Here is a 72,089-nt window from a genome sequence, read left to right as displayed (position 1 = left end):
ACTCAGCTACGGAAGCGGACTAGAGATCGGATGGATTGACAGCATCACAAAAATAACGGATTCCAACCTGTAAAATCTTCTGGAGATAGTGCTGGACACAAGAAAAATGGCGTGATTTAGGTCACGGTGTTACAGAGAGTTAGAATCACCCAAACGACTAGAAAGCGAGACAGAACTCCATCTATATTCTCTAGAAAATGGAAGATTACACAGTAGAAATCATATCCGAATGCTGGTTGTCTGTGACAAGCTCGTGTTACATCTCGTGCAAGAAGGAGATGTGTTGATTAGCACGTGTCGGAATTGGGCAGTGGCGGGATTATACATCTACCTACATACTTCGCGAGTTGCCATACGGAGCATGGAGGAGGGAAATGGAACTGAGCGTTTGGCGTCATTGGCCGGGAGGCCCCTTACGGGACAGGTACGGCCGCCTTGGTGCAGGTCTTATTACAGTCGACGCCACATTGGGCGACCTGCGCGCCGGATGGGGATGAAATGATGATGAAGGCAACACAACACCCAGTCTCTGAGAGGATAAAATCCCCGACCCAGCCGGGAATCGAACCCGGGGCCATTGGACGGCAATCCGTCACTCTGACCACTGAGCAATCGGGGCGGACACTCGCAAACAGCCGTGTCTAAAATCCACCGTACGAGCCCTAATTTCTCACATCTTGTCTTCGTGGTCCTTACGTGAAATGTACGCAGTTGGCCTCAAAAGCCGGTTCTCTAAATTTTCACAATAATACCTCACGAAAAGAGCGTCGTCTTCTCTGCCCGCATTCCGATTGTAGATAACGAAACATCTCCGTAGTACTTGCGTGGTGGTCGAACCTACCGGTAACATATCTAGCAGGACGCCTCTGAATTGCTTAGATGTAATCTAGAGCAAGCTGCCGTTCATCACACCAACTAGAAATTCTGTCTAACAAGGAATCCCCTGAGTGCGAGGTCGCAAAGGGCCAATGATATTTACGGCTTTCGACGCCCTACATGTTGTGTGCCACGCAACCACAGTATTCGCTACTAATGGCGACAGAAGGAGAGACTGGAGGTATCCGATTGTGAGCACAGCATGAGGCTACGGAGCGTAGTTGAACTGCTTAGTCGATAAGTATCTCGTAACAGTGCTACAGTGCTAGTAGTGTTGATACAAATTAGAGCAATGGCAGCGATAAACATAGCAAGCATTGCATTATACCAACAGCGACAGTCGCCGAAGTTGACATTTCGGCAGAAAGAAACCCAAGGAAATCGCAGAGTGAGAAAGAAGTGGCAGATTGAATATTAGCGCTTGTGAAAGATGAGTCAGCGAACTGCGTGGTGTCGTATGCTCTCGGCTGTGCGGACAATGTACATGTGTAGTATAACGATGACGATACGTGCTTAACAAGTGAAAGTGATACTAATACAGGTATCGAGCAACGTTTACATCATCTTTGTCTGATAGGGATCCACAAATCCCGTCTCCAGCGAAACGTGGTAAAGGACAATCGTTGTCCAAGGATTGGGTAATAAACGTAATTACGTACATGGAAGATCATCCACAGCATAGTAAACAAACTATTATGAACCAATTTCGAATAAGTCTGCAGCAATATCACCGTGTGGTACATAAGAAAAATTATGGATATACAGGGGAGGACAGGGTACACTGTCACAAAAACTAATGTTTGAAGGTTTCAAGAATGCTCGATACGCTTTATAGGATGTGCATGGTAGTGACCTACTTCGTACAACACAGATTACAGTGATTTCACAGAGCGAGGTGGCGCAGTGGTTAGACACTGGACTCGCATTCGGGAGGACGACGGTTCAATCCCGCGTCCGGCCATCCTGATTTAGGTTTTCCGTGATTTCCCTAAATCGCTCCAGGCAAATGCCGGGATGGTTCCTTTCAAAGGGCACGGCCGACTTCCTTCCCCGTCCTTCCATAATCCGATGAGACCTATGACCTCGCTGTCTGGTCTCCTTCCACGAAACAAACAAACAACCAACCAACCAACAGTGATTTCAAGAGAAGCAGTGGATTATTGCTAAACTTTAGACAGTGTTGCAGAATTGGAAGACGTAAGATAATGAAATTTAAAATAAAGCTTTAACTTAACTATGGCAAAGTGCGGAATCAACCCGAAAATTGGTAAATGAGATAAACAATCTTATCCTATCGTTCAGTTTTTTCTCAGCTTCGACCAATCGGGATTTGAGAAAGAAATGCATATGAAAGGAACCATGGAAATTAGAGGTGCCGAGAAAGTTGTATCAGGATCAACTAGCATTAGTGCCTTAAGGCACTGGTATATAATTATGCCAGCTGTTAATTTGGATGGTAAAGTGGCTGGAAAGTTATTTATTGTGCTGCGAGGAGCTGGAGATGCTATGCACCCTACGATTCTTTCTCAAGGGCGTTATCTTACAAGGACAGAAGGGAATATTTACGTCACAGCAAGCAAGATTGGTAAAATGGGCGTAAGAGAACTACAACTATGGTATGAGCACTGCTTTTGGCCAATAGCTGTTCAAAATTACTTGCTTTTGCTTGATTCCCGGTCTGCGTATAAAAATCATACTCCTTTAGAGTGAGCTGGCAACGACATTGCCACAGTGGCTACACCGGTTCCCGTGAGATCAACGAAGTTAAGCGCTGTCAGGCGTGGTCGGCACTTGGATGGGTGACCATTCAGGCCGCCATGCGCTGTTGCCATTTTTCGGGGTGACCTCAGCCTCGTGATGCGAATTGAGGAGCTACTCGACCGAATAGTTGCGGCTTCGGACAAGAATACCATCATAACGACCGGGAGAGCGGTGTGCTGACCCCACGCCCCTCCTAACCGCATCCACCACTTAGGATGACACGGCGGTCAGATGGTCCCGGTAGGCCATTCGTGGCCTGAAGACGGAGTGAGTGTTTAGAGTAAGCTATCCCTCCTGAAAAGTGTGTGACGTTGCAATTCATACCAGCTGGAACCACTGGACAAATTCAGCCACTGGATGTTGGTTTTTTCCATGCCTATAAAACATTATTATCGCACTATCTGCAGCTATGCCTTAAAAAATAGCCAGTTTCACTATAAGCTCCACGACTGACTGTTTTGCATTCGGTTGCACGCCACCACATTCATCAGTTCTCATCACCCCTTTACACCAATATGACTATATGCATTCTTTAAGAGTGGATACCTAACTGAAAGTCCTGCGCCGTCTATAACTCACAAAGAGATCGCGTTCGATCTTGATGGTGTGAATCTTCGTGATCACTGTGGCCTGCCGTTTTTGACTCGGTGTTCATGGCGCAAGTTAATGGTTTGTTTGGAACATTTCTTGAATGTCGACGATGCCCATTTTGTGAAGTGTAATACGTACATCCCATAGGAGGTCGATCTCTGCGCATCGAGACACACTTTTTCTGCTGTCCTTCTGATGCTCATGGAAAGTCGTTAGCAGCTAATATTATGCCTGTCATTATTGTTAACACAGCACAGTCATCTTGTATATTCGTACAGGCGCTCAACGACGACGCTTTCCCGTACACCACAGCGTCATCAGCAAAGAGCCGCAGACATCGGCATATCCAGGGCCGGCTTAAGACGCAAGCGACAAAAGACATCGCTTGGAGTGTCCAGCTCAGAGGGGCACCAGAGGCAGGCAATTGCAAAATCTGTACATCAGCGGCGAAAATTGATGCAGGTGAAAAAACGGTCCATTAAACGTGGGTCCGCGAACGAACCGTCTGAGTTATGTGCTAATATGTGAAGTCTCTGACTTCAGTATCAAATATTGTCCTAGTTAGTATATATGTCCGTGAAATGCAAATTTTTTATTACGTCGCTATCTAATTGGGCTCAAATTTCGTACAAAGCCTATCTCAGCAAGAAGTACAAAACTACTTCAGTACGTTACAATTTTCTGTACAATAGTATTTGTCAAAAGAGGTGTTTCACGTGTCGTCCTCTCATTTTGAGGCAACAAAACACTCGTCTGTGCAGTGAGTTACAAACGGCTGTGATGTACACTTCACTTTTGAAATGACGGCACGCAGAAAAATCCATAACGTTGAAGTTGGGTGACCCCGAAGCCCACGGTACAGGTTGTGTTCATCCTACCCATCGTGTACCATACTGAGGGTTAGTTGTCTTTCATCAACAGCGAAATATGGCTGTGTCCTCATCATGCACGTGTTCTTCAACATTCTCCAACATCTCTGAATATGGAAGTTAATAGGAATATAAAAAAATGGAGGAAGGTTTATCTGTTTAGCAAGAGTAATAGAAGGCAGATTTCAGACTACCTAACAGATCAAAACGAAAATTTCTGTTCCGACACTGACAATGTTGAGTGTTTATGGAAAAAGTTCAAGCCAATCGTAAAATGCGTTTTAGACAGGTACGTGCCGAGTAAAACTGTGAGGGACGGGAAAAACCCACCGTGGTACAACAACAAAGTTAGGAAACTACTGCGAAAGCAAAGAGAGCTTCACTGCAAGTTTAAACGCAGCCAAAACCTCTCAGACAAACAGAAGCTAAACGATGTCAAAGTTAGCGTAAGGAGGGCTATGCGTGAAGCGTTCAGTGAATTCGAAAGTAAAATTCTATGTACCGACTTGACAGAAAATCCTAGGAAGTTCTGGACTTGCGTTAAATCAGTAAGTGGCTCGAAACAGCATATCCAGACACTCCGGGATGATGATGGCATTGAAACAGAGGATGACACGCGTAGAGCTGAAATACTAAACACCTTTTTCCAAAGATGTTTCACAGAGGAAGACCGCACTGCAGTTCCTTCTCTAAATCCTCGCACAAACGAAAAAATGATTGACGTCGAAATAAGTGTCCAAGGAATAGAAAAGCAACTGGAATCACTCAACAGAGGAAAGTCCACTGCACCTGACGGGATACCAATTCGATTCTACACAGAGTACGCGAAAGAACTTGCCCCCTTCTAACAGCCGTGTACCGCAAGTCTCTAGAGGAGCGGAAGGTTCCAAATGATTGGAAAAGAGCACAGGTAGTCCCAGTCTCCAAGAAGGGTCGTCGAGCAGATGCGCAAAACTATAGACCTATATCTCTGACATTGATCTGTTGTAGAATTTCAGAACATGTTTTTCGCTCGAGTATCATGTCGTTTTTGAAAAACCCAGAATCTACTCTGTAGGAATCAACATGGATTCCGGAAACAGCGATCGTGTTAGACCCAACTCGCTTTACTCGTATTTGTTCATGAGACCCAGAAAATATTAGATACAGGCTCCCAGGTAGATGCTATTTTCCTTGACTTCCGGAAGGCGTTCGATACAGTTCCGCACTGTCGCCTGATAAACAAAGTAAGAGCCTACGGAATATCAGACCAGCTGTGTGGCTGGATTGGAGAATTTTTAGCAAACAGAACACAGCATGTAGTTATCAATGGAGAGACGTCTACAGACGTTAAAGTAACCTGTGGCGTGCCACAGGGGAGTGTTATGGGACCATTACTTTTCACAATATATATAAATGACCTAGTAGATAGTGTCGGAAGTTCCATGAGGCTTTTCGCGGATGATGCTGTAGTATACAGATAAGTTGCAGCATTAGAAAATTGTAGCGAAATGCAGGAAGATCTGCAGCGGATAGGCACTTGGTGCAGGGAGTGGCAACTGACCCTTAACATAGACAAATGTAATGTATTGCGAATACATAGAAAGAAGGATCCTTTACTGTATGATTACATGATAGCGGAACAAACACTGGTAGCAGTTACTTCTGTAAAATATCTGGGAGTATGCGTGCGGAACGATTTGAAGTGGAATGATCATATAAAATTAATTGTTGGTAAGGCGGGTACCAGGTTGAGATTCGTTGGGAGAGTCCTCAGAAAATGTAGTCCATCAACAAAGGAGGTGGCTTACAAAACACTCGTTCGACCTATACTTGAGTATTGCTCATCAGTGTGGGCTCCGTACCAGATCGGGTTGACGGAAGAGATAGAGAAGATCCAAAGAAGAGCGGCGCGTTTCGTCACAGGGTTATTTGGTAAGCGTGATAGCGTTACGGAGATGTTTAGCAAACTCAAGTGGCAGACTCTGCAAGAGAGGCGCTCTGCATCGCGGTGTAGCTTGCTGTCCAGGTTTCGAGAGGGTGCGTTTCTCGATGAGGTATCGAATATATTGCTTCCCCCTACTTATACCTCCAGAGGAGATCACGAATGTAAAATTAGAGAGATTCGAGCGCGCACGGAGGCTTTCCGCCAGTCGTTCTTCCCGCGAACCATACGCGACTGGAACAGAAAAGGGAGGTAATGACAGTGGCACGTAAAGTGCCCTCCGCCACACACCGTTGGGTGGCTTGCGGAGCATAAATGTAGATGTAGATGCGAGAGGTAAGTAACTCTTGGATGGAATTCTAGTTCAATCAGATTGGGACTTCATAGAAAACTTTACGGTTCAAATACTGTTATACTAACTAGGACAACATTTCATGCTGAATTTAAATGGTTCAAATGGCTCTGAGCACTATGTGACTTAACTTCTGAGGTCATCAGTCCCCTAAAACTTAGAACTACTTAAACCTAACTAACCTAAGGACGTGACACTTATCCATGCCTGAAGCAGGATTCGAACCTGCGACCGTAGCGGTCACGCGGTTCCAGACTGTAGCGCCTAGAACCGCTCGGCCACCCCAGGGCGGGCATGCTGAATTCATTGGCAACTTGTAACAGTACAATGAGGTGACAAAAGTCGTGGGGTATTGTATAGTTATTGTGCGATTCTGCCCCCGGTGGACCCCCCCCCCCCCCCCCCAAGTAACGTCTCACACCAGACGAGTGTAACCCTTATGTTTGGGTGGTAGAGTAATGGTGGTGTACGCGCACATGGAGAACTTGTTTGCGCAGCAATCGCGGGAGAACTTGTTTGCGCAGCAATCGCGGACATAGTGTAGCTGAGGCAGAATAAGGGGAACCAGCCCGCATTCGGCGAGGCAGATGGAAAACTGCCTAAAAACCGTCCACAGACTGGCTGGCTCACCGGACCTCTACAAGTAGCCGAATATAACCAGGACGCAGTCCAGTCCATTCCAACACAGCCCACACCATTACGGAGCCACCAGCAGCTTGCACAGTGCCTTGTTGACAACTTGGGTCCATGGCTTCGTGAGGTCCACACCACACTCGAACCCTACCTGCAGCACTTACCAACTGAAATACGGACTCATCTGACCAGGCCACATTTCTTGAGTCGTCTAGGGTCCAACCGATATGGTCATCAGTCCAGGAGAGGCTCTGTAAGCGATGTCGTGCTGTTAGCAGAGACACTCGCATCGGTCGTCTGCTACCTTAGCCCATTAACGTCAGATTTCGCCACACTGTCCTGACGGATACGTTCGTCGTACACACCACATTGATTTCTGCTGTTATTTCACACAGTGTTGATTTTTTGTTAGTACGACAACTCTACACAAACGCCGCAGCTCTCGGTCGTTAAGTGAAGGCCGTCGGCCGCTGCGTTGTCCGTAATGAGAGGTAATACATGAAATTTGGTATTCTCGGCAGTCTTGACGTTATGGATCTCGGAATATTGAATTCCGTAACGATTTTCGAAACAGAATGTTCCATGCGTCTAGTTCCAACTATCAGTGCGCGTCCAAAGTCTGCAAATTCCCGTCGTGCGGTCATAATCACGTCGGAAACACCTTTTCACATGAATCATCTTAGTATAAATATCAGCTCCACCAACGCACTGCCCTTTTATACCTTTTATACCCGAGACTACTCCCATTTGTATATGTGCATATCCCTATCGCATGACTTTTGTCATCTCAGTTTACATTCGCAACTATCAGTGTTCAGTTATTTGCGACTCACGCTTTATGTATAATAACTACTTTTTCATTATAGTCTTTGTAGATAAATAAATAATAAATCTTGTGTGGCTCACAGTTTGGTGCTAATATTTTTATCTGACGCGATTTCAGTAATGAGCGTGTCTGTTTTAGTTGCTGCTATCACCAGCAATCGAAACCAGGTCCACCGCATGAAAACTATCAGTCGGCTACAAAGGGGGACTATTACATCCACGATACGAGTAAAATGCTTCTAATTGGATATTGTTAACCTCGGGGTAGTTTGATTAATAAACTGCAAGTCCTCTTGGGAACAAAATACCGAGCGCCTCGCGATACTCAGTGATGAGAAATAAACTGATTACGGACACAGAATGACGCATCCCAGCCAGCTGTCACGCTTCCGTCCGCCCCTTCCCCACGGCATAGTTGACAATGACATCGAAACAATGCCCTAGCAACACTTCATTCCACACCGCCGTGTTCAGCTGGTCTGCGAGACTGCTCTTGTTCCATGCTAGTACATTGTTCTGTGTCCGCTTGTCCGGCACTTTTGTGAAGCTACTCTGTTTTCTTATTGTCTTCATAACGACAAATGAGCTGATGAAAATGTGTATGGAAAAAAGGAAGTGCCTGCGGAATACTTTCGAAAACGAAGAAAGAAAATACATAAAGCTAAGGGTGTGAGAGATTTTTTTGCGTCACCTGCTAGAAGCAGCCGAAAAACTTGTAAAGATGTTATTCCACGAAATAGAAATAACATGAATTTACGTGATGATCTACTTATAGATACAACTGCCTCTTCAACAGCTGAATCATCACTGTTTCAGTTAAGAGCTTGTTTTACTTACATTTTGTCAAATATAGTTTCTTTTTTCTAAATGAGGTTTACACGAAAAATGTAATTTTATTAGTAACATGCTTTATTATTCAAAATTGTTGAGGCTTTCGGGGCCACTTGTTGACAAACTGCCTGCTGGCTTCTGTCTCGGGTTCTTCGGCCGACGTTTATTATTGTTATAATTAGCGGATAAGTTTGTAATCAAAGAAGTGAAAGTAATATGATCTTCAAAAATTTACAAATGTGGTAGTCTCGAGAGCCTGGCTGGTGACTTACGAGCCCTCCGTACTGTACAGTTTTAAAAAAATAAATAAATAAATAAAAATAGAAAAAGAAAGAGAAAACGCAGTTTCGTGAATGCATTGCTGGTAGTTGTCTAACTCGATGCCCCTGTACTGTTTACAAATCTCTGTTGCATCATGCAAAGTGCGGATTTCTGTGCCATGTGTATCATCTCACGTTTCGCGTAATTAAGTTCAACATTGTAGCATTAATCTTAAAATTGCAATGGAATTAAAATTCAAGGTGAAAGGATATCAATGATACGATTCGCTGATGAGATTGCTATCCTCAGTGCAAGTGGAGAAGTATTACATGATCTGCTGAATGGAATGAACGGTCTAATGAGTACTGAATATGGACTGAGAGTAAATCGAAGGAGGACGAAAGTAATAAGAAGTAGCAGAAATGAGAAGAGCGAGAAGCTCAACAGGATTGATAGCCACGAAGTAGATGAAGTGAAGCAATTCTACTACCTAGGCAGCAAAATAACCAATGACGGACGGATCAATGACATCAAAAGCAGACTAGCACTCGCTAAAAGGGCATTCCTGCCCAAAAGAAGTCTACTACTGTCAAACATAGGCCTTAATTTGAGGAGTAACTTTCAGAGAATGTACGTCTGGAGCACAGTCTACATCTACATCTACATCTACATCCATACTCCACAAGCCACCTGACGGTGTATGACGGAGGGTACCTTGAGTACCTCTATCGGTTCTCCCTTCTATTCCAGTCTCGCATTGTTCGTGGAAAGAATGATTGTCGGTATGCCTCTGTGTGGGCTCTAATCTCTCTGATTTTATCCTCATGGTCTCTTCGCGAGATATACGTAGGAGGGAGCAATATACTGCTTGACTCCTCGGTGAAGGTATGTTCTCGAAACTTCAACGAAAGCCCGTACCGAGCTACTGAGTGTCTCTCCTGCAGAGTCTTCCGCTGGAGTTTATATATCATCTCCGTAACGCTTTCGCGATTACTAAATGATCCTGTAATGAAGCGCGCTGCTCTCCGTTGGATCTTCTCTATCTCTTCTATCAACCCTATCTGGTACGGATCCCACACTGCGTACAGTATCCTACTTCCTTTGTTTTCGGATTGCATTTCCTTAGGATTCTTCCAATGAATCTCAGTCTGGCATCTGCTTTACCGACGATCAACTTTATATGATCATTCCATTTTAAATCACTCCTAATGCCTACTCCCAGATAATTTATGGAATTAACTGCTTCCAGTTGCTGACCTGCTATATTGTAGCTAAATGATAAGGGATATTTCTTTCTATGTATTCGCAGCACATTACACTTGTCTACATTGAGATTCAATTGCCATTCCCTGCACCATGCGTCAATTCGCTGCCGATCCTCCTGCATTTCAGTACAATTTTCCATTGTTACAACTTCTCGATATACCATAGTATCATCCGCAAAAAGCCTCAGTGAACTTCCGATGTCATCCACAAGGTCATTTATGTATATTGTGAATAGCAATGGTCCTACGACACTCCCCTGCGGCACACCTGAAATCACTCTTACTTCGGAAGACTTCTCTTCATTGAGAATGACATGCTGCGTTCTGTTATCTAGGAACTCTTCAATCCAATCACACAATTGATCTGATAGTCCACATGCTCTTACTTTGTTCATTAAACGACTGTGGGGAACTGTATCGAACGCCTTGCGGAAGTCAAGAAACACGGCATCTACCTGGGAACCCGTGTCTATGGCCCTCTGAGTCTCGTGGACGAATAGCGCGAGCTGGGTTTCACACGATCGTCTTTTTCGAAACCCATGCTGATTCCTACTGAGTAGATTTCTAGTCTCCAGAAAAGTCATTATACTCGAACATAATACGTGTTCCAAAATTCTACATCGACGTTAGAGATATAGGTCTATAGTTCTGCACATCTGTTCGACGTCCCTTCTTGAAAACGGGGATGACTTGTGCCCTTTTCCAATCCTTTGGAACGCTACGCTCTTCTAGAGACCTACGGTACACCGCTGCAAGAAGGGGGGCAAGTTCCTTCGCGTACTCTGTGTAAAATCGAACTGGTATTCCATCAGGTACAGCGGCCTTTCCTCTTTTGAGCGATTTTAATTGTTTCTCTATCCCTCTGTCGTCTATTTCGATATCTACCATTTTGTCATCTGTGCGACAATCAAGAGAAAGAACTACAGTGCAGTCTTCCTCTGTGAAATGCTGACTATTGAAAAACCAGAATAGAGGAGAATCAAAGAATTTGAAGCGTGGTGCTACAGAGGAATGTTGAAAATTAGGTGAATTGATGAGGTAAGGAATGAGGAGGTTCTGCACAGAATCGGAGAGGAAAGGGATATGTGGAAAACACTGGCAATAATAAGGGATAGGATGATAGGACATCTGTTAAGACATCAAAGAATAATTTCCATGGTACTAGGGAAAGCTGTGGAGGGTAAAAACTGTAGAGCAAGACAGAGAGTGGAATACATCCAGCAAACAATTGAGGACGTAGGTAGGAAGTGCTGCTCTGGGATGAAAGGTCTGCCACAGGAGAGGAAGTCGTGGCGGGCCTCATCTAACCAGTCATAAAACCTATGACTTGAAAGAAAAAATCGAGAAAGCAGGGAGGCGCCATATGATATGTGGCTTGTGTGGAAAAATGTTGTCGAACCGGCCCTGGGTGTTTCATTCCACAATTTACTGCTCACTTTGGTCGGGACCCCATCACTGTAGCGCCGGCATCCCAACACCATCGCGCGGAAGTTCCGTTGTAATAACGACAAGAAACATCTAAGGACCTCTATAGAGTCACCAGTTGCTGAAAACGTACCTGTTTTGATACTGAGAAATCAGAGTCGCTTGTCGTTTAGTACTTGTTTTCTTCGACTGCACAACGCTGCAGGCAGTAATTGTTGGATTATTGAACTTGCATTTTTTACTTCTTTCTTTTTGAATAACTAGCTCGTGAAAGAGGGTGGGGGCTACGGAGATGCTTAGCAAAACTTAAGCAGAACACGATATGCGAAAGGTTACATTTATCTCGTGACGCGCTGCAGTCGTCAATAATATTTCCTTGACCGGTCTCCACGGCAGGCACTAAGAACCTAGTAACGCTTCCCTCTGCGGGCACACGCGTAATTACGAAAATAGAAAAGTTAAGAAATATTGTTAAGAACACAGGCAGCAACCACGAATGAAGTGGTGAAAGGAAGTACCCTTCTCCTCCCATTATGCACTGGTTTGCTGAGTATAATACGAGTGCTATTTTTTTCTCAACCTCCGATCGGTCGCGAAATTAAAACCGCAGTGAAAACCCGATGAAGCTTTGCGCAGATACGTCACGCAGTGTCTATAGTGTTCCCGTCGATTGTGTCACATCGCACATTGCAGTTCTCAGTGCACAGTAACCAAGTACAGATCCGTAGATCAATAGAGTCTCCCTCCAAGTGTAAACTGTGTACTATCATTCGGCGACGGTTTCCGCCTGACTTCATGCAGCCCATATAACACACCCATCATGTGTGACAGCAAGAGTGTGGTAGTGTTGCAGGAGATCACAGCAGCTGCAACAAAGACGCTCCTGCAGCGTTTACGATGGGAAGTGTTTAATCACCCAACATAAATCACGGAAATGGCTCTCTCTGATTTTCATCTCTTTGCTCATATGAACCGCTGACTATGAGAACAGCATTTTGCCACTGTCAACTAGCTGCAGACCAGCATATAGAAAATGGCGGAAAGCACAGTCAGCTGCCTTCTATATTGGAAAGTTGGTACAACGCTATACAGATGTCGAAGTCGGCGCGGCGACCACGTAGAGAAGTAGCTGGAAGGTGTAGCTAAATGTTGCAAATAATTTTTTTTTTATTTTCGCTGTGGTTTCCATACTGCGACCGATCTAATTATTGTTTCTTAAAAAAGGCCCTCGCATTACTAAGATGGTGTATAGTGTGTCCTACCGAAATACTTGTACATATTCTCGGAATCTGAACGTAATGGAATTCCTATGTGCAATACACCGCCTATCATAAAAAAAAAACTACCAGCATACATCACACAACCATATCCAGGGTGAATCTTTCACTACACAGCAGTCCTGCTTCTGGGCCCATATCGATATGCTCTACCCTTTAACTCTTTTATTAGTTCGTTATATGAATAAATTTCCAACTCAGCTGTGATGTCTTCATGCCCTATACGATACCTCCTACTGCCTGTATACGATAGGATCAGAAGTATCCGGACAGCCGTATCAAATGCGCGGCTGACCACTAGTTATCACGAGAGGCGGACACCTAGTATAAATGGTGGCGGCGAGCATCGTGTTGTCAGTAGAGAAGCAGTACAGCAGAATGGGTCACCCTGGAGATGTCGGTGACTTCGAACGTGGACTAGTTATTGCCTTGTTGAATACACTGGTTCCCGCCAGTTCATCGCAACACCTGGCGTCGACATTACTTGTGTGGGTTGACCACCATGGTATGTCATGCGCTGTTGCCAACTTTCCCTTTGCCTTTCCGGCGTCAGGTCTCAGATCATCAGACTTTGCGGTGATGTCATGGATTAAATTCCAAACCTCTCCGCAGTCGCCTCATGGAGTGAGGGCATGTGACACTGTTGACGGTGATCCGCCCGTCGGCTGGGGACATTAAGGGGACCACACTGTGGTTCAGGTCGAAAACAATCGATTTTCGGCTTTCATCATATTTCGATAGATTAAGGTTTTATTTAAGTACTCTGAAAAGGATTTTGCTGAAAAAAATTTTTTTCGAGCATTTAAAGATCATTTTCATACCACGTATGCGTATGGGCCACGCCCACTTTTCTGCATATATTTTAGATCTTTATATCCCCTACATTGCACGTTAGGGATTTTTTTTTACTCCCGAGTGTGTTGGCTATCCTTGGAATGCAACGGTCGGTATTCTTTTGTTTCTGTAGTTTGTAAACGACACGCTTTCAATTAGAAGATGGAAAATGGTTAACCGGACGGACTGGGTCGATTAACTAAAACTGAAATAGAAAACTTGCAAATATACTATGGGCAGGCAATTAGGTGAAATAAAGAAAATCTGGAGGTAATGAAGAGAGATGTTTCGGCCATATTCTTCCATAAGTCCTCTACTGATGATAAGCCATGTCATGGATTGTGCCCATTAGCAGAAAATTCGTGGTGCAAATATAATAGGGCTCAGGCAACTGGAGAATCTTATTCTCACCAGCATTCTCTTCCTGATGCTGTTATACAGCAATTAAACCTATTTTCAGAGACTTGGCTCATCCTGACCTTGCAAGGAAATGTCTGCATGGGCAGACACAGAACCCAAATGAATGTTTCAACAGCATAATTTGGAACCGCCTTTCTAAAACTGTATTTGTAGGCATGCATACAATGAAACTAGGAGTTCATGATGCTGTTATTACATTCAATTGTAGTAATATTGGAAAGCGTTCGGTACTGAAAAGGCTGGGAATTAATCCTGGTGAAAATATGATCACTGGGTTGCAACATTGCGATAAAATGAGGATAGCCGATGCGGACAGGTCAACATCTAATATGGCCAAGAAAGCAAGACAAACATCCAGGAAGGTGAAAAAGAAGCTGGAAGACGTGCTAGAGGCCAAAGAAGGGCCATCATATGCAGCAGGACAGTTTTAATTAATTGTAACTAACAAATTTCAAAAGTTTGTCTTTAAAGACAGTTTCCCGCAAACTAAAATTTTCATTACGTATGTCCCATTGTACCAGAAACTACCATAGATAAATGAATGAAATTTTCAGAGACTGTGCATAACATAGAAAGCCACCTCTGGTAGTACATTCATTAACATTCCCCCATTAGGAAGTTCACAAAAAATATTTTCTGCAGAAAAAACTTAATATTTTTTGTTAATAAATTTAAAAAAGTATTTTTTTAAAACTATAAAATGGATAAAGTAGATTTTAGTACAGTTGACTGTTAGCATCATGTAACATATAGTAAAAATATTAAGGTCCTGCATCAAATAGTTTTTTTTCAGAAATGGGTCAAATACTTGCCTAAATAAACATGGGTTAGATAGGCAGGGCGTGGTCCCCTTAAGCTCAGTGGCCCCGTTGGTGTTGTTCGACAGGAACAATAGCGTCGGCGCTGGGTTTCACCCTCGCCCGTCCCTCATCGCCATACAACGCGATCATGCTACCGCACTACACACACCCATTACAGTCCTCTACACGTACCAGGCACACGTAACACACAAATCTCACACTTCGCGAAGAAAAGGTGTCAGTGAGCGCGAAGGATACAAAAACCTTTCAAATTAGGTGGCTGAACCCGCTCTTCGGGGTCTCCCTGCCACTCATGCCATACGACTTCACTTTCATAACTCTTTTTTAACGCCTGAGTAACAAATCCATAAGGCACGTTTCAACGCTTACAAAGCCGCCCTCGTCGTCTTTGGTGATGTGATTATGAAGTGGAAACGGGAAGGAGCAACCACAGCTAAACCAAAATTAGGCAAACCTGACATACTGATGGACACGTCGAACACTGCCGAGGGTGGTTGTAAAATCTACATCTACATCTGTATGGATACTCTGCAAATCACATTTAAGTGCCTGGCAGAGGGTTCATCAAACCACCTTCACAATTCTCTATTATTCCAATCTCGTATAGCGAGCGCAAAGAATGAACACCTATACCTTTCCGTACGAGCTCTGATTTCCCTTATTTTATCTTGGATATCGTTCATCCCTTTGTAAGTCGGTGTCAACAAAATATTTTCGCATTCGGAGCAGAAAGCTGGCTATTGGAATTTCATGAAAAGATTCCGTCGCAACGAAAAACGCCTTTCTTTTAATGATGTCCATTCCAAATCCAGTATAATTTCTGTGACACTCTCCCATATTTCGCGATAATCCAAAACGTGCTGTCTTCCTTTGAATTTTTTCGATGTACTCCGTCAGTCCCATCTGGTAAGGATCCCACACCGTGCAGCTGTATTCTAAAAGAGGACGGACAAGCGTAGTGTAGGCAGTCTCCTCAATAGATCTGTTACATTTTCTAAGTGTCCAGCCAATAAAACGCAGTTTTTGGTTAGCCTTCCCCACAACATTTTCTATGTGGTCCTTCCAATTTAAGTTGTTTGTAATTGTAATATCTAGGTATTTAGTTGTATTTACGGCTTTTAGGTTAGACTGATTTATCGTGTAACCGAAGTTACACTTCCTGGATGCACACTTCAAGTTCCTTTTAGCACTCATGTGGATGACCTCACACTTTTCGTTGTTTAAGGTCAACTGCCACTTTTCGCACCATTCCGATATTTCTTCTAAATCGTTTTGCAGTTTGTTTTGATCTTCTGATGATTTTATTAGCCGATAAACGGCAGCGTCATCTGCAAACAACCCAAGACGGCTGCTCAGATTGTCTCCCAAATCGTTTATATAGATAAGGAACACCAAACGGCCTATAACACTACATTGGGGAACGCCAGAAATCCATTCTGTTTTACTCGATGACTTTCCGTCAATTACTATGAACTGTGACCTCTCTGACAGGAAATCACAGATCCAGTCACATAACTGAGACGATATTCCATAAGCATGCAATTTCACTACGAGCCGCTTGTGTGGTACAGTGTCAAAAGCCTTCCGGAAATGCTGAAATACGGACTCGATCTGAAATTCCTTGTCAATAGCACTCAGCACTTCATGTGAATAAAGAGCTAGTTGTGTTTCACAAGAACGATGTTTTCTAAACCCATGTTGACTGTGTGTCAATAGACCGTCTTCTTCGAGGTAATTCATTATGTTCGAACACAATATATGTTCTAAAATCCTGCTGCAACGATATGGGCCTGTAATTTTGTGGATTATTCCTACTACCTTTCTTAAATATTGGTGTGACCTGTGTAACTTTCCAGTCTTTGGGTACGGATCTTAGGTTCAAATGGCTCTGAGCACTATGGGACTTAACATCTGAGGTCATCAGTCCCCTAGAACTTAGAACTACTTAAACCTACCTAACCTAAGGACATCACACACATCCATGCCCGAGGCAGGATTCGAACCTGAGACCGTAGCGGTCGCGTGGTTCCAGACTGAAGCGCCTAGAACCGCTCAGCCACACCGGCCGGCGGTACGGATCTTTCGCCGAGCGAACTGTTGAATATGATTGTTAAGTATAGAGCTAATGAATCAGCATACTCCGAAAGGAACCTAATTGGTATACAGTCTGGACCAGAAGACTTGCTTTTATGAAGTGATTTAAGTTGCTTCACTACTCCGAGGATAATTACTTCTACATTACTCATGTTGGCAGCTGTTCTCGATTCGAATTCTTGAATATTTACTTCGTCTTCTTTTGTGAAGGCATTTCGGAAGGCTGTGTTTAGTCTCGGATGAAGTCAGCGGAAGGAACCACTCGTGAGTTCGAATGCGCTAGGAGCAAACCAGCTAGAACAATGACTGTGTATGGTGTTGAAAGGAATGGGGTACAGTGATCGAGCAGCTCCTCACAGCCACACATATCTGTAGCCAGTGCTAAGCGACGCTTGAGGCTGAGTAATGAGAGTCGCCATTGGACAATGGCTGACTGGAAACGAGTGATCTGGAGTGATGACTGCAGGTATACACTTTGACAATTCGAAGGAGTGGCTGAGTTTCCAGATAGTCTGGTCAACTTTGCCTGCCATAGTTCGTAGTTCCAAGAGTGAAGTACAGGAGATGTGGTGTCACGGTATGGGGGTGTTTTTCGTAGCTGGGGTGTGATCCCCTTCTTGCGCTTTAGAAATCGCTAAATGCGGAAGAGCAGTCCACATTTTACAGCATTGTGTAAGGCATACAGTAGAAGAACAACACAGAGACGATGTTTCTGCGTATGAGCATGACAATCCACCTTGTCACAAACCAGCATCTGTGAGGCAATTGTTTGTGAACAACAATATTTCTGAAATGGACTGTGCTAGCCAGAGTCCCCAAAGGAACATCTTTGAGATGAGTTAGAACATCAACTTCGCTCCAGATCCGAGCGTCGGAGATCACTGGTTTCGGCTCGTGGAGGAGAAAGGGCTACAAGTCTTCCAAATATATTCAGACTTCTCAGTGAAAGTGTAGGCGGCGGATTTCAAGCCGTCATAAAGATGAAGGGTGGACACACCCCATATTAACGTCCACTAATAGGTAACCGGATTTTTTCATCAAATAGTGTATTTTGAGTACGTGTTTGTATCCCTTTCGTAATGTCCACGACTCTGACCATACATCAAAACAGGTGTAACCATTACTTCATGAAACTTCATTTTTATATCTTTCGGCCCTTTGTTGCCTAACGTACTGGACGTTGTACCACATTATCTGACACTGACTTAGATTATGAATGTGGAACACCGCGGCAGTGAAGGACAAAGATTTTCAGAAATAACTGTAAACAGCCATCTTTAGTGATGGTTCAGTTTTTATTTTACTGTGACCGGGTTTAAGTCACCTAGCGATTCCTCATCAGATGGTACATATATTTAATCATTATTTACAGCATTGTTGGGCTCGTTGTGTAGCTGTGGCAAGACGGTAAAAACAAAACACTTCAGCACTGAATGTGGCGAGGTACCTGGAACTGTTTACACCAAAAGTGGGGTTGAAGGCATTACGTATTTACATTTATGCGATCCATAGGTGTAATCTCGATACATAAATTACTTTGGAAATCATAGTTTATCTTTTCCAGCTACGTTGATTATACAGCAACACACAAACTTTGGCACAGGTAACAACTCCCAAGTGAGTAATGCCTTCATGTCGACCTTCTAATGTAAATAACTCCAGATAACTCGCCACATTCAGCGCTGACGGAACTAATTTGTTTGTCTGCTCTAAGGAAAATCCCCATTAAATACAAGAGTTTGAAACGAACTCGCCTCATGTTATGATATGGGCGGTATGTCATTACGATACCTGCGCATAACTTGCCACGCCAGACAACTCATTCCAGGGAATAATTAAGTCCCTTGTGGCTCAACGTCGGTACCTGTGTAACGAAGAATCGCACAGAAGTATTGAAGGCGCCTTCCGAAGCATGCCTCCTGAGATGTTACGTAAAATGTCAAGGAGAACATGAAGATGTATACATCTCTGTGCACATTCAGTTCGACAAATTTTATATCTAAATACTCCAATATACAATATGCCGTTTCGACACAGAGGTATGGGAACTTCTCAGACACACTATAGACAGTGAGAAACGTGATCTATAAGCTACACTTTTGGTTCATATCTCTAATATTTTTTTAGTTCCAGCCTTCTCTCTAATCGTGTTTATTATGGTTTTTTGTTGCTTAACACTGTTGTTATGATTTTCAGTTCGACAAATTGGTCCGATGCAGTTCTCCATGCTGGACTATGTTGTGCAAGCCTCTTCATTTCTGTATAACTACTGCAACCTACTTCCATCCGAACCTGCTTACTGCATTCAAACCTTGGTCTCCCTCTACAATTGTTCCCCCACCCCCATTCTCCATTCCATTACCAAACTGACAAATCCTTGATGCCTCAGGGTGTCTCCTATCAACCGATCCTTCTTTTACTCTCATTTGTGCCATAAATTTCTTTTTTACCCATTTAGAATAAGTACATCCTCTCTTGTAATTCGATCTACCCATCCATGCGTCTAATCTTCAGTATTCTTCTATAGGAAGCTGCTATTCTCTTCGTGTCTGGACTATTTGGCGTCCATGTTTCACTTCTCTATGAGACTAAACTGCGTACAAATATACTGCCGGAAAAAAATAGTACACCCTTTTAGAAGCATTTAATTCCCTCAAGATACGTTGCTGCATCAGTGTATATGGAGTAAATGAAATGATTACATTTACAGGTCAATAACACAAGCGGTTCTGAGGTACCAGGTATCGACACATGCTGAAACAGCCTTATTTGTACTTGGTGTAGCCTCCATGGGCGGCAATACAGGTGCTGACTCTAGCAGCCAGTCGATCGTACAGATGGTGGATACTGTCCTGAGATACGTTATTCCACGGCTGCTCGACCTGTTCACGTAGTCTGTAAGAATTGTTGACTGACGAGTCGCACAAATGATCTCTCTCCCCATCACATCCCACACGGGCTCGGTTGGAGACAAGTCCGGAGATCGTGCTGGTCAGTGAAGTTGCTACACGTCTTGCAGAGCACGTTGAGTTTCACTGGCGCCGGTGTGGCCGAGCGGTTCTAGGCGCTACAGCGTGGAACCTCACGACCGCTACGGTCGCAGGTTCGAATCCTGCCTCGAGCATGGATGTGTGTGATGTCCTTAGGTTAGTTAGGTTTAAGTAGTTCTAAGTTCTAGGGGACTGATGACCTCAGATGTTAAGTCCCATAGTGCTCAGAGCCATTTGAATTTGAAGAACGGCAAAAGAAAGGGTCTACATCATTCTGCACATACCCATCGCTGGTTAGCGTCCCACCACAATCACCAAAGGTGAACGAGAGTTGTAGCTGGTCGCACCGCAGACCAGAAAGCGTGGGGTGCGGCCAGTGTGTCTTGGTCGAATGCACTCTGCGAGACAGCGCCGTACACGTAAACGACCTACTTTCATCCCTGAAGATCATGGCGCGCTATTCCATCTTCCAGCGATCCTCTGAAGGCACCAGTCAAGCCGTGCACGTCGATGGTGTGGCGTGAGGGAAGACGAGCTAGAGGTGTGCGTACCCACAGTCCCCGTGCTAATAACCGGTTCGCAACAGTTCGTATTGACATGTCTGGGCTCACAAGTCCTCTTATCTGTGCTGTGTGGTAACTGTACGAATGCCACTATTGTCCTTACAATGCTGGAGGGCATCTGTGTTGCGTAGACGTCCAGGACCTCGTTTATCGGTGTCAGAATGTTCACTTGACCACTGATACCAGCATCATTCTACATCTGACGCAGCACGACCAACTTTTGTGGCAATTCTCCAAAGGACTATCCTTCCACTTGGAAGGTTATAAATTGACCCCTTTCTAACTCGCTCAGTTGGCTGTAGTAGGCACGAGTATGCCTCCCTGACATTATTGCCTGCTTACTTGACATGTTTGTACAACACTGAGCCTTCGGGCTGTGGGCATTCCCTGTTAAAGGGTAGTCACAGATAGCGCTCTGGTGGCTATGCCACTACGCTATCTGTTGGTGGACGACGCTGAATCCGTTATCAGTATGTCTACTATCCGCCAGGTGGCCGTGTGCCTCCAGAGAAAAGTTCCTACCACTTACATTTATATAATATTTTAACAAAAGCCTCTTTAGAAATGATGTTCTTCCTCTTGCCATTTTGCTTTTTTTATCTACCCTACTTCGACCATCATCAGTTCTTTAGCTGTTCAAAATGTTCACATGTCTGTGAATTCCACATCCTACCACTATCCTCCACACCTACAAATCTCTTATCCGTCCTACCTCTGTTATGCCAGCATTGGCTGGACCTCCACACCCACCCGCTTTTACAAGGTCCTCCAAATTCTCAAACACCATGCGCTCCGCCTTGCCTTCTGTATCCGCCTTCCGACCCCCACATGGCTCCTGTACGACCTCATCCCCTTCCCCCACCTCCTCCTTTTCCTCCAACATCTCTGCATCCTTTACAAAACTCCACAGGCCCCATCCTCTAGTTTCCTCCTTCCTCTCCACCCCCCCCCCCCCACCCATTGCCGCACCTCTATCGCTGTATCCCTCCGTCTCTCCACCTCCACACCCTCCTTCTCCTTCATCAGGGCAATTTCCAGCACCTCCCCCACCTGTATGTTGAACTTCGCCTTGACATCTACCCTTCCTTCCAACTGTAACCTGGCCTTGTTCCTTCCCCCTCCCCAGGGCCCCCTTTTTTCCTCTCTCCTCCTTCTCCCAGATTGGATTCTTCTCCTTCCCTCCCTGAGACCCTGCACCCCTTCCTTGACTGCTGCCCTCCCACATCCTTCCCTCCCTGCCCCTCTTCAGCACACCCCCCGCCCATCTCCTCCCCATCTCCTCCCCTCCCTCTCTTCTTCCCTCCTCCCCCTCTCGTCTCATCCCTCCCTTCTTCCCTCCTCCCTCATCTGTATGCCCCTGGCAGATCCTCTCTGTTTGCCCATCATCATCAGTGTTCTACGTGAGTGTTGTGTTTGGTGCTGTTCTTCTGTGCGTCAAGTGCTGTGATTTTAATTGTGTGCCAGAATTGTACATAGTGTTATTGACAGTGATTGTTAGGTGCTACGCCGTCCGTCGATACTTTTATGATCCACTGTGTGGTTTTGTTTTGTGTGCACAAATTTTATACGGTTTTTATCTCCATTTTACAGTCCCACCTTTTCTGTCTGTTCTCTTCCATACTGTTCCCCATTTTTGTATCTATGTACGCCATATTTTCTCCATTCTGTTATTTTAAATGTCTTCTTTGTATAATTACTGTCTTTCGGCTGAAGAGCAGCGCATATGCTGTTGCCAGCCCGCCCCAGATGGGGCACTGGAACACAATAAAGGAAAAAAAGTGAATTCCTATGGGACCAAATTGCTCAGGTCATCGTTCCCTGGGCGTACACTCTACTTAAACTAACTTATGCTAGGAACAACACACACACACCCATGCCCGAGGGAGGACTCGAACCTCCTGCGGGAGGGGCCCAGCAATCAGTGACATGACGCCTCTAACCGCGCGGCCACTCCCTGCGGCACTTTAGCTGTCCAAATAGCAATACTCATCTACGGCTCTTTTCCTAATCTAATTCCCTCATCGTCGCCTGGTTTAATTCGATTACATTCCATTACCCTTGATTTACTTTTGATGATGTTCATATTGTAATCTCTTTTCAAGGCAGTATCCGTTCAACTCGCCTTCCAATTTCTTAACCGTCTCTGACAGAACTACGTTGTCATCGGCAAACCACAAATACAGGTTCTTAATAACTTGCATTGAGTTCTTGGAGTACTTATAGTGTCATCTGGTCCTTGGCTTTTCTATTTTTCATTTGTTTCAGGGTTTTATGTAGTTCGTCGATGGTTATCTCGTCACGTTGGTAAACTTCGTTGTATTCCCTGGAGATGGTGCTCGTGGCCTTCAGTTTATTTTCTTCCCTCCATAGCATCAGGTAGCGGCAAATGCAAGTAGCTTTGGCAGTTACGTGCAGCTGAGCATTGTCTTTCCTCGTTTTCTTCGACTGTTTCATGAGCTTCTGTGCCACTTCCTGCCTATCGTGGATAACAGTTTCTATGTTACTTAGTAACATGTCCCAAAACTCGACTTAGATTTTTCTGATTGCTTGCTTCGTGCGGTTCCACTTTTGCTTGTACCTAGATCTAAAGCACACAGTGTTTTACCAAATGACAGAAAAAATATTTAGTAGTAACAAAGGGTGCCTGAGACTTACAAATTTCTTTCGAAACCATTACAAAACAGGCTGTAAAGTCAACAGGATCGGGAATTAGGAGAGTACCATGGAAGTTCAAATGGTTCAAATGGCTCTGAGCACTATGTGACTTAACATCTGAGGTCATCAGTCCCCTAGAACTTAGAACTACTTAAACCTAACTAACCTAAGGACATTCTGCCCAAGGCAGGATTCGAACCTGCGACCGTAGCGGTCGCGCCGTTCCAGACTGAAGCGCCTAGAACCGCTTGGCCAACCATGGAGGGTTTAGAAAAGAACGATCCTGTTCGGAACAAATTTTAAATCTGAAATTTATAATCGAATATAAAAGAATTAAATCGAAAAGCTTAACTATAATATTTGTAGGCTTCAAAAGCGCATATTTTCGATTGACATGGAAATATTATTCATTATCGTAAAGGACTTTGGAGCTGACAAGAAATCAGTGGCAATTATAAATGAAATAAAAACTAAACTCCGTCCGAGCAGGCCTTGGAAGGCCCAATGGCACCGACCGGCCGCCGTGTCATCCTCACCCACAGGCGTCACTGGATGCGGATATGGAGGGGCATGTGGTCAGCACACTGCTCTCCCGGCCGTATGTCAGTTGACGAGGCCGAAGCCGCTACTTCTCAATCAAGTAGCTCCTCAGTTTGCCACACAAGGGCTGAGTGCACCCCACTTATCAACAGCGCACGGCAGACTGGGTGGTCACCCATCCAAGTGCTACCCCAGCCTGACAGCGCTTAACTTCGGTGATCTGACGGGAACTGGTGTTACCACTGCGGCAAGGCCGCTGGTGTAAAAGAAATAAAAAAAAGTAAAAAAAAATAAAATTTTTAGGTAAAACGTCCAAGGCTTTTGAGGTCAAAACTAGGGTAAGACAAGGAGACGGATTGTCCTCGCTGCTGTTCAACTGTGTACTAGAAAACCTAATCAAGGAATGGAGGAAAAGAACAGAAGAGGAAGGAATTTCAAATACCAAACTTGGCAGAAAAGGACATAATCTGAGTTTTCATTTTTTGGCTTTTGTAAGCGATCTTGCCATTTTTGCTCCATCTGTAGACGATGTAACATTGCAGATAAATCTTCTACAAGAGACAGCTTCAAAAACTGTCCCATGTATCTCTTCTGAAAAAACAGAGTATGTTCAAAAATGTTTGTGAAATCTTGTAGGACTTAACTGCTAAGGTCATCAGTCCCTAAACTTACACACTACTTAACCCTAATTATCCGAAGGACAAACACACACATCCATGCCCGAGGGAGGATTCGAACCTCCGCCGGGATCAGCCACACAGTCCATGACTGCAGCGCCTAAGACCGCTCGGTTAATCCCGCGCGGCAAACAGAGTATGTGACAGATGCGAATGATGCACCAGTATACATGGAAACTGGTTGTGGTAGGATAAAAAAGGACTTCAAAATTTAAACAGCTAGGTGAAATAATACAACTAAATGCTTTGGACGAAAAAGCTAACTTAGCAAGGAGAAGGAAAATGGAGGTGGCTTTTCAACTAACTAAAGTCATGTAATAAGAAATCTGTTTTCATAAATACAAAGCTCCAGCACTGCAACACTGTCATTTAACCAGAATGCCTCTATGTCTCAGAATAGCTTTCGTTAAATACAGCTGAACAATTAGTCGAAATAGAAAATGGGAAATGTGAATTAAGATATGATAAAGAAATTTAAGAAAAAATGAAACCAATATCAGATACATTGAGGAAGGAAAGATTTTTACTCCATTGACACCTAAGACAACTAGATGAAGAGAGGATGACAAAAAGAATTTTTTACGTCATTGACAGAAACCTAAAACATCAATGGCAAGGATCAAAGACGTTAAAGCAGACCTGAGAGAAATGAAGATAGCGGAGGAAGAACTAAGAGAAACAGAAACTTTCGGAGCAAAAGTAAAACGTTTCAAGGGCTTCCAGGAGAAAACAAAGACAGCTCAGTGTGGACAGATGAAAGAAGTGAAGAACATAGGGAAAGATTGAAAAACTGATGGAAGAAAGAAATGAATAAAAAAAGAACACATAAGTTACTTCGTGCGGTTCTTAGTAGGCCGAATCAATAAAAAAAGAGTTCCAAGTCTGTGATTAAAAGGCAATGGCAATGGAAGCTGGCAGTCGGGTTCTATGGTAACATCAGTACCATTTACCATGCCGCATCGGGCAACACGCAATGCCCAGCCTTATGCTCTAAGTATGAATATGTAAAATTATGCACGCCTCATCCTAAATGGCTAGAAAACTAGATCACGAAATAAAGAAATAAGCATACTGGACAAAAAAATAATCAAGACATGAGGCTAACGCCGTCTAACTTGGCTCCAACGTTGATAATAGCCTCAGTTCGGCAGCTGAAGCCACTCACATACGATTATATCCCGCAGAGCTACAAAAATGCAAAGCGATTATTTGTTGCTATGTTTCAACGGCAGTTCCAAATAGTCCCAGACTTTTCTATGGGACTAATATGGGGTGAATTACCGTCCCAGCCGAGGTGAAATAGGGTGCCTGAGGGTTCAGCAAATCAAGAACGAATGCGTACAACTCTGTGAACACGACTACTGTTGTATTTAAAGACGGCAGAGTCCACAGCACAATCGTCGCGAAGATGTAGAACAACCGACAACATTTCGCCATCGAAAATTTCGAAATAAGCATCGTGGTTCATGTTCACCGTGGCCTAAGTGAGTGGGGCCAAGTCGTGGAACGAAAAACACCCGAAAAATACACCGAATTGACAAAACTGATGGGGTAGCGACATGTACATATATAGATGGCGATAGTATCATGTACGAAATGTATAAGAGGACAGTACATTGACGGAACTGTCATTTCTACTCACGCGACTCACGTGAAAAGGTTTACAAAGTGATTATGATGGGGTAGCGACATGTACATATATAGATGGCGATAGTATCAGGTACGAAATGTGTAAGAGAGCAGTGCATTGACGGAACTGTCATTTCTACTCATGCGACTCACGTGAAAAGGTTTACAAAGTGATTATGATGGGGTAGCGACATGTACATATATAGATGGTGATAGTATCACGTACGAAATGTATAAGAGGGCAGTGCATTGACGGAACTGTCATTTCTACTCAAGCGACTCCCGTGAAAAAGTTTACAAAGTGATTATGATGGAGTAGCTACATGTACATATATAGATGGCGATAGTATCACGTACGAAATGTATAAGAGGGCAGTGCATTGACGGAAATGTCATTTCTACTCAAGCGACTCACATGAAAAAGTTTACAAAGTGATTATAATGGAGTAGCGACATGTACGTATATAGATGGCGATAGTATCAGGTACGAAATGAATAAGAGGGCAGTGCATTGACGGAACTGTCATTTCTACTCATGCGACTCACGTGAAAGGGTTTACATAGTGATTATGATGGGGTAGCGACATGTACATATATAGATTGCGATAGTATCACGTACGAAATGTATAAGAGGGCAGTCCATTGACGGAACTGTCATTTCTACTCATGCGACTCACGTGAAAAGGTTTACAAAGTGATTATGATGGGGTAGCGAATGTACATATATACAAGGTGTTTCAAAAATGACCGGTCTATTTTAAACGGCAATAAAAACTAAACGAGCAGCGATAGAAATACACCGTTTGTTGCAATATGCTTGGGACAACAGTACATTTTCAGGCGGACAAAATTTCGAAATTACAGTAGTTACAATTTTCAACAACAGATGGCGCTGCAAGTGATGTGAAAGATATAGAAGACAACGCAGTCTGTGGGTGCGCCATTCTGTACGTCGTCTTTCTGCTGTGAGCATGTGCTGTTCACAACGTGCAAGTGTGCTGTAGACAACATGGTTTATTCCTTAGAACAGAGGATTTTTCTGGTGTTGGAATTCCACCGCCTAGAACACAGTGTTGTTGCAACAAGACGAAGTTTTCAGCGGAGGTTTAATGTGACCAAAGAACCGAAAAGCGATACAATAAAGGATCTGTTTGAAAAATTTCAACGGACTGGGAACGTGACGGATGAACGTGCTGGAAAGGTAGGGCGACCGCGTACGGCAACCACAGAGGGCAACGCGCAGCTAGTGCAGCAGGTGATCCAACAGCGGGCTCGGGTTTCCGTTCGCTGTGTTGTAGATGCGGTCCAAATGACGCCAACGTCCACGTATCGTCTCATGCGCCAGAGTTTACACCTCTATCCATACCAAATTCAAACGCGGCAACCCCTCAGCGCTGCTACCATTGCTGCACGAGAGACATTCGCTAACGATATAGTGCACAGGATTGATGACGGCGATATGCATGTGGGCAGCATTTGGTTTACTGACGAAGCTTATTTTTACCTGGACGGCTTCGTCAATAAACAGAACTGGCGCATATGGGGAGCCGAAAAGCCCCATGTTGCAGTCCCATCGTCCCTGCATCCTCAAAAAGTACTGGTCTGGGCCGCCATTTCTTCCAAAGGAATCATTGGCCCATTTTTCAGATCTGAAACGATTATTGCATCACGCTATCTGGACATTCTTCGTGAATTTGTGGCGGTACAAACTGCCTTAGACGACACTGCGAACACCTCGCGGTTTATGCAAGATGGTGCCCGGCCACATCGCACGGCCGACGTCTTTAATTTCCTGAATGAATATTTCGATGATCGTGTGATTGCTTTGGGCTATCCGAAACATACAGGAGGCGGCGTGGATTGGCCTCCCTATTCGCCAGACATGAACCCCTGTGACTTCTTTCTGTGGGGACACTTGAAAGACCAGGTGTACCGCCAGAATCCAGAAACAATTGAACAGCTGAAGCAGTACATCTCATCTGCATGTGAAGCCATTCCGCCAGACACGTTGTCAAAGGTTTCGGGTAATTTCATTCAGAGACTACGCCATATTATTGCTACGCATAGTGGATATGTGGAAAATATCGTACTATAGAGTTTCCCAGACCGCAGCGCCATCTGTTGTTGAAAATTGTAACTACTGTAATTTCGAAAGTTTGTCTGCCTGAAAATGTACTGTTGTCCCAAGCATATTGCAACAAACGGTGTATTTCTATCGCTGCTCGTTTAGTTTTTATTGCCGTTTAAAATAGACCGGTCATTTTTGAAACACCCTGTACATCTAGCCTGCAGTGACGTGACCAGCTGCAGTTTACACGTGTAAAGAGACGAGAAGAGGAGCAATACAGCTTCAAATGTCATTTAATTTTCAAGCAGAATAAAATAGTTCACTGCAAATCTCCCACAATACGCTCCTTAGGCGACTATACGAAAACCGCAACATGTTATCGTTTTTAGCTAACGTACTTTTGTAATTAAATACAAGAATGATGAAAATTCCTGACTTAACCACAGGGTAATTTTTCTGCATAAGCTGTGTGTAACGTAAGAAAGTAGTGAAGGATTTCACCGTATAGTTAAATATTGAAGCCACTGAAGGTATTACTTATAGTCAGTCGTCTGTAATCTCTTAGTTCCTTCCTTATCCGAAACCGAGAAATACACTTCAGTTCTGGAAGTGTCACCTGCTACTTTGATAACGAGAATATCAACAACAGAATCCACGAAACCTACCAGGCGCAGCATTTTCTCGTCTTCTTTTATGACTAGCCGTTCTATATCCTGCCAGCGTTCGGTAGTGACGTTTGAAAAAGCTGCGTCCGTTAGTTCCACTACGTCTGGCAGCTTAACAGTCTTGTTACTTCTCGCGCCAAATCCCGCAGCTTGGCTCCAGATCAGTTATGTTGGGTTCATATTGTAATGGTACAGCAGCAAATGTGAAAATGCAGCATTTGTATGATGTACTCGATGCTGTGAAAATGATTGGTGCAAATGGCTCTAAGCACTATGGGACTTAATATCTGAGGTTATCAGTCCCCTAGAACTTAGAGCTACTTAAACCTAACTAACGTAAGGACATGACACACATCCATGCCCGAGGCAGGATTCGAACCTGCGAGCGTAGCAGCAGCGCGGTTCCGGGCTGAAGCGCCTAGAACCGTTCGGCCACAGCGGCCGGCTTGAAAATGATTATTTTTCATGTTTCTACGATAATTATCTACCCCTGTGGTATAAAACGATGTACATATTCCAAATAATGAGAATTTGGTTTTTCATTTTTGCCTTAAAAATTAAGTTATGTTTTCTTAATTTAAACAACTTGTATGAACAGTCTTTCATAAAACATCGATAATTAAGAATTTGTATTTGAAATGGAAACAGGAATTTCGAGTCCAATGTATAATTAGAAACTAGAAGACGTGCATTATTCATAAAAGATGGTGATCAGTTTTATAATTACGAGATGTAGGTATTTCAAATTGAAAGAGAAAAAAAATGGTTAGGGGGAGATCTGGACCAACCCACGAATATTCGTAATTAGTTCTTCACCCATTACGCTACCGACTACGCTTCACATTCAGTATACATATGTTTATCGGCTGCATTGTATACAATCACCGGAAAATTTCAAAGCTGATTATCTCCGTAAATTTATGAAAGATATTAAGAACAACCTATTGCCTGGCACTTTTTAACCGGGTTCCACGCGTTTGCTTCACTACAGAAGGAAGTCTCAGCCATCTTCATATTGAGCATTAACAGCGCTACAGTCAGAGCACAACGTTGCAGAGGCCGTGACTGTACACGATTTTTGAAGTAAAAACTAAGTAACTAAAGCGTGATTAACAAAAAAGTTGATGGCTGTTGATACATTTGAATATGTTAAAGCTTTATTTAACGTATCTTAGTAATAAGATATCTAATACATCCTACTTCGAAGAGCGCAACAACATCAGTGTATGTGTGCTCCGGCTTCTGACCAATCATCGCGTTTGTGTTTGTTTACATCAGGTTTATTCTTATGATGAACGGATTATAGTAGTGTGGGCTGTGTACATGGAATGGACTGGGTCCTCTGGTCCATCTGAATCGATCATTGACTGGAAATGGTTATGTTCGGCTACCTGGAGACCACTTGCAGCCATTCATGGATTTTATGTTCCCAAACACCGTCGGAATTTTTATGGATGACAATGCACCATGTCGCTGGGTCACAGTTGTTCGCAGTTGGTTTGTAGAGCATTGTGGACAATTCGAGTATATGATTTGCCACAGGCTGGCACTTCCATGAATTACTCACACGACCGCCTTGTACCAGTTATACACCATCTACAACACTCAAAAGCAACCAGTATGCTCTTTTAACGGAGTGACCGATATTTTGTCAGGCCAACTTGTGTCAGAAGCGATTGGTCGTAATTATCTGTAGTAACTCCTTTCTTATTTAAACTCAGCCTTTTGTGAATATAATGTGTTCTTTTCTGATTTTACACCCATCTGTCACCTCTGTGATTCGACTTATTTCTGTAACATGACACTTCAAGACAAAAAAAAAAAAAAAAGGACGCACTGCAAGGGAATTATCCTAATGGAACGGACATCGGTAGATGTGATGTACATGGGTAGACAAACAAAAAATTACAATTTCAGAAAAATTTGGATAATTTATTGAAGAGAGAGACCTTCACAAATTGAACCACATCTGACCCATATGCAAGCAGATATTCGACTTGGCACGGATTGATAGAGTTTTTGGATAACCTCCTGAAGGACATCGTGCCAAAATCTGTCAAGTTGGCGCGGTAAATCGTCAAAATCCCGATATGGTTGGAGGGCCCTGCCCATAATGCTCCAAACGTTTTAAACTGCGGAAAGATCCAGCAAGCTTGCTGGTTAAGGCAGGGTTTAGCAAGCACGAAGACAAACAGTAGAAACTCTAGCTATATGTACGTGGTCATTATCTTGCTGAATTGTAAGCCCAGGATGGTTCGTCATGAAGGGCAACAAAACAGGGCATAGAATATCGTGGACGTACCGCCTTGCTGTAGGGGTATGATAACCGAAGGGGACCTTATGTGAAAAGAAATCACAATGCAGAACTTCACTCGTAGTTGTCAGGCCGTGCCGGCCGAAGTCACCGAGCGGTTCCAGGCGCTACAGTCTGGAGCCGCGCGACCGCTACCATCGCAGGTTTGAATCCTGCCTCGGGCATGGATGTGTGTGATGTCCTTAGGCTAGTTAGGTTCAAGTAGTTCTAAGTTCTAGGGAACTGATGATCTCAGCAGTTAAGTCCCATAGTGCTCAGAGCCATTTGAACCATTTGTCGGGCCGTAGGGCGGGCAAGAGTCAGGTTGGTATCCCACCGCTATCCGGGGCGTCTCTAGACACGTCTTTGCTGGCCATCGGGGCTCATTTCGAAGCGGACTCATCATACTCCAGACAATGAGATTCCAGGAGGAAGACATCTCTGGAGACGCGCCAGAGAGCGGTGGGAGACCAACCTGATGGGTGCGCGCCATATGGCCCGGCAACCTAGAGTGATCGTCTGGGGCACCATTGCTTTTCACAGTAGGATCCCTTTGGTTGTAATTCGCGGCACCCTTACAGCACAGTGGTCCGTCGACAATATTCTACGCCCCGTTTGCTGTCGTTCATGGCAAGCCATGCTGGGCTTACATTTCAGCAAGATAACGCCCGCCGCGCACGGAGAGAGTTTCTTCTGCTTGTCTTCGTGCTTGGCAAATCCTATCTTCACCAGGTTCGAATCCTGCCTCGGGCATGGATGTTTGTGGTGTCCTTAGGTTAGTTAGGTTTAACTAGTAATAAGTTCTAGGGGACTAATGACCTAAGCAGTTGAGTCCCATAGTGCTCAGAGCCATTCATCATCTTCACCAGCAAGGCCGTCTGATTTTTCCCCAATCGAGAACGATTGCCGCATTATGGGCAGGACTCTCGAACCAGCTCGGACTTTTGACTATATATCACGCCAATTAAATAGAATTTGACACAATCTCCGTCAGGAGAACATCCATCAACACTGTCAATCAGGTTCAAAAAATGGTTCAAATGGCTCTGAGCACTATGGGACTTAAGTGCTGAGGTCATCAGTCCCCTAGAACTTAGAACTACTTAAACCTAACTAACCTAAGGACAGCATACACATCCATGCCCGAGGCAGGATTCGAACCTGCGACCGTAGCGGTCGCGCGGTTCCACACTGAAGCGCATAGAACCGCTCGGCAACTCTGGCCGGCACTGTCAATCAGGGCCACGCTGAATAATTGCTTGTATAAGGGCCACAAGTGGACCGATGCGTTATTGGCTTGCTCAGTTTGTGAAGCTGTTTCTCTTGAGCAAATCATCCAATTTTTCTGAAACTGTAATTGTTTGCTTGTCTGTAAAACCACAACACATCTACCGATTTCCGCCGCATACGGGTAATTCCTTTGTGGTGCCTCGTCTTTTTTTGTCTTATAGTGTGTTGTAGAGAGTTCGTGTTTTTCTGTTTTAGATCTAAAAACTATAGCACGTGTACTTTTTATTGTGTTTTTGACTGAATGCCTGAAACTAAGTTAATTGCGTTGATGAATTTATATAGACTAGGTATGCTGATAACAGGCCAACCTGTACGTATCCATCTTCACGATGAACGTAGCTTCTGGTGATATATCAAAAACAAAAACAACATACTATAACTTTTAGAACTAGTGTAAAAAAACGACCATGAAGTATATATATTTTTTTACAGAAATCCATCTAGATGCACAGAAGATGACACTCGGGTGACGAAACATGTTTGGTTATACAGAAAAAAATGTATTACAGAAGATAAAGTTGAAATAAATAAATAAATAACCTAGTCACAACCGTGGCCGACCCAGCTATCTGTAGTAACATTTCGTCCGGTCCAAACAGTTCATCATCCCTTCGCTGTTTAGATGAGATTGACAAGAAAAGCCGGAAAGACTTCTGGGGTCAGTTTATTCTCGTTGGAGATGGTGCGCCCCAGATAAGGCTAGTAGCGCCTGTCTGGGAACAGCTGTGGCGCCTGGGGAGAAATCTGTGTAGTGTGTACAGCGAGACGTGGCAACAGCGCGGCCCGCCTCCGGTCCGCCAGCGCTTGCCTTGTACGGAAGGCAGCAACCGGTCGCCGGCCGCACTTTCACATTTAGCCGCGCGCCGCGGATCGTGCTGCAGCCTTTCGCTATGCGCTGATACCTCGTATCGCACAACGCCGTCTCTGCTCGCTGTTCGCCGTCCTCTACTCTCTTGCGAGACCAGACGCGGAACTCTAATGGTTATGTTTATCTCTTTATTGGCGAACACCGATCTACCGTGTTCACTTGCAATACAACTTACTGAGGATGTAAAACGAATTTCGGGAGCCGTTTTTAACTGTCGTTTTGACCCCTAACCACGACCGTGGATATTTCGAACTTAAGTAATGTTGTGCTGCTTCATGATCCGCGTTCGAGAGATGTTCAAAATACGTAAATACTGCCGTGCACGATGTATTTTTGCAATAAGTATGGCAACTCGTAAAGTGCCAGTCTACGGATACAATGTTCTCTGGTTCGATCCCCATTCAGTCCTAGGACTTTTATCTGTCAGTTGTCTCTTCCTCCTCCCTTGACAATGGTTATCAACGTGAAAAATATCGAGTTGCACCGTAGTTCGAAGTCTACGACGAATTAGGTTCCTTAATGATAGCCTTGGTAATGCAGCCAAAGGTTTCAGGAAGACATCGGCGTGCCACCAATACGACGGCGCATAATTAGGCTTTAATTTACCCATAAAATAATTTTTTATAAAATGTGTGTTGGAATGACCTATTCATATTAAATTCAGAATTCTCATCAAAATTTACAAACCTGGTCACAATTCAAAGTAATTAACGATAGTAATTTCCTACAAACTTGGTTGTTGTGATTGAATGTTGTACAGGTCTCATTCATCTGACACGGAAACCTCCCCATCGCACCCCCCTCAGATTTAGTTATAAGTTGACACAATGGATAGGCCTTGAAAAACTGAACACAGATCAGTCGAGAAAACAGGAAGAAGTTTTGTGGAACTGTGAAAAAATAAGCAAAATATACAAACTGAGTAGTCCATGCGCAAGATAGGCAACATCAAGGCTAGTGTGAGCTCAAGAGCCCCGTCATCCCGTGGTTAGCGTGAGCAGCTGCGGAACGAGAAGTCCTGGGTTCAGGTCCTCCCTCGAGTGAAGACTTTAATTTTTATTTTCAGACAATTATCAAAGTTCAGGAACTCACACATAATCAACTTCGCTCTCCAAAATTCCAGGACATGTTCAGATTTGCTTGGACATGTGCGGGATTTGACGGTCTACATACGGAAAAATTTGAAAACGTTAAAAACATATGTTTTGATAGAGCACAGGGAAAACTGTGCGACTGTGAAACTGTTGCATTCATTTGTTGCAGTTTATGTGACAAACTCTTATGTTTTCATCACTTTTTTGGGAGTGATTATCACATCCACAAGAAAACCTAAATCGCCCTGCGTAGAAGAATCTTTTTCCCCATTCGCCAAGTGTACAAGTTAGGTGGGTCGACAACATATTCCTGTCATGTGACGCACATGCCGTCACCAGTGCAGTGTCGTATAGAATATATCAGATGTGTTTTCCTGTGGAGGAATCGGTTGACCTACGACCTTGCGCTCAAATGTTTTCGGTTCCCATTGGAGAGGCACGTCCTTTCGTCTACTAATCGCACGGTATTGGGGTGCGGTCGCAAAACACAGACACTAAACTTATTACAGTGAACAGAGACGTCAATGAACGAACGGACAGATCATAACTTTGCGAAAATAAAGAAAATGAACTTTTCACTCGAGGGAAGACTTGAACCAAGGACCTCTTGCCCTGCAGTTGCTCACGCTAGCCACGGGACCACGGCGCTCCTGAACTTACACTATCCTTGATGTTGCCTATCTTGCGCATGGACTACTCAGTTTGTATATTTTGCTTATTTTTTTCATAGTTCCACACAACTTCTTCCTGTTTTCTCGATTGATCTGTGTTCAGTTTTTCAAGGCCTATCCACTGTGCCAGCTTACAACTAAATCTGAGGGGGGGTGCGATGGGGAGGTTCCCTTGTTAGAATTAGTAAGTATTCTCGACAAAGCGGTGCGGACACATCTCACCCGAGCATTTCACCCAAACTGACACTACAAAAACAGCTCTTCGTTTTTGACAGACAAAAGCGACATGTCTTCCTTCCATTCGTCGGCAGTTTGCCTTTCTGATTCAGGTCTTCGTAGAGATATACCTCGACTCATATTATTCGACCGACAAGAATTCGCGTGTCTAGCGTTTGTTAATTATTCTTTCCCTCAGTGGTGAAGTTTGAGCAGTTCTTTACCCAGAGCTTTCATGAAATTCGTCCTAGGCACACTACTTTTCCTCAAGGACTGATGAACAAGACATACATTAATAACACTCATATCAAGGACACGAAAAAACAGCCGTGAGCTGGCGCTGCACACGACGGCGTGAACAATATTTAGCACTCTTTTTCATTTGCAGTATCAACAGCGCCGTTTGTCGTTTTATAATCAGCTGTATTTTCTCTGGAAATTGCTCTTCCTTTTGCAGTAATGTGGGAAATCGGCGCGATGTCTTTTTTAAATGCAGACAGCGTTGTTGCAACTTTAGACCATGTTCAAGCGCATGAGCAGATCCAGGGTTCGGATGGGGGGGGGGGGGGGGCAAACTCCCCCCCTTCCTTTTGCTCTCGAAAATGATGGTCACCCACACTTTTATAGTGTCGTGTCACATATGCCTACGATTTTAATAATAATAACAATAACAATAAAGTATATTTGGTACATCCAAGGAACTGAAGTGCAGAGAAATACAGCTTTTGAAAAGCATTCGTCCGAAAATTTGAGAACATGTATCATGCAATTAATTTAAGAACTACAACAGTAACAAACTGTAACATCTTTGACGACGTCACAAAACGCACAATATAAAATGGAAGTGTGCACTCACCGTTATTTTTATTTCACGTAGCAGTACGACTGTGAATGTTGGTCTAAAGATTATAGCTATGCAGAGTGTAAATGACGAGGGTAAGGTTTCTTCGTGTTGTTTTCACCTACGATCGGTTCAAATGGCTCTGAGCACTCCCCTAGAACTTAGAACTACTTAAACCTAACTAACCTAAGGACATCACACACATCCATGCCCGAGGCAGGATTCGAACCTGCGACCGTAGTGGTCGCGTGTTCCCGACTGCAGCGCCTAGAACCGCTCGGCCACTGCTGCCGGCCACCTACGATCGGCCTATTACTTATTTTTAGTGTTCCGGACCTCAGTCAGTAAAAACGAAGTCCTTACAGTGTTACTTTGCTGTCTGTCTGTCTGTCCGACTAAGACCCTTTTTCTCGGGAACGAGTAGATAAAGGTGAAATTTTTGTCACGTACTAAAAACTACGATCCTGTGGTGGAGTAAAAAATTTAAGCTTCTAAGTCAATGCAGTGATAATATATGGCCATTTATGTAAAATATTTTGATATGGCAAACTTTTAGTCATCGAAACCTGTAGATGAATTATTTACAGTGGCGTACAGTGGCCATTCAGATAGCTGAAGATGTGAATTTTATTATTTCAACGAAACAATAGTTAACTCAAGGTACAGGCTCGTCTTAACACCACTTAAAACCGGTAATACACTACTGGCCATTAAAATTGCTACACCAAGAAGAAATGCAGATGATAAACGGGTATTCATTGGACAAATACATTATACTACAACTGACATGTGATTACATTGTCCCGTAATCTGGGTGCATAGATGCTGAGAAATCAGTACCCAGAACAATCACCTTTGGCCGTAATAACAGTCTTGATACGCCTGGGCATTGAGTCAAACAGAGCTTGGATGGCGTGTACAGTTCATCAAGAGTAGTGAATGGCGTATTGTGACGAGCCAGTTGCTCGGCCACCATTGACCAGACGTTTTCAGTTGGTGAGAGATCCGGAGAATGTGCTGGACAGGGCAGCAGTCGAACATTTTCTGTATCCAGAAAGGCCCATACATGACCTGCAACATTCGGTCGTGCATTATCCTGCTGAAATGTAGGGTTTCGCAGGGATCGAATGAAGGCTACAGCCACGGGTCGTAACACATCTGAAATGTAACGTCCACAGTTGAAAGTGCCGTCGATGCGAACAAGGGGTGACCGAGGCGTGTAACCAGTGGCACCTCATACCATCACGCTGGGTGATACACCGGTCTGGCGATGACGAATACACGCTTCTAATATGCGTTCACCGCGATGTCGCCAAACATGGATGCGACCATCATGATGCTGTAAACAGAACCTGGATTCATCCGAAGAAATGACGTTTTGCCAGTCGTGCCCCCAGGTTCGTCGTTGAGTACACCATCGCAGGCGCTCCTGTTTGTGATGCAGCGACAAGGGTAACCGCAGCCATGGCCTCCGAGCTGATAGCCTATGCTGCTGCAAACGTCGTCGAACTGTTCGTGCAGATGGTTGTTGTCTTGCAAACGTCCCCATCTGTTGGCTCAGGGATCGAGACGTGGCTGCACGATCCGTTACAGCCATGCGGATAAGATGCTTGTCATCTCGACTGCTAGTGATACGAGGCCGTTGGGATCCAGCACGGCGTTCCTCTTGAACCCACCGATTCCATATTCCGCTAACAGTCATTGGATCTCGACCAACGCGAGCAGCAATGTCGCGATACGATAATCCACAATCGCGATAGGCTACAATCCGACCTTTATCAAAGTCGGAAACGTGATGGTAAGCATTTCTCCGCCTTACACGAGGCATAACAACAACATTTCACCAGACAACGCCGGTCAGCTGCTGTTTGTGTATGAGAAATCGGTTGGAAACTTTCCTCATGTCAGCACGTTGTAGGTGTCGCCACCAGCGCCAACCTTGTGTGAATGCTCTGAAAAGCTAATCATTTGCATATCACAGCATCTTCTTCCTGTCGATTAAATTTCGCGTCTGTAGCACGTCATCTTCGTGGTGTAGCAATTTTAATGGCCAGTAATGTATTTTAAATTAGGAGACTGGATATTAGAGCCTGAAACCACAGCCGCTAACAGTTTAAATTGAAAGAATCGATATTGAGATAATTAGACATAATATGAATTTATATTAAAATTAGCAAACTTTTATGGAAAGTAACTAGTTTCTGACTTTAAACTCGCACTCGACACTTTAGATCACCTGTGCAAGATCTACGGAATTGAAATTCCAATCTTCTCTCCTGAGAAGCAAATTTGGTAACCGCCTTCTCAGAGAAATGTTCCTTCATTCTGAGTTTTCAGGTAGACGAGCTTAACACGAGTTGGAACGGCGTATGCCCACAATGTTTAGGGGCTTAGCTTCCCTGTATTTCGGGAACTACTGTAGCCATTGACATGCAACTTGTACAGGACATAAAACTGTATGTTCTGAGTCTACTGAACTACAGTAATTACATTTCAGCCACTGCTTTCGGAAATACAGTTTTTTAATTACACAGTTAAAGTTTTGTGTACTTTTTTGTGCGTTATCCTAAATAATTTTAATTATACATAACATTATGTTCTTGTTTCAGTTCAGTAGACTCAGGATATGTATGTTATTACTCCCTGAAAATTTGAGTACTCTACTCGAAGTGGTTTCTGAGATTTCGGGAAAAATGCAACAGAAAACGTAAATTTTCAGGAACGGCTTCTGAAGTTCCACAACACTGTAACTCACTTCATATACGCTTAACTTTTTATTTTTAGTCACTCAGAAGCACCCTGCACCATACTGTATATCATCCTCTTGATCTTTTTCCAACTGTTTTCTTCTTTTATTCCTTCTGGACCCTTCAGTGGCCAACTGTGCTGCATACTCTGCTTTATCAATGTGAACCTTGTCCATCCGTTCAAGTTCTCTGATGCAGTTTGCTCCAGATTTAATTCCCATATGCTGTAGGACTTTCACCCTACCAATGTTGCCATCATTAAAAGCAATAACAGCATCACTGACCCCCACTTTAGTGTCTTCATTCCAACAAAAACACTTTTTGGTAAGCGAGTCCATATAAGATTATTGAACGACTCATTGGGATTTTGAGTCTGACCATGCAGACACTTCTTCAATAATTCACGATTTACCAGGTGTATGTAAATAGGTTTCATGATATCCATGACTGCTGCTGGGATGGAATTTTTATGGCTGTATGAACTGTTTGAGTACTGGGCATTGCGGTAATTGCACCACGAATCAGGTCCAGGAGGGCAAAGGTGTTGTACTGGTTTTTCATTAGTTGACAGTCTGTGGAGGAAGGTAGCCCATACTGTCTACTTCATTTTCAACAAATCTTCAGTATTATTTCTAATGGCCATCCCAGAACACTGCTGTAGTTCAACAATCATTTTGTCTGTCAGCCTGCCTCAGAAAAACGTTAGCGCTTCGACTTACAACGTGTGTTTATACTATGAAACGATACGATACTGTTTTTGACAGTGCTACCAGTACAGACACGTAATTTAACCTTTATAACACAGCAATCCACAGCCTTCTATATAAAAATTACCGATTTTATTAGATGATGAAGTAATGCGCGTAAAAATTTTAACATTTTCAACCGGTGTAGATTATATTAAAAAAAATTGAATACTTCCCATGTGATTTTATAAGTGATATATATATATATATATATATATATATATATATATATATATATATATATATATAATTCACTGGAGTTGTATACAGTAATGACACTAACATGTTAAACTGCTGAAAACTTTTGTTTAGCACTGAACTAGTGCTCAGTAGTTTTGCGAGTTGACTTAATGGTTTTATCTCTGAACTCTTCAGTACTGTACACTACAGTTAGCTCTGTTTTAAATCGAATGGCGTCGAAGAATTTCCCATATGCATCTACGCTGAAGAGCGAAAGAAACAGGTACACTTGCCTATTATCGTGTAGGCCATTGAAACCATGGATCTTGTAGGGGTGTCCATAAATCCCTAAGAGTACGAGGGGGTGGAGATCTCTTTTGAACAGCACGTTGCAAAACATCCCAGATATGCTCAATAAGGTTCATGTCTGGGGAGTGTGGTGGCCAGCGGCAGTGTTTAAACTCCGAAGAGTGTTCCTGGAGCCACTCTGTAGCAATTCTGGACGTGTGGGGTGTCGCATTGTCCTGCTGGAATTTCCCAGTCCGTCGGAATGCACAATAGACAAGAGTGGATGCAGGCGATGAAACAGGATGCTTACGTACGTGTCACCTGTCAGAGTCGTATCTAGACGTATAAGGGGTCCCATATCACTCCAAATGCACACGCCCCGCACCATTACAGAGCCTCCACGAGCTTGAACAGTCCCCTGTTGACACGCAGGGTCCATGGATTCATGAGGTTGTCTCCATACTCATACGCGTCCATCTGCTCGATACAATTTGAAACGAGACTCGTCCGACCAGGCAACATGTTTCCAGTCATCAACAGTCCAATGTCTGTGTTGACGGGCCCTGGCGAGGAGTAAAGCTTTGTGTCGTGCAGTCATCAAGGGTAGACGAGTGTGTCTTCGGCCCCGAAAGTCCATATCGATGATGTTTCGTTGAATGGTTGGGACGCGGGCACTTGTTGATGGCCCAGCATTGAAATCTGCAGCAACTTGCGGAAATGTTGCACTTCTGTCACGTTGAACGATTCTCTTCAGTCGTCGTTTGTCCCGTTCTTGCAGGATCTTTTGGCTGCAGCGATGTCGGAGATTTGATGTTTTACGGGATTACTGATATCCGCGTTACACTCGTGAAATGGTCGTACGAGAAAATCCCCACTTCATCGCTACCTCGGAGATGCTGTGTCCCATCGATCGTGCGCTGATTATAATACTACGTTCAAACTCACTTAAATCTTGATAACCTGCCATTGCAGCAGGAGTAACCGATCTATAACAATTGCGCCAGGCACTTGCTGTCTTATGTAGGCGTTGCCGACCGCAGCGCCATATTCTGCCTGTTTACATACCTCTGTATTTGAATAATCTTGCCTATATCAGTTTCTTTGGCGCTTCAGTGTAAGAGACTTTGGAAGTTGATTTCGGGGAACTGGTAAGAATACTGTCCACAATAAATAAATTTAAAAATTTCAATTTAGAATAATCTTGAAATCTAAAATTTTAGAGCGTATTAATGTTGGCAAACAGTTCACAATATATGCGTTTATAGTTGATATTTTTCCTGTTCGAAGGTTCTCGTACTTAAGACAAGATTTCTTGCGAAACAGTCGTCACGTAGAGGCGCGTTTCCAGGATTTTCGATTCACAGTACAAAATATCACTTGATTCGTTCTGAAGGATGTTTGTACAATACATCAGCGAAGGTAATTTTTTGTCGAATATGTGGAAGAGAAAAAGAAATTTGAAATCTAAAAGTGCGAAAAAGCTATTAATTGATGCTGAAATATCGGAATCAACTTCTGGTCGGATGTTCTTGCATAACAATAAATAATAACAAAGTTGAAATCCCTTCGTTCACCCAGAGTTTATCAGTATTGATGAGTAATTTCATCGGTTGGACAGACATGTGAAGGACGACACTGCAAAAATTTATCCAAAAATTGAACACTTTTAGAAAGTCTCAAAAAAAAAAAAAAACTCTAAGTCCGTTAAGGGAACTTAAAAACATTTTACTTTCCGGCATTTGGCTGGCGCTTTGAGACAATGCGAAGTTTCATGCATCGGTATAACAATGAAAAAAGCTTCGGGATGTATGATTTTGTTTAAAGCTTGAACCCCATCCACATTTCCTGCCACAGATACCGCACCGTCAGACGTTTGTGCAATCAATTTTTCATTACATCCGAATTCTGATAGTAAGTGCTGCATAGGTTCTGCAACAGCCTGGGAATATTTGTCATTACTTATACCACAGAACCCCACGAATCTCTCCTTGATATACAGTACACAACGCAGGACAATAGGAAACTGTGCTTTTTTTTGCCATGTCTACAGTTTCATCAACAATGACGGCTATAAAAGGAACATCCCCTATTACCTACTTTATAGCTGGTAAAACGGTCGAACCTTTGTCTTATCTTAAATCATTCTGAATGTAATTAGAAATTCCTTTAAACAGAGTATCCGTTTCTAAGTACACCGCTAAAAGAGGACCATACTCTGCATTGTACTTCAACAATTCCGTATAATAGCCCTGATTAATAGAATTTGTTGTTTCATCGTGTCCTCGAAAGGCCCGCTCTTGTTTACCCATAAAACACGCTGCATAAATAAACTGTTTAAGGAGTTCCCTATTCTGCCTTACCTTTTGACTATGTAGGGATATTTAATTTTTAAGCTGGGCATAAAGCGCAAATCCCATTCTACAAGGGAGTGCTGAAACGTAATGACTCAGAATTTTTATGTGAAAACTCTTAAAGTTTTTTAAATAACACAAACGTTATAACCATTGTTCCCCATGCCTACATACTTGAAGCCATCTGTCGCCAGCGGGTTTCCAATTGTAGCGTGTAACATGGCGGTGTGTAACTTAACTATGTCGATGCGCGAGAAACAGCGTGCTGTAATCGAGTTTCGAATGTGAGGAGTTCCTCCACACATGGAGCACCCCCTCCTTCAGCATGACACTTCCAGGCCACACACGATCGCTGCGACACCCGCAACAATCCGAGGCCTTGGTTTCACTGTCATCGATCAACCTCCATACAGTCCGGACTTGGCCCCATGAGATCTTCATCTGTTTTCAGAATTCATAGAGCATCTTCAAGGACTTCAATTTGATAGTGATGAAACGGTGTGTTCGTCGCCAGGGTGACTATGTTGGGAAATAAGTATGTAGACATGAAGAATAAAGACGTAGACTGTTAATAACGGTAGTTTTATTTAAAAAGCTTTTAAGAGTTTTCACATAAAAAATTCGGAAGCATTCCTCTCAGCATGCCGTCGTATTTTCCCCAAAATCAGCTGTAGCTACAGGTGATCGTAGGTGGTTAACAGACAGCCTGTGCTCCTCTATCGACGTCAATAAATTTTTCAAACGCGTGTACCCACTTTTGCTCCAACTATTATTTCTATTGCTTCCGAACAAGCGCAATGCCAGTAAAACACCCCATTTAGGTCACCGTTACCGGGTAGCCAGTCATATTTGGTATAGGTATTACAGTGAGAATGTCTACTGAATTTACTGGTCTTTTGAAGCAACTTTGGTAGTTCTGGATTTGGCCTTCAATTTTTAATTATCTCCTGTTTTAACAAGTTTGTTTGCGTGGCCATCCTCCGCTGTTTTTCTGAGACAGAATACGCAGAAAACGGCTTGGACAAAAACTCTTTTATAATACATGTGGACGTAGTTCTACTATATTATATTACTAGATAATAACTGGCATGTTTACACACTTTCACACACATTCGAAAAACCTGTAAACTGAGCAAAACAGTACCGTGCTATTAGTGACTCATTCCGTTACTCTGTCACAGTATTGTGTGCTCGTCAGATACTAGCTTCGGCTGTGGCAGATAAACACGCACACGGCCTGTGACCAACAGAGGTGCACGCGCAACTCTCTCACTGCTCAGCTAAGCTACACGACTCCGCTAGCAATGCTCTATCAGTTATGTGACGTAATGAACATATTAGTTCTACGTGTTCCGAAGAAATGTAACGGCTTTATCTACAAGGTACTTCACAATTCACGTTATACACTTCTAGAGGTTGTACAGGGGACTTAGTAGAACAAGTTTTACGTAGGAACCCATGTCCAGAAACGTTATCCAACGAAGCTACAGAGCGTCAAGGTTATAGGCGCCGGCGTCTGTAATTATATGTGCATACAGGGTGATTCCGTAATGATGTTACAGACTTTCTAGGTTGTTGGGGAAAGATAAATGTATCAATTTGAGTTAAGGGTACTTATATAGGAAACGAACGAGTCGAAAGTTAGAAGAGAAAACCATTCTGATTCCTCTGACAGTGGACTAAGTGTACTGGTACTGTTACACAGTAAGCAATTTTCAGAGGTGGTGGGCCAAAACGAGAAAAAATGTCTAGTAAACATGGGCTCTAAAATGCTTACCTGAAGAGCTATGAGCACTTGTTCAACACAGAAGATGTGTTTCACTGTAGTGAAGATGAACAAACGTTCATAGCAACTGTGAAACACATCTCCTCCATTGAACAGGTGCTCATAGTTCTTAAGGTAAGCATTTAAGAATCCATATTTACTGGACATTTTTTCCTTATTTTGGTCTACCACCTCTGAAACTTGCTTACTGTGTAACAGTACCAGTGCACACTTACATATACACTCCTGGAAATTGAAATAAGAACACCGTGAATTCATTGTCCCAGGAAGGGGAAACTTTATTGACACATTCCTGGGGTCAGATACATCACATGATCACACTGACAGAACCACAGGCACATAGACACAGGCAACAGAGCATGCACAATGTCGGCACTAGTACAGTGTATATCCACCTTTCGCAGCAATGCAGGCTGCTATTCTCCCATGGAGACGATCGTAGAGATGCTGGATGTAGTCCTGTGGAACGGCTTGCCATGCCATTTCCACCTGGCGCCTCAGTTGGACCAGCGTTCGTGCTGGACGTGCAGACCGCGTGAGACGACGCTTCATCCAGTCCCAAACATGCTCAATGGGGGACAGATCCGGAGATCTTGCTGGCCAGGGTAGTTGACTTACACCTTCTAGAGCACGTTGGGTGGCACGGGATACATGCGGACGTGCATTGTCCTATTGGAACAGCAAGTTCCCTTGCCGGTCTAGGAATGGTAGAACGATGGGTTCGATGACGGTTTGGATGTACCATGCACTATTCAGTGTCCCCTCGACGATCACCAGTGGTGTACGGCCAGTGTAGGAGATCACTCCCCACACCATGATGCCGGGTGTTGGCCCTGTGTGCCTCGGTCGTATGCAGTCCTGATTGTGGCGCTCACCTGCACGGCGCCAAACACGCATACGACCATCATTGGCACCAAGGCAGAAGCGACTCTCATCGCTGAAGACGACACGTCTCCATTCGTCCCTCCATTCACGCCTGTCGCAACACCACTGGAGGCGGGCTGCACGATGTTGGGGCGTGAGCGGAAGACGGCCTAACGGTGTGCGGGACCGTAGCCCAGCTTCATGGAGACGGTTGCGAATGGTCCTCGCCGATACCCCAGGAGCAACAGTGTCCCTAATTTGCTGGGAAGTGGCGGTGTGGTCCCCTACGGCACTGCGTAGGATCCTACGGTCTTGGCGTGCATCCGTGCGTCGCTGCGGTCCGGTCCCAGGTCGACGGGCACGTGCACCTTCCGCCGACCACTGGCGACAACATCGATGTACTGTGGAGACCTCACGCCCCACGTGTTGAGCAATTCGGCGGTACGTCCACCCGGCCTCCCGCATGCCCACTATACGCCCTCGCTCAAAGTCCGTCAACTGCACATACGGTTCACGTCCACGCTGTCGCGGCATGCTACCAGTGTTAAAGACTGCGATGGAGCTCCGTATGCCACGGCAAACTGGCTGACACTGACGGCGGCGGTGCACAAATGCTGCGCAGCTAGCGCCATTCGACGGCCAACACCGCGGTTCCTGGTGTGTCCGCTGTGCCGTGCGTGTGATTATTGCTTGTACAGCCCTCTCGCAGTGTCCGGAGCAAGTATGGTGGGTCTGACACACCGGTGTCAATGTGTTCTTTTTTCCATTTCCAGGAGTGTATATAAACCGGAATGTGTGTATGTGCATATGTCCATTATCTTCTCCCAAACCTCCGGATCGATTTAAACCAAATTTGACACACAAAAAAATCAGGCCTCATGAGTATCAGTAGTGTGGGGTTTGTAACCTCCTGGCTCGAATAGCAGCAGATGCACAGGCCAAAACGGGTTTTCCCAGCCGACTGTGTGCAATCTGCCCTGCATGACAGACATATTGTGTAGGAACAGCCTTACTAGACTGCTTATAGGTACAGCCTACACATCAGGGGTTAGAAATTGTTTTCCTGCCCATTATATATAGACTGCTTTCAATGACGGGAGCGTTGTATTGGAGTAGTACAGGCCTACAGCATCGACATTATTTGCAGGACAACCTACATGTCAGAGAGAAAAAAAAGTTTTTAAGCCCCTGATGTGTGGTTGCCTGGCTAAACAAGCATGTTTTGGCAGTAGTCTTGGCCTGCTCTGTAGATCTATTTTGCAGGGTTGTACGTGTGGATGGACATGCCTGAGGGGCAGATGGACAGAGAGTGAGTGGAAGGATGGTAAGAAGAGGGGAGAACAGGGGGAGAGACAAAGAAAGGTGCCTGAGGGGGAAAGAGAGTAGGAGGTGGAGAAAATGGGTAGGTGGAGGGGGAGGATGAGATATATGGGCAGGGAGGGATCGAGGGGGTGAATGGGGTGAGATTGGAAGGAGGGGCCATAGGGAGACGGTGGAGGAGGAGATGGATAGGAAGTGGAAGAGGATGAGATGGACAAGGAGAGAAAGGGGAGAGGGAAATCGACAGAGAGAGATGGGGAGAGATTTGAGGGAAAGAGAGGGAAGGGAAAAGCAGATGGACAGGAGAGAAAGTGGGGAAGGAGATGGTCAGAGAGAGGAGACTGGAGGGGATGGGCAGAGAGGTAGAAAGGAAGAGATAGACAGAGAGAGGTGGGGAAGTGATGGACAGAGAGGGGGGGGGCAGGAGAAGTAGAGGATATGGAAGGACAGAGAGGGTATGGTGGAGGAGAGATAGAGGTGGGAAGATGAGGTGGATAGAGAGAGAGGAGAAAGAGGCTGACACGAAGAGGGGAGAGGAGGAGATGAGCGCAATATATGTGTCGAATGTTTATGCGAGCAAACCGTGGGGAAACGGCTAGATATCTATAGGAATAAGTAAGTTCGTGAGAAGCCTACAGAGCGTAAGTCCTACTCTCAGTTATCCATTTTTTTAATTATTTATTCGTTTGTATTTGAGAGTTTTTCCGTATCTGTCTTCCCTTATTGGGCTTTTTGTGGTTTGACAGTTTTACTCGTGGACTTATGAAGCGTATCGGACATGTTGATGACAGCGGGTATGGTTATCTATGTAATGTGCACCTTTACAAAGCTACATCCAGTGTTATGGGTCAGAAAGCCCACCCACGTGGTCAGTGCTTCACACAAGCAACTGAAATGTATCATGCGTTAAATGTAGCTCGTAATTTATAGAATTCGTTACTATTTTCAAAACCTGGAGTTTTCCTGTACTTTACTGCCCTAAATTCAGCTGCGAAATCAGGAAATTAATGAACATAAAAATACAGACGTTTAAACTGAAATGTGTCCGCGAGTTTGACTGAAATATTCCTGTTGTCAGGGGTAATATTTTGATTATTATATGCTATTGTTTTGCACAACCTTAGCACGGTCTGAGTAGGAACAGCGTATTTTCTCTCGTCTGGAGAAGTTCTGCTGCATCAGTACCTTTTCCTCAGTAGGAATGACTGTTGGACATGTAATTAATCCTCGAGTCGGCGAGACGTTGAAGCTTCAGGCCATACTTAGCCTGTTTAGAATGAACACACATTTTTATGTTATCGGTGTCCTCTAACGCCGATTAACATTTCATCAGCACTAGCATTAGACCTTACAGTGTAGATCTGCTGCGATCATTCACTGAATTGGTGCAAAATTTTTGTTGTAGAAGCTGCTGGATCAGCTATCTTATGAAACTCCCTGACATAAGGGTTATCAAATTGCACGCAGTTACGACTTACAGCAGACCTTGCTAAAGTTGGTAGCAGAATAAAACGGTGTGCCGGACGGGAAACGAACCAGCGACTTGCCTTACACCGTCTCTTGCTTTTAGAAGAATTTTTATTATTTATTAACAAAAAATGCTCAAAAATTAAGTTTTTTGTGCATCTTTCAAACTAAGAACTGTATCTGATATGCTGTAGAACTTCGGTTAGAAGTCTTGTTGGATGGGGTAATTCACTTTTTTGTCAGTCTTCTTTTGCTTTCTTTCAGCTTCTTGTTTTGGACCTATCAGAGGTTTGTTCAGACTGACATTTTCTTTTACTGATTCTTGCCGTACTTCATTCGACCCTTCAGTTTTTGGAGATACATCGACATAACATTACACTGTCGAATAAAATTTATACACATTGCTCATGCTTCTGAACTGTAAGTCTATGTACTTCAGTGATTTCTGCAACACATAATACAATGCCTTCCTTGCGAAACTGGATATGTAACATGTTAGCAAACTATTTCTTGTGGTTATATTTCTTGAACTGCTTGTACAACTCTGTCACAATGCAGTATTTGTGAACTTCAATGCTGTCCGAAATTTTATGAATGACGAAATTAACAAAACCTCCATTAAGCCATTTAACTACGTTACTTTTTGTTCGGGAAGTACGCCACATCCGGAGCAATTTGTTCTCCCGTAGTCATGAATCTATAGTCATTTCTTCTGAAAAATGCTACCTGTACATTATTCGTGTACGTATGTCCTTATAGCATGTGCAAGTAAACCTATGAATGTCGTGTCAACAATTCCATATCTGTGACACAAGTGTTAGTGAGACAGGCTTATGGCTTTCAGCCTCTCGTTTGCTGCTGCAATGCCAGACCGACTGCACTGTCCGGGAACGGTGCGCAGCCCGCCCTCACAGCTCTGCTTCCGACAACACTTCTCTCCCACCTTCCAGAAATTCAACTGCATAACTTGGGGAATTAACCCCCGTCATAGCGAGGGGGCATATTTTATGCCAACCTATAGAAAGTGTTTTCAGCTAGTCAGTTACTTAATATTTTAAAAATTTGAAAAATATTTATTGTTTTTACTGAATTCTCTTATCATATTCCATAAATGTTTTGAATTTTTCAGTTAAGTTTAACCCAAAAATTTAAATCTTCGAAGTTGATGCCACTTTCCCAATGAATGTCATATTCATTATTTTCGTGTTCAGGACGTTACTTACACGCCAGTATCCTTTAAATAGTGTACTGTCAGTATAAGTCAACAACAATTAACCAAATATTCATATCTGATGGGCATAAAGTACCCCCTCCTTTCTCCCCCTTTGGCAGTACTCGTTATTTAAATTGCGCGAGTATTGCTAACAGTGATACTAAAAGATATTTTCAGGTTCTGGACGCTACTTGCACATCAGAATGTATTTAAAAAGTATGTTGTTAATATAAATTAGTAGCAAATAACAAATTTTGTTATTCTTTTTAATTTTTTAGAGTGGGCGTAAATTATACCCCAGCCTTGATAATGCACGTTGTGGAAAATGTGTTGGTATCGCTAGAACACTTGTAGCAGGAAGGACACCGAGGAGAAATGGCTTAGTCACAATCTGGGTAAAGCTACTAGTGGGAGGGAGAAATGGGGGGGGGGGGGGGGGAGTGCGTAAGTCTTGCCTGGATAGCTCAGTCGGTAAGAGCAATGCCCACAGAGGCAAGGTACGAGCTCGATCTTCGGAATGGCGCTCAGTTTTAATTTGCAGCGTGAAAAATTTCTTCTGGAAACATTATTTGATCTGAATAAAGCAGAGTAAACTGGATGGCCAATAAAACATTCGATTTCACACATAATACAGAATCTCAATTCTGTCATCTCTGTATTCATGTATTTTCACAGAAATACTCTAGTTTCTGAATTTTCCATGCAAGTATTTTGTTCATCATATCATCGCTGAAAATACACACCTGGAAATGGAAAAAAGAACACATTGACACCGGTGTGTCAGACCCACCATACTTGCTTCGGACACTGCGAGAGGGCTGTACAAGCAATGATCACACGCACGGCACAGTGGACACACCAGGAACCGCGGTGTTGGCCGTCGAATGGCGCTAGCTGCGCAGCATTTGTGCACCGCCGCCGTCAGTGTCAGCCAGTTTGCCGTGGCATACGGAGCTCCATCGCAGTCTTTAACACTGGTAGCATGCCGCGACAGCGTGGACGTGAACCGTATGTGCAGTTGACGGACTTTGAGCGAGGGCGTATAGTGGGCATGCGGGAGGCCGGGTGGACGTACCGCCGAATTGCTCAACACGTGGGGCGTGAGGTCCCCACAGTACATCGATGTTGTCGCCAGTGGTCGGCGGAAGGTGCACGTGCCCGTCGACCTGGGACCGGACCGCAGCGACGCACGGATGCACGCCAAGACCGTAGGATCCTACGCAGTGCCGTAGGGGACCGCACCGCCACTTCCCAGCAAATTAGGGACACTGTTGCTCCTGGGGTATCGGCGAGGACCATTCGCAACCGTCTCCGTGCAGGTGAGCGCCACAATCAGGACTGCATACGACCGAGGCACACAGGGCCAACACCCGGCATCATGGTGTGGGGAGTGATCTCCTACACTGGCCGTACACCACTGGTGATCGTCGAGGGGACACTGAATAGTGCACGGTACATCCAAACCGTCATCGAACCCATCGTTCTACCATTCCTAGACCGGCAAGGGAACTTGCTGTTCCAACAGGACAATGCACGTCCGCATGTATCCCGTGCCACCCAACGTGCTCTAGAAGGTGTAAGTCAACTACCCTGGCCAGCAAGATCTCCGGATCTGTCCCCCATTGAGCATGTTTGGGACTGGATGAAGCGTCGTCTCACGCGGTCTGCACGTGCAGCACGAACGCTGGTCCAACTGAGGCGCCAGGTGGAAATGGCATGGCAAGCCGTTCCACAGGACTACATCCAGCATCTCTACGATCGTCTCCATGGGAGAATAGCAGCCTGCATTGCTGCGAAAGAGTGGATATACACTGTACTAGTGCCGACATTGTGCATGCTCTGTTGCCTGTGTCTATGTGCCTGTGGTTCTGTCAGTGTGATCATGTGATGTATCTGACCCCAGGAATGTGTCAATAAAGTTTCCCCTTCCTGGGACAATGAATTCACGGTGTTCTTATTTCAATTTCCAGGAGTGTATAACTACAGGAATAAGAAGGCCGACCTTGGCATTTCTGCTTAGATCGGGGCAAAAATCTGGGATCTTTACTATATAATGAGCTGAACCTCTGGTGTTGAAACTGAAACCGCGTGACCGCTACAGTCGCAGGTTCGAATCCTGCCTCGGGCATGGATGTGTGTGATGTCCTTAGGTTCGATAGGTTTAAGTAGTTCTAAGTTCTAGGGGACTGATGACCACAGATGTTAAGTTCCATAGTGCTCAGAGCCATTTGAACCATTTGAAACTGAAAAACAACTGACAGTAATCAGAAATTTAAATCTGAAAATGTATTAACGTAGTAGATTACAAGCGCATCATTGCCTGACTTCGTGCATGAGGGACATCGATATCAGCAATCCCGGTATCGAAAAACGGTCAAAACTATTTAAAGGCACACGACATCAAGCCCTAACTTAATTCCACTTACATTTTCCACTGAATACACAGTGTAATCAGTTCCTTTCTTAGCTTATATTTATCGAGAATTTCTTACACATCGAATAGCCGTCTTACTGGAAAAGAACGCAGCTCAGACTTGTTTAGAAAAAGGGTGAAAGGTCAGAGGCACAGAATTACAAATCAATATCGCCGACGTCCGTCCGTTGCGAATTTCAGAGCAGATTCCAAGGTAGAGAATTATGACGTCGCTGGAGGAAGACAAGCTACTCCTAAATAATTAACACGGATTCAGCAAAAGCAGTCTGTGAAACACAGCTAGTTTAATCACACAAGACATTGTGCAAAGAGTAGATACAGCTGATCAGGTACATCCCGCCCTCTCAGATTTCCAAGAAACGTTAGGCACTTTTCCACAGAGGCGAAAAATAACCAAGATTCGATCATATGGGGATAATCACAAATATGCGACTGACACGATGAATACATTGCCTTGAAAAAATCGCAGCACCAAGACTGTGTTGTGTGACATGAACGAAAGTTGGTAGGCGTGTTTCTACACCAGAAAGACGGTTTCTATTCAAATTATGCGCCAGTCGTTGAGAGTAGCGCTAGTAGCGTCACTATGAGGATGCAAATCAGTCTTGCCTTAAAGGCCGGCCGAAGTGGCCGTGCGGTTAAAGGCGCTGCAGTCTGGAACCGCAAGACCGCTACGGTCGCAGGTTCGAATCCTGCCTCGGGCATGGATGTATGTGATGTCCTTAGGTTAGTTAGGTTTAACTAGTTCTAAGTTCTAGGGGACTAATGACCTCAGCAGTTGAGTCCCATAGTGCTCAGAGCCATTTGAACCATTTTTTCTTGCCTTAAATACGCTCTGGAACGGTAGGGAGCGTCAGTTACCTTTGAGATTGGGCGTGGTGAGTTGATGTTAGTCAAGAACGCCTCGAAGGTGGCAAAGACGCCATTATCAACACCTCACTTAGTTTGAACGAGGTCGTGTAATACGGCTACGAGTAGCTGGATGTTTATTCTGCGATACTGCAGAATGACTTGGCAGGAATGTAAACGCTGAATATGATTGTTCACAGCGGTAGCCTCGGAAATATCCGGTCGTGAGAAGGCTGAGCTCCGGACGGCCACGTGGCACTACCAAGAGGGAGGACCATCGTGCTCGGCGTATGGCTCTGGTGCATCGTACTGAATCTCCAGAAGCTATTTTGAGCAGCAGTTGGCACCACAGTGGCTCAACGAATCGTTAAAAATTGGTTACTTCAAGGGCAGCTCCGAGCCAGACGCCCTTTAGCGAGCATTCCACTGGCTGGCTCTGAGCACTATGCGACTTAACTCCTGAGGTCATCAGTCGCCTAGAACTTAGAACTAATTAAACCTAACTAACCTAAGGACATCACACACATCCATGCCCGAGTCAGGATTCGAACCTGTGACCGTAGCGGTCGCTCGGCTCCAGACTGTAGCGCCTAGAACCGCACGGCCACCCCGGCCGGCCGCATTCCACTCACCCAAACCACCGCCATTTGCCACTTCAGTAGTATCAATCGAGTGCTCACTGCAGGGCAATGTCTGTGGTGTACCCTGACGAAAGCTGGTTCTGCCTCGGTGCCAGTGATGGCCGTGTATTGGTTAGAAGGAGGCGAGTTGAGGGCCTGCAACCAACTTGTCTACGTGCTAGACACACTGGACCTACACCTGGAGTTATGGTCTGAGGTGATATTTCTTATGACAGCAGGAATACTCTCGTGGTAATCTCATGCACCCTGACTGCAAATTTGTACGTCAGTCTGGTGATTCGACCTGTTGTGCTCAAATTTATGAACAGCATTCGAGGGGATGTTTTGCAACAGGATAACGCTTGCCCACATACCGCTGTTGTAACCCAACAGGCTCTGCAGAGTGACGACATGTTGCGCTGGCCTGCTCGATCACCAGACCTGTCTCCAACCGAGCACATATGGGACATCATAGGACGACAACTCCAGCGTCTTCGAGAGACAGCATTAACCCTCCCTGTAATGACCGATCAAGCGCAACAGGCATGGAACCCTATTCCACAAACTGATATCTGGTACCTGTACAGCACAATGAATGCACGTTTTCAAGCTTGAATTGCACATTCTGGCTGTTATATCGGTTATTAATGTACGAGCATTTCACATTTTCAATGGATTATCCCGCGTCTGCATTAACCTGTGATATTGCAACGTGAATCACTTAAGTATGTTACCTAGACAAATGTAATCCCAAATCTCATTACTCTACATTAATTATTTTTTGGTGCTGCGATTTTTCCAATATTGTGTTTGAAACATAATAATTAGTTTTCGCTTATATTAGCAGCGCCTTTGCATCTCTATTTCCAGCAATTCATTGCTGTCTTCTTATCGCTGCTGGATCTGAAGTCTCTTTCTCTCTCGCCTCCTTATCCCTTTCACATTCTCCTCTAAGTCTAATAGCTGTACAAGTTCCCCATTCTTTCATTATATACAGGGTGTAACGGATATAATTACATATATCTGCACTTATGACAGAAGGCAGTCAAATGAACAACATTACACCAGGATTTACATCATTTGCAGACATAATTATAGGTATTAGAAGTAGTACGACTTTAGGTTGGTTAGTATCTCCGAGTACATGTGACAAGAGCAAGCCATTAATGTTTATTTTCCCATGTGCAGCAGATCAGGTGTTGTGTGGGCACGTAGATGCAAAACAGTAAGTCTATACTGACAGGCGTAGTCCACTTAGTGATGCAGTTATGACTGTGCGGAAAACATTAGGTCGTAAAATTTGTGATGTGTTTGTGGGAAGACTGTTCGAGGCAAAGAAGAAACAACCAACACACTGATGTGTGTACGTGGTAAGGTACTACATGTAAAAATATTTACACTTATACGCGTTACACCCTGTATATCCAGCATTGCCCCCCTCTTTCTTCCTCAATACCCACATTTCAGCCCCATACGAGAAACTCCATCCAAAACATTTTATTATCTAGATTTTCCTCAATTCCTTATCAGTATTGCTACATATACTCCCGCTTTCTTATAAACTACCTCTTCTGCCATTGCTATCCTGGTTTTATTTCTGTGCTGCTCTTCCAGTCAGTTTCCATCCTGCTTCTGAGGTATATTAAGCCTTGGACATGTTCTAATATTTCTACGTTCAGCATTATCTTTACCCATTTACTTTCTTCTACTGCCGTTGATTTTGTTTTCTATGTAGTGCTTTTCATTTCATAATCTTTCATTTACACTACTGGCCATTAAAATTGCTACACCAAGAAAAAATGCAGATGATAAACGAGTATTCATTGGACAAATATATTATACTACAACTGACATGTGATTACATTTTCACCCAATTTGGGTGCATAGATCCTGAGAAATCAGTACCCAGAACAACCACCTCTGGCCGTAATAACGGCCTTGATACGCCTGGGCATTGAGTCAAACAGATCTTGGATGGCGTGTACAGGTACAGCTGCCCATGCAGCTTCAACACGATACCACAGCTCATCAAGAGTAGTGACTGGCGTATTGTGACGAGCCAGTTGCTCGGCCACCATTGACCAGACGTTTTCAGTTGGTGAGAGATCTGGAGAATGTGCTGGACAGGGCAGCAGTCGAACATTTTCTGTATCCAGAAAGGCCCGTACAGGACTTGCAACATGCGGTCGTGCATTATCCTGCTGAAATGTAGGGTTTCGCAGGGATCGAATGAAGGCTACAGCCACGGGTCGTAACACATCTGAAATGTAACGTCCACTGTTCAAAGTGCCGTCAATGCGAACAAGAGGTGACCCAAACGTGTAACCAATGGCACCCCATACCATCACGCCGGGTGAAACAGCAGTATGGCGATGGCGAATACACGCTTCCAATGTGCGTTCACCGCGATGTCGCCAAACACGGATGCGACCATCGTGATGTTGTTAACAGAACCTGGATTCATCCGAAAAAATGGCGTTTTGCCATTCATGCACACAGATTCATCGTTGAGCACACCATCGCAGGCGCTCCTGTCTGTGATGCAGCGTCAAGGGTAACCGCAACCGTGGTCTCCGATCTGATAGTCCATGCTACTGCAAACATCGTCGAACTGTTCGTGCAGATGGTTGTTGTCTTGCAAACGTCCCCATCTGTTGACTCAGGGATCGAGACGTGGCTGCACGATCCGTTACAGCCATGCAGATAAGATGCCTTTCATCTCGACTGCTAGTGATACGAGGCCGTTGGGATCCAGCACGGAGTTCCGTATTACCGTCCTGAAGTCACCGATTCCATATTCCGCTAACAGTCATTGGATCTCGACCAACGCGAGCAGCAATGTCACGATACGATAAACCATAATCGCGATAGGCTATAATCCGACCGTTATCAAAGTTGGAAACGTGATGGTAGGCATTTCTCCTCCTTACACGAGGCATCACAACAACATTTCATCAGACAACGCCGGTCAGCTGCTGTTTGTGTATGAGAAATCGGTTGGAAACTTTCCTCATGTCAGCACGTTGTAGGTGTCGCCACCGGCGCCAACCTTGTGTGAATACTCTGAAAAGCTAATCATTTGCATATCACAGCATCTTCTTCCTGTCGGTTAAATTTCGCGTCTGTAGCACGTCATCTTCGTGGTGAAGCAATTTTGATGGCCAGTAGTGTAGCTTCAGCGGTGTATAATACATCCTGTAATTCTTTTTCAGCTGTTGCTAGTAGTCCCATGTCGCCTCCAAACCTCAAGCATCTTATTCTTCTTCTTCCAACATTTACCCCCTTGGCATCTAGTGGGCTGTACTCAATCATATTTTCTAAGAATAGATTAAAATCGTAGGAGACGGACAGCAGCCTTCTCTTATTCCTTTCCATATTTCTATCCACGTGATACTTTTTCTCTTCACTGTAACTGACGCTTTTTGATTTAAATATGATGAGTGAATATTTGACTAGTAGAACCCGATATGTTACGCTGGACGGCGAATGCTTTACAGAAATGAAAGAAACGTCAGGTGTGATCAAAGGAAAGCACAGTAATGTTTTCCGTGCCCTAACATGCTCAAAACGACCTGAACTGCGTTCCACGTTATTTACATTAACGTAACTGTCTTGCAAGTTCTCTGAACTCTTTTCGTTACAGTCGTTTGACTATAAAAGTTGTTATCGGAGCTGACCACCTGAGAACACTGCTCTGTATGGCAATAACTCCAGATGCAAATTAATACCACGATACTATATATATCAGGGAACGCCATGGTAGCTATGAGACAGTGCTTAACGCTTGTAAACTCAAATTTATTGCAACTAGTGACATTCCTAAAATGTTACAACTCTCTTAAGCACTTGAGACAACTAATGCCCATAAATCAACTACGAAAATCATTCAGTAATCCCTTATCAAAACTTTTTTTTTTGTGAGTAAGAGATCTTTTAGGAATATCTGGACTCTCAAACCTCTATGAAAATTCGAAGTATTCTTGTTCTCTAAAAGGTTTTCCGACCACCCGTTAACCGTCGTTTGCATAAACTGGTTAATGAACTAGCCCATTAGAAAAGCACGACTAATAGCGTCAAGTGCTCTATGGAAACTTCACCATCAGCAACGTATCACAAGTAATTTCACTGTATCCATGATGGCATGTGGATCCATGTGCAGTTCGAAAGTCATTTATCGACCTTGTTATTTAACACAAAGTGATGTTAAAAATCAAGAGCAGCAAGTTCTGTTTATATCTGAACCTTAAAAGACATGACATTCTGCTTTGTTCTGGATGTGGAGACAAACTAAGTATATACAGGCAATGCAAAGTAAGCAAAGCTTTCGTGCCTGACCGAGATTCGAACACAGTACTGATATTCATTCCTGACTAGGAATAAAGAGACGTAAAAATTGAAGTTAAATGTAGGTTTATTTCACTAGCAGTGAGATGTGCGAATGTTTGAACTAGAAATAACGTGACTAAGAGTTCATAACCCTGCACATATCGTCGTTACCTACAATCAGAGGGACGTTAAGTATCGAATTTTTATCAGCAGTAGTTAGGATTGACATGTATAGAATTGCAGTGATGTGACGAAAAGGGCTAGAGCTTGAAAAGAAGTTATGAAAATTTTTGTACTGGACCAACGTTGGAACACAGACACGTACCTTACTTGGAGACATTGAGGAGTTTGCAATCTTGAGCAGACAAAGAATTAATGGATCTGTATCATCATCAAGGGATCAACTTCTGTGGAAGTGAAAACCTTAGTTCGAATCCCAGTCCAGAACCAATTTACTCAACATCTCAAGCTGAAATAAAAGATGGAATAAGTTTTCTGTGAGATTACATGGTGTTTGGTTCTTTTGAAAGGGTACAGTACCGCCCGACATTGAAAATAGGTACAACATACTTCATTATTCTTGTCAGAACAACATATTTTTTTGTAAAAATAACTCAATTTCAATTAATACAGCGAAGCCGGATACCAGTGCGGGAAAGAATGACAATTTATTTATTTAAGTGATCACATGTGCACTCCCACAAAATAAATCCCTACATCCAGTTTGGTGAGATCTGTGAAATGAATGAATGTATGGTCGTCTGCTAACCGCAGATAGTGAATGTGAATATATGATCATCTTTGAGACGATCCTTTGGCCACCTTTGGTGGAACCAAAGAGATGAAACTTACCGGAGCTTTGAGCGCCTGAAATGTGGCTGACCAATACGGTAGCATGGTCTTTCCCCACCTCGACAGAGGTGCGAGATGACCTGAAGAACGGCCATGTTTCGGCACTCTGCCACTGGATCTAGTGTTGGTAAGACCTGTCTTAGGTGTGTGCTGTAAAGACAAAAGAATGGAGACGTGGTATGCATGTGAAATACTTAAGAGTACTTTAGTATAATAATTCCTCTATTTCAGGAACTTTTGTGGGGAGAATTAAATGTCAGGCAGGTAATATTAAGGGGATCGTAGTAATCTTCGGAAGTGACCAACTGTCACAATGAAACCACGTGTAGCAGTAAGTTGAAATACTTCCAAGTACTTAAGTTAAGCTGAATTACTAGCGTGTGTACTATAAGTTGGAAATATTTAAGAAATGGCGTGTGCAGGACTTGAAATTAGAGACGAGTACTTCCACGTGGTGAGTACTGTGTGAGTCTCAATCTGTGTATGAGACAAAGGATAAAGAGAATTACTCGTCCATGGTATCAGTTGAGGACTCGCGTGTGTGATGAATACGTTCTTAATATTACTTTGCGTGTTATGTTTCCGTGTGACGCTTGATTTAAACTATAATACTCTGAGAGAGAAGCAAGGTGAGTCAGCCGTCTATCTGGCAACGCCACATGGCTTGCATTGCACAGGAAGACGTGCATATATCCTCCAGAGTTCATAGTAGGAAAGAAAAATTACGAAGTGGGGCAGTGTCGTGTGAAACTGGGATAAATACTAAATGAAATGGGAAAGCTGAAAGTGATGTGATTATAATGTTGTGACTGTTCCTTGTGTTCTATTCCTTGTTGCAGTGTGGTGTATGTCATGTAATTTAAGTATGTGTGGTTTGCGTGGGAGAGTAGCAAGGTAGTTTCATAGGTAGTGGGTTATGCATGTTCCTTTTGTACCGCTCGGTCTGGAGGAAAGTTTCGTGATGATGGTTGTGAGAGTCGAAGTGTGAGATATAGAAAAAGATCCACCATCCTATCCAGAAAGTGCACTGTAGCGTTAAATAATTACGAGACCATAAGGCAGAGAATCACCAATGTAAAGCCATACCCACTGGGCCGAGTTTCTAATGTGTTATTGTTGTAGGTTATGGAATTTGTGTGTTTAGGTTATAGAATTTACCGGAGTAAATTGTCATCATCATCATCATCATTTAAGACTGATTATGCCTTTCAGCGTTCAGTCTGGAGCATAGCCCCCCTTATACAGTTCCTCCATGATCCCCTACACCGTGCTAACATTGGTGCCTCTTCTGATGTTAAACCTATTACTTCAAAATCATTCTTGACCGAATCCAGGTACCTTCTCCTCGGTCTGCCCCGACTCCTCCTACCCTCTACTGCTGAATCCATGAGTCTCTTGGGTAACCTTGCTTCTCCCATGCGTGTAACATGACCCCACCATCTAAGTCTGTTCGCCCTGACTGCTACATCTATAGAGTTCATTCCCAGTTTTTCTTTGATTTCCTCATTGTGGACACCCTCCTGCCATTGTTCCCATCTACTAGTACCTGCAATCATCCTAGCTACTTTCATATCCGTAACCTCAACCTTGTTGATAAGGTAACCTGAATCCACCCAGCTTTCGCTCCCGTACAACAAAGTTGGTCGAAAGATTGAACGGTGCACAGATAACTTAGTCTTGGTACTGACTTCCTTCTTGCAGAAGAGAGTAGATCGTAGCTGAGCGCTCACTGCATTAGCTTTGTTACACCTCGCTTCCAGTTCTTTCACTATGTTGCCATCGTGTGAGAATATGCATCCTAAGTACGTGAAACCGTCCACCTGTTCTAACTTTGTTCCTCCTATTTGGCACTCAATCCGTTTATATTTCTATAAATAAGATAGTGAAAAGAAAAAGATTGGTGGCCTTTTCCTTCGAATTGTATGTTGTCATGATATCCAGAGTTTATGATGTGTGCGCCATTCATATTCAGTGCGATGGCCACGTGTTGATCAAAGCCGTTAAATAAGAAAGAAAATGTGGTATTGCCAGTGTGTAGTGAACAGTCAGAGTTCTGTAAATTACTGATAGTCAGATGTGCGTTTCCGTTGCGTAATATTCATACAGGAGGATAATTTGTAACTTAATTGTGAGTACGAGAGTTCATGTTACTCGATAAATAAGAATGAATCCACTCGCTTGGCAGACCACTCATCTTGCAGGCCTGACTGCTTGATGCCACAGTATGAGCAAGGTATGTGGGTGCCTCTCACTTTAACTATGTAAAGTTTCAACTGTAAGAAAGGTTACTAGTGGCAGAACATCTACATATTTACAGTTCCGCCTCTGCCGCTGATCTACCTTGAAAAAAAAATTTAATGTGAATTTGGAGGGAATGGAAACCAGACCCTAAGCATACAAACCTACGAGTGGATAACAGCCTGTTGAATACATTAATTTCCTCGTTCGATTGAGTCGCCATTAACCAGCTGCCTCATGCGTGCAGTTTATTTGATTTTGTAATCACTGATATAAATCATAATGACCATCTACATAAATTGCCAACACTGTAGGATGTGGGTGTTTCTACAGGTACCGTTACCTTCCATTTGCGCTACTATGCTGCACTGTCTTTTCAGTGTAAGGTGAGTTATTCCCCCCAATTCTTCTGTATTTTAATAAACAATGTCTTGTCTGTCTGCTAATAGTATCAATCTGTTGGAAGCTCTTGGGTAATTTACTTCATTTTTTAGCGCACCAGTAATAGAAAATTGTTGGAAAAATGTTTCCGAGAAGAGCTCGTGGCTGCATATTCTGATCAGAGCAATTTAACAGCGGACTTTTCTGCACTCACATTTGCAGATATAAGATTATTTAATATTGTAGCTTGGTTTCCAGTGTGAAGTATTTTCGATAAACTGAGCATGCGCCAATAACGTTGTAACTAGTCTTCACACAGCATATGATGTGAGAAATACTGAGCATGTAATCTACAAGTCTGGACAAAATTTATCCAGAGAAAGGAGGTTGGTGAATAAGTTGGTGGTGATTTTGCGTGACGTGTTTGTACGGAGGTTGCTGTGAGTGTATATATTAATCGTAATTTTTATTTGAGGTTCTAGTATTGCTTTTTTGTCTACATCTTGAACCTTGCATATTAGTAGGTTATGAGCACAATTGTTTGTAGACGAAAAAGCTGACATCCTGACGCGGATTACGGCCTGTTGAATACATTACTTAAAAGAAAAAGTTTAACATTTGTGACATTTTGTTCCTTTTGGATTTAATAGAGGTGTGAATGCAGTGGAGGGAGCTCGAACCATTGAACCTTGTATGGGGCGAGTGCTGTCGAAGAAATTACATCAGAAAATAGATTTCTCGCTTCATGTGGGATCGCTTTGACATGAATTATTCGTCATATTCATGAAGCCAAATGGCTGCAGCTCTGTCACTTAAGAGATAAAATGCTGTTCTCCCACGACACTTGAATCTAGAACAAACACAGTCGTCACTTCCGAAGACGATGACACTTCGACAGATCTAGCCACCACCTGTTTGGCATCGAAAAAGTACAAAGAAGGGCAGCTCGTTTTGTATTATCGCGAAATAGGGGAGATAGTGTCACAGACATGATACGTGAATTTGAGTAGCAATCATTAAAACAATGGCGTTTTTCGTTACGACGGGATCTTCTCATGAAATTTCAATCACCAGTTTTCTCCTCAGATTGCGAAGACATTCCGTTGGCAACCACCTACATAGGGAGAAATCAGGGCTCGCACAGAAAAATTTAAGTGCTCGTTTTTCCCGCGTGCCGTTCGAGAGTGGAACGGTAGAGAGACAGCCTGAAGGTGGTTCATTGAACCCTCTGCCAAGCACTTTATTGTGAATAGTGGAGTAATCACGTAGACGTAGACGTACTCTGTAAACTTCCGGAACTACGACGTAATTTTCAGATTCCTTACTGTCTGCGGCACACTTGCGAAGCACTGGCTCTACCTCATACGATGCGTTTCGTACCAAAAAACTGCCGAAATCTGAACTGCTAATCACCATCGGTGTTTTACAGTCCTAGAAATATGGCTAGACTATCTTTACGATAGAAATGACTCATTCCAAAAATTTTACTTAAGAACTTTCATCTTACACAATTTTCATGAGTCAATAACATTTTCATTACACAATTACGCATATAAACATATAATAATGGAATTACATAAATCACAGAGTATTTTACTTAGATTTACAGTGTTTCTGTCGTTTATGTACATTCAGAAAATTATAATTATCATGCAGAATCTACGTAAAAGTCAGTAATGTATTCTGTATATGCACTGAATGAAGACGTGCATTGAATGAAGACTGCCCTCAAGTTGGTGTCCGGTAGTCTAGAGATCAAGGAAGGTTTGGAAAGCAAAACCAAGTGAGACTTTGGGAGCCATACCAGACTATGTTCCTTGAGCTGGAAAACCTTAGACATGGAAACATCACGAAATTTGCTTGGCAAGTCTGTGGTCGTCGAATTTCTTCGGGACTGGACCTGAATTATCCTTCCATATTTTTTTTCTTTTTTTTTTGTAATTTTGATCAAATATACTGAGAAATTCTTACGTACTAGGTGACAATATGAAAATTTAAATTCTCGACTTTACTCGTAAATCACAATAATTTTTCTCATCTTTCCCTTTGTGAGAAATGTGTTAGTGTTTCCCTCTTAGCTGCTACTAAAGCAGTGAGATTCAGGTCCCAGAATGAGGGCGTCACTATCTCTGGAATACTGCTCTCGTTTCCTGATGCGAATTCAACTGTTGTCATAGCGCCGAGTATCTTTGGAAATGTGATGTACGTAAAGTCAGTTGTTTTCTCCCACTATAAAGTAGAACGACCAGAATAAAATTCAGCAACGCAGTGTTAAGAAACTCTCTGCGTTCGTACTGCAGGTTTTGTACAGACTGAATAGGCAACTTTTAATAATCATCAGCTGAATGATGGAATGCACCAAACTTCTATGATTATTACTGAATTATTAATGTTGTTTTTGATATTTATTCTCTCCTAGAAAATTTTATGACGCTTATTTTCACTATTTTTTGAATGATGTGTTGGAGAGATGCAAACGTTGGATGTTCGTCACACGCAGTGTCCTGCTTTATTTTTGCTGTTCACTTAATTTTAAGAGTAAAAGTAGAACACCCAGTCATAAGAGCTGATAACGGGGAGCCGGTACTGCAGGCACAAATCTACAACCACTTCTGGTGATTTATCAGTGTGACGATAAAGCAATTCACTTCGGAGCATGTTATCCGATTACAGAACGAGTAAATGCACGAAACCTATCAGAAAGCGACGAATACGCGGTTTTGATGAGTCTAATACGGTTTTCTGTTGCTTCATCTGCTGGTTCCAGTGAATTAACTAAAAATGACAGAGAATATTTCATGACACTGGAATTCTGATGCATTTGGAACGAAGTATGAAAAAGTCGAAACACTGGATACTTATTGCTTTTGGGTCAAAATTCCAAAGTCATCAGCTAATATTAACTAGTGTGATGTATGATACTGGAAAAAGGTCATTAATCCCGCGGTAACCATTATTCAAATTATTGTGTGTGTGTGGCCATAGTTAATTGACTTGGGAGTACCTAGTTACTTCGTAAAATTTCAACTACATGCCTATAGTAACGATCTGGTGGAGGAAGAATTGTTCCCGATCAGTTTATTATTATTCGTAGTTGGAGTGTGATTTTTCTTGACAACGGGACAAGTTGCGAGAGCTTTTGGAGTTAAACGAGCTAGGAACAAAACGTATGCAAGCTGGGTGCTTCCATCCGTATACAGCCATCAATGATAACACGCTACTTTCGTCACCTATCTTTTGGTTGATGTCAGTGATTACCGTCAGCTGCTCTAATATTCACAGTGAGGAAGTTACTTCGGCTTTGTTCGTACTGCGCTGCTTAGCGAAAATGCATAGTTCATAAAAATAAAAATAAAAAATCAGGAGCAATTTTGAATTCGCAGAATCTAGGGTCCAGTGGTTATATCTCGTCGAGGGTAGAATGGAGGTCCTAACTCCTAGAGGGATACAGGATATGTTAATTATTTTAGACAGTATACAACTTTCGTAAGAGAAGCATTAGAGGTCCATACAAAATTGCTAAGCTTATTTAGAGTGAGGAAAAAGACTTCAAGTCATGTTTCTCTCTGTGGTGTCATAATTTATGAGGAACGCACTCTGCAGGTTGGGGACAGACGGAGTCGTGGGGGTGTATGAGGTGTATGATAGTGTGATAGTTTGTTGCTGTTGTTTACCGCTTTCAAATGAGATGACTGTCTGCTACGGAGAAATTAAATCACATACCGAAAAATGTAAGCGTTGGGCGTATTGCTGTGATTAAATATAATATCATGGGATTGTGCTGCGTGTGCGGTATAAAGGTATTGATGTCGTTCACCCATTGCTGAGCAATTCTTTCAAAGGAAGAAATTAAGTTTGAATCTTGGTAGTCTGACTTAATTAATCAGCCGCTGCTGAATAGTCTCTACACATTCGAATACCTTCTGCCCATCTATACATTAAATGTATTCGCAGTGGCGAATATGGACAACCATGAGCTGTATAACAGAATGAAGACAATGAAAATTGGTTCCGGCCCGGGGCTTGCTTATCGCAAGCGGTCGCCTTACCACTTGGCTATCCCAGCACGACTCATGGCCAGACCCAAACTTCTATATTGTGTTCAGTCGTTTTATTATTGTAGGAGGGACAGGAAAGGACAGATATTGTGGAGTACGGCTCTGAGACATTGCAAACATGAGTGTGCGACTCAGAGAAATAGCAGAACTTAATGGACTTCGCAGAAGTGCATCTGAATCAGGCAATTAGCAGACAATTTTATCATAAAGTATGGAAAATATGTAAACTATGGCTAATAAGAAGGTACTCAGCTGCTCACTGATGTTACACCGGAAAATTTCACTAACTACAGCGTAGATTCAGGTGCCAGAGATAATGATAAAAAACTTGTGGTAAGTTCCTACGGGACCAAACTACTTAGGTCATCGGTCCCTAGGCTTACACTATACTTAATATAACTTACACTATCTTACGCTGAGGACAACAGACACACCCTTGCCCGAGGGAGGACTCGAACCTCCGACGGGGGGAGCCGAGCGAACCGTGGCAAGGCGCCTAAGACAGCGCGGCTATCCCGCGCGGCAGAGATAATGACATGAGGTTACTTTAAATATCATCGCATGAAGAGAGTCACATAGAGACCCTTCAATACCATCTTTTTTTATTTGTGCTTGCAATGTTGAGTATATTAGTTCTGGACTGGGATTCGAAGTAGAATCTTGTTTTTCTTGGGATTTACATGATGATACAGTTACATTAATTCTTTCCCTACTCAAGATTCCAAACTCAATGTCTCCACACAAGGTGCGTGTTTGGGTTCGAATCGTGGTGCGCTACAAAAATTTCCGTTATGTTTTTTCAAGCTACACCATGAGCAAACCTAACTGCTGTTGCGAAATAATTTTGATTTTTAACGTTTCTTCATTGTCAACAGTAACGATGTTACACATTCTACTCTTAGCTGTTGCTGAAAAATAGTTCGGCAGTTAACATCTCTTCGTGTATAGTCAAATACAATATGTGCGGGTTCGGTTCCCACTCAGCCCTGAACTATTAGTCACGTTCTTTCTTGTTCAAACATTAGCACAGCTCATTACTGGTAAATGAAACCTGCATTGAACGTCCATTTTCGCTGATAAACCACGGCAATAGATGCTGTGTTCGAATCCCAGTCCAACTCAAAGCATTATGTCATGTCATTTCAAGATTGTTGCTTGTGAATGAAACCAAATTTAACATCTTTTGGTTAGTTAACAGGGACAATAGTTGCTGGATAGCAGTCACGGTACAGTACAAAGATTTTCCTCATGTAATTTCAATTTCAGATTTAGTAACTGATGCTAGTTAAAAATGAGGTATATCACGTCTCTTTATGTCTAGTCAGCAATGAAGATCAGTCCAGTGTTCGAATCTCGGTCAAGCACGTAAACTTTGCTTAGTTTGAATTGTCTATAGACACTTGATTTGAATCCATACCCATGTCTTGTAAAGTTGAAATATATGTAGAAATAGCTGCTCATGATTTCTAACGTCACTTTGTGTTAGATAACAAGGGCGATAGGTGACTTTCGAACTGCACATAGATTGACGAGCCGTCATGAAAAGAGTGAAATTGCTAGTGATACGTTGTTGACGGTGAGGTTTCCATAGAGCACTTGCTGATCGCGGTTTTCTAACTGGTTGGTTTATTAACCAGTTTATGCAAACAACGTTTAATAGATGACTGGACAACCTTTTAGAGTGTAAGTATAATTCAAATTATCATCGAACTTTGAAAGGTCAGATATTTTTGTTATGTCTGTTATTCACAAAAAAATTTAGGTGTAAGAAAGGATTACGGAATGATTTATGCGGCTGAGTTACTGGCATTAGTTTTCTCAGAGACTAATGGGAGTGGTTAAGACGTTTCTTGATATTTGCAGTATCGTGACATTTGTTTACATCGTGAATTATTGCCATAAAGAGCAATGTTCTCAATTGGTCACTTGTGGTAACCACTTTATATAGTAGAAAAACTGTAACGGAAAGTGTTTAGAGGACCTGCAAAAAATATACGTTGTGTGGGCTGCTCGAAAAGCAGGCTGTACGTAATTCAGGTCATTCGGATACCTTTGCGCATGATAGCATGTTCATTCTTTTATGGAACAAAATAAACAGCACTGTAATATTGTTTACTGACCATACTGCTTTGTAAACAAAAGTTTCGTCTTTGGACGATCGTATGGAATTATAAAAGAGTTGGACAAATTTCCACCCAGTGTAGTGACTGACAGCTGTCTTTAAATGTTGAAAAATGTAAGATATGTTTATAACAAAATGAAAGAACCCTATAGTATCTAATAATGAGCTTAGAGGTGAACGTATGTCACATCGAATAAGTATTTAGGGGTAATGCTAGAAAGCGATATGCAATGGGACGATCACGTAAAATTAGTATTAGAGAAGATGAAAAGGAGATTTAAATTTGTAGGAAGGTTTGTGGGAAAATGTAATGCGTCTGTAAAGGAAGTCACATACAAGACGCTACTGCGACCAGTTCTAGTTTATTGTTCCAGTGTTTGGTGGATCCTTATCAAGTAGGCATGACAACAGATATGAACGGATTCGGAGACGTGCTGCTATCATCGTAACGGGTCAGCATAGCCCATACGAAAGCGTAATAAAAATTCTTGTGGAACTTACATGGGAATCCTTAAAAGAAAGAAGACATAGTTATTGCGAAACATTTGGGTAAATTTGCAGAACCTACAGTCAGCTAAGATTGTGCACCCATTATGCTACAACCGTTGTATGTTAGGGCACACAGAGAGGTATAAAGATAGTCGTATTTGCCTCGGTCAATACGCGTGTGAGACGGGAATGATAATTGATAATACTGGTTCAAATGGCTCTGAGCACTATGGGACTTAACTGCTGAGGTCATCAGTCCCCTAGAACCTAGAACTGCTTAAACCTAACTAACCTAAGGACATGACACACATCCATGCTCGAGGCAGGATTCGAACCTGCGACCGTAGCGGTCGCGCGGTTCCAGACTGAAGCGCCTAGAACCGCTCGGCTACACTTGCCGGCTGATAATACTGATGCGATGTACCCTCCGCTACGCACGGTACAGTGGCTTGCGAAGTGTGTACGTAGATATAGATGCAAACTGCTGCTTTCGTTCAGAAAAAAAAACAGGAAACGCATTAAAGGCAAAATGAGTATGAAAGTCCAGTTAGAAGCGGCACGCCGGGCAATAGCCGGCCGCGGTGGTCCAGCGGTTCTAGGCGCGCAGTCCGGAACCGCGCGACTGCTACGGTCGCAGGTTCGAATCCTGCCTCGGGCATGGATGTGTGTGATGTCCTTAGGTTAGTTAGGTTTAAGTAGTTCTAAGTTCTAGGGGACTAATGGCCTCAGCAGTTGAGTCCCATAGTGCTCAGAGCCATTTGAACCATTTTGAACGCCGGGCCATAACCCCTTCTTCACCGTATTCGAGCATAACGCTAGTGATACGCAAATGGATGTGTCACAAGATGCAGGTAGCTAGGACTGAGGACAGGTGGCGGCACGTAATGGACTGGTCACGTAAGCTCAGCTCAGCGTAATGTGAGCGGCAGACTACTGGGGAACTGCTCCACGTGAATGCTTACGAAACGACAGGGTGGCGTGGGGTGATTTGATGCTGTTGCGTCGCAGACAGGGCACGTCAACGCACTAGTCTGGAACTTGGGACGTTCTGGAATCTACCCTACATCGCCCATGCAGCAGAACTGACACCCTAACTCTGTGAAAGAGATCGCCAAATCGCTGTAAAGTCATTATCTTGGATCAGATGGTAATGAATGGTTCAAATGGCTCTGAGCACTATGGGACTCAACTTTGGTCATCAGTCCCCTAGAACTTAGAACTACTTAAACCTAACTAACCTAAGGACATCACATACACCCATGCCCGAGGAAGGATTCGAACCTGCGACCGTAGCAACAGCGCGGCTCCGGACTGGAACGCCTAGAACCGCACGGCCACCGCGGCGGGCGATGGTAATGAGTTCAATACCTATCTTCATCTACATTTACACTAGGGATGGCTATCATCGCTGAAACAACCTTTTTCGCTTGTACCTTTATTTTTTTTTCATCTTTAGCTTACTGTGACTATTGAAACCGCTCAAAATAACTAGTTTCTGAAATAACCGATAATCGGCTTTTTATTGCTATTATTTTCTGTAATTGATGTAGACATCGAACAGAGATTGAAAAATTCTAATACTCCTGCAGATTTTTTGCGTTATACGTTCCAAGATATGTAGACTCAAAATATCTAATAAAATAGTTAAATAAAATAAAACTGTCTGTCCACCACTCGCTGCTTTTCTCGAAAAGTAATGAGGGGTTGAATACTATTTAAAAAATCACCAATATTCTCTTACTGATTCTTATGTTTTTGTAAATCTGTTCAAAAATCATGTTGTATCCGAGGATCACACCACTCTTTCGGCATTACCAACAGTCAGTGTTAAAGGGTGAAAACTGAGGTTGGAGGACTCTATTTTTCGTGTTAAGTTTTCCGTTTCCGAGGGCTTCAAGCATATAAAGGCATATTACGTAGGTATAGGAAGCATACCGGCAACTTCCTATTTTTATTATAATCTGTGAATGAATTCTTGCCTCAGCAATGATATATCAGCTGTAGGCGAGTTTGCACACTGCACGTGCACGCGCGTCGTCTAGTAAACCATGCCACACAGAAACGACTAGATTGTTACCTAAGCAATGCTCTACCGATCCTTACTCATATGTTTGTTGCTCGTTTCTAACTATCGGCGTTGTTATTTAAGTAGTACTGATCACCTTTCCCGTTTCCAATAAGAAGCCAATATTTCAAAGGAATGGGAATTTTACGAATAAACATAACTCGTTTTTCAAAAAGGTTTATTTTAAAAACGGGAATTGTAGGACCGTTATTGTGATTAGGCTTTTTATCCGGTTGTTAGAAAAAATAAAAAAATAAAAACTTTTATAACTGAGACCATGCAAATACCAAAAAATACTGGTGATTCAGAACTGAAACATCGTATCGGCATCCCTAATTTACACTCTGAAATTTACTTCACAGTATTTTTTGGAGCATTCCTAAATTATCACTATTATCTCTCCCCTTTTGTATTCCTCTCTTGAATGGTGGCTGGTTAATAAACCTTCTCTGCGTAGTCAGTTCGCGAGACATGAGCTAAGTTGTTCACCTTAAATATTCCTTGAACCGTTTAAGATACCGTAATTCAGTTTTTCCCCCAAATGAATTGTGAAAGAGCCTTAACTAAACGATGAATAGTGTTTTTTTATAGCTATGTTAATTGCAGAGATACCGGTATCAACTTCGTTTTTTCATATTGAACTATAGTAATATCTACTGCTAGTAACGTACATCCAAAACACATTCCATGGCGTTTCACTCCTCCAAATTCGATTTGTAGTTTCCTAGAAATTACGATGTTTACAACTCAGGAATTATCTGTTTTGAAAATGAACCCGATTGGTATACTATACAGAAATTCGTGATGGTATACGGAATTGTCGCTTCAGGCTGATGCGCTCCATCTTGACCCAGCTGAGAAAGGGTACTTCCCAATGCCGAATAGTGGAGAAACGTTTAATTGAAAACTAATACTAATCACACTTGGCGGCAAGTGCTTGACCCGACACACCAGCTGGAAGGCAAAGAACATGGCATCTCAAGATGATTCACAAGCTAAGTCCGGCAGCAGTTCTACTCTTGGTTCTTGCAGAGAGTTTGAAAGAAAGACATATCTCAAAAATTGTATGGATTTATAAAATAGGCAACTTAAGTATAAAGGCTGTTACATAATAATCTCGTGTCATGAGTTTAATGTCAAGGTAGACGATTATATTGTAAAATCACATCATTAACAGCAAAAGAAGAAAATCATTAAAGAATACGACCATAAACACTTACAAGGGGACCGTACGAACTTCCCCTCACTGTCTTGACTCAGGACCGGCCGCTGTGGCCTAGCGGTTCTACGCGCTTCAGTACGGAACCGCGCTGCTGCTACGGTCGCAGGTTCGAATCCTGCCTCGGGCATGGATGTGTGTGATGTCCTTAGGTTAGTCAGGTTTAAGTAGTTCTAAGTCTAGGGGACTAATGACCTCAGAAGTTGAGTCCCATAGTGCTCAGAGCCATTTGAACCATTTTTGAACCATTTGGTTGGTTGGTTTGTGGTATTAAAGGGACCAGACTGCGACGGTCATCGGTCCCTGAACCATTTGTCTTGACTCATATTGACAGGTTGTGTAGAGCACGACTACGATTTTAACACATTTAAAGAGGAAGATGCAGCTCTCATCCGTTTTTGAGAAAATCGAGTTCTAAAATTATAGGCGTGTTTTTGTTGTATGCTTTGTAAAGCTCATAGTGCTTACGATGTGCGCAGTCGAGCGATTTGTATTAGGGGCACGCTGTCCACTACCTGTTTGGTTGCAGTGACAAATCAGCCCTCGATTTTTGGCAATACCTTAACGACCGACGTTGTGCTGTTGACAAGAACCATAAGTACCAATAATATTTCTCGAACTTTCTCCGGAATGCTTTCCGCAAAACCCTCGCAACTGGGTCGTACATGCTAGGAGCAGCTGAAAAACTTTCTTTTCCTTCATGTTATAGATTCGATCCCCTCAACAGTTATTCATGCAAACTTGTGAAAAGACGTGCATCTATGATCTACTGGTCCGTCGCCACCACCTGATTTTGTCACGTTAATGTCGAAGGCGATCACCAGTCTTTGCGAGGACTTGCTGGTGCTACTGAGATGGATTAACAAAAGAAATAAATAAAATAAAATAAAAAATTAAAAAATAAAATAAAAATTAAAAATAAAATAAAATGAAAATTAAAAAAGTTTCCTTGTATCCTCAATTCCTGTTTGGCAGACGTTATTGGGGTCTTTATTGCCAGAGGCCAATACCTAAAGTGGTGGAGATTCTTTTGGGGGCTTCTTATTAGATTTAGGATAAAAGTGGCAGTGGCATTAGATTCTCCTTTTTTCTGTAGGCTTAGGTATATTCCGGAATGTGAGGAACGTAGCAGGAAAAAAGATTGGTAGGAAAAAAAGTGGTTACGACATTGCATTGTGGCTGCAATAACCCAGATTCGAATCCTGCTCACAGCTGTGGTTAAATACTGCCACAGTGGAGAGCATTTTTAATATTTTGTCACGCACGGTCCTCCTATGCAAATCGTGTGTTCTCTGCTGCTGTGCGCGAACCAGGATGATACTGATCGTCCAAATATGGAAAACAATAATTTTCAC

This window comes from Schistocerca americana, chromosome X (assembly GCF_021461395.2).
Source record: "Schistocerca americana isolate TAMUIC-IGC-003095 chromosome X, iqSchAmer2.1, whole genome shotgun sequence".
NCBI lineage: Eukaryota > Metazoa > Arthropoda > Insecta > Orthoptera > Acrididae > Schistocerca > Schistocerca americana.
The sequence above is the reverse complement of the archived record's forward strand: the minus strand, read 5'-3'. Positions refer to the sequence as shown.